Source organism: Melozone crissalis, unplaced genomic scaffold, assembly GCF_028551555.1.
Source record: "Melozone crissalis strain CALT ecotype California unplaced genomic scaffold, PUWL_Pcris_2 ptg000089l_1, whole genome shotgun sequence".
NCBI classification, from domain to species: domain Eukaryota; kingdom Metazoa; phylum Chordata; class Aves; order Passeriformes; family Passerellidae; genus Melozone; species Melozone crissalis.
Genome location: NW_026535866.1, coordinates 814,161 through 886,249, shown reverse-complemented (window position 1 = coordinate 886,249; position 72,089 = coordinate 814,161). Strand labels below are relative to the sequence as shown.

At 44.4% G+C, this 72,089-nt stretch overlaps 1 pseudogene; it reads left to right on the top strand.

Moving 5' to 3' along the window:
- The first annotated feature begins 21,536 nt into the window (after positions 1 to 21,536).
- Positions 21,537 to 50,727, top strand: LOC128947110 (SET-binding protein-like; annotated as a pseudogene).
- Positions 50,728 to 72,089: the final 21,362 nt, after the last annotated feature.

The window sequence follows — 72,089 nt, the reverse complement described above, 5'->3', positions numbered from 1 at the left end:
AATTGTTTTCTCTTCTTCTCTGAGCTTTCTCTGCATTCCTCAGGAAAAATCCTTGGGAAAGTTGTGCCTGCTGCTCTCAGTGAAGAGAGCTGTGGCCACAGTCATACCTTGGAGACAGGTAACTCTGGAATGGAGGTATGTGTTAATATTATTATTAGGCTTTAATGAAGCAAGTTCATCTAAGAAGAGGGATTTTGCCACAGTTGCTGGCTCAGCAGCAGGACATCTCCTCTCTCACCTAGTTGACAGGTGCTATGCAGTTTATTGGCTGCAAAGTACCATCGTCTTCCCTTCCCTGAAGGGATTTCTACAGAGCCTGGCTGCAGTTTCTCCACTCTGCTCCGCTCTTCATTCTATCCCCCTTAGCAGCTGTGTGTGGGGGGGCAATCATAATGGAATAGGTTTCAAGTCATGCCAACCGCATGTATAAACACATCATGTGGTGGGTGAGCAACTGGCTCACAGGTTGGGTGGAAAGATGTCACAGACATCTTTTCATTAAAATCCTTCTTTAGGATTTTTCCTTCTGAGAACCTGAGAGGCCTCAGAAACAAAATGTAAACAATGGTTATCTGCTGCTGTGGAATGCAACAGGTGGATCTGTAATTGTTCTCGTGTGGATGTCTGGAATTAATGACCGGTCACGGCAAGGCTGGCTCTCTCTCTCTGTCCGAGCCACAGACCTTTGTTTTCATTATTCTTTTTCTATTCTTAGCTTAGCTAGCCTTCTGAGATGAAACTTTTCCTTCTATTCTTTTTAGTATAGTTATAATGTAATATATATCATAAAATAATAAATGAAGCCTTCTGAACATGGAGTCAACATTCTCGTCTCTTCCCTCACCTGAAAACCCCTGTGAACACCGTCACACACGCCACAACAGGTGGATGCCAGAGGAAGCTGTGATCCACTGGGAGACCTGAATAGAGAGAGTGGGCCCCTGCTTCCAGAGATAAAGAGGGTCCTTGATTCCAAACTAGAGCAGCCTATCCTTAGAAGACTGCACTCAGTGGATGAGTGACTCATGCCACAGCAGTTTTGGAACGACTGTTTGCCCATGGATGGGACTCACATTGCAGCAATTTTGGCAGGACTGCTGCTCACAAGATTAGAGCAACACTGGAGAAGTTCACAGAGAACTATCTCCCATGGGAGTGTTATAGATGAATAATGAGATGGTTGGTTCTCCCAATTAAGGGGTGAACATTATAAGTATGTTAAGAGAAGTTTTATAGATGTATAGTTATGTTACTGCAATGTGTCCCCTCCCCACCATTTTTATCCCAGGATGGTCTTGGTAGTCCGAACATTTGGGGGAGAGGCAGGCTTATTATTAAGAGGCACGGCATAGCAACACCTGACCTCCAATCAAGTTACAAGAAAGCAGTCTACACCAATGGACAGTGATGAAGAGTTAACAGACTGACTTTGGGAAGAGCTAGGGTTACCTGTTGCAACACAAAGGGTTTAAAAGGTAGAACAGCCATTTTGTGGATGAGCCAGCCATGTGGCTACCAGCCACGAGGGGGGGGCTCCCAGTGCTGTAATTTTTTCCTTATTTAGTCCTTTTGTTGTAATTTTTGTAAAGGTTTTAACAAAGCTTTTAAAATTTTGAGAAGTGAGCAGTCATTTCTCACAGGAGGGACCCCACAGCAAAGGAAGGACTCCTCTCCCTGAGCAAACAGAAGATCTTGAGTGATGAACTGACCAAAATCCCCACACCCTGGCTCACTGTACTGTCGGTGGGAAGGAGGGAGGAGTTGGGGGAAATAAAAGGTGTTTTAAGGGATTATTTTGCTTCTCATTATCCTCCTCTGACTTTAAACCTTTAAATTTGAACCTGTTTTGCCCTTGGAGTGTTTTCTTCTGGTCCTCATCTCAACTCATGAGCCCTTTGTTAATTTTTTTTGTCCCCTCTCCTCTGCCCAACTGAGAGCAAGAGAGGGGTGAGCAAATGGCTTTCATGGGTGCCTGGCGTTTGACCAGTGTCAAACCATGACAGATTTGCAGCTGCCCACTGGAACACAAGAGGAAATGCTCAATTTTGAGCTGTTATATGAGGTCATGGGTTGGAGACGGACACACAACACACCGAAAATCATGAGACAAACAGCCTGTTTCATTGTTCAGACCTTCTTTATATAGGGGGTTTGGATTTCTGGGCTTGGACAGCTCATTGGATGGGATCTCTCTCCGCCCAGATCTCTAGCCAGTGGTGTGCCTGCATCTAAGCTTGAACAGGGTTGGCTGAGGGTCTCCTGTATAGGTATGAATCCAACCTATTGTACTGTGACATCGAGAAGAAATATGATCTGGGCCAGGATTATTTATTCATGTGTTGAAGCCAGAATCTCAGTTTTTTTCTTCCTTTTAAAGGGTTTTCTTCCCCAGTAACGTGTTCATGCATGTCTAGGCAGCAGAAACTGAAGAGAAAGCTTTTTCAAGAGAAACAAATCACCTGGAGCTTTGTGAGTTTTTAGGAGGTCCTTGTGAAGGACCAAAACAAAGTCTGATTTTTCAGAAGGCAGGTACCTGTTCCATTTTCCACTCAGTGCTGCCAGATTTATTAATTCAGTTTTGAAAATCTCAGGTTGACCTTTTCCTAGGCACCAAAGTTCTGTTATCAGCATTGTCTGATGTACTTTCAAGTATAAACCTAAGTTAAAGGAGGTATGAATTCAGGCCTGCCCTTGCTCTGACCTGTGTGGTTACAAGGAAGGCCCACTTAACATGCAATATCATTGCTATATGTCCTGGTTTAGGGCAAATTTGGGAGAAAACCTCCAAAGGGGGCCCCTCCAGAAAGCAAACCCACATGGCCCCTCCCCCCAACCAGTTTGGGAAGAATTCCTCAGAGAGAAGTGGAAAGAACCTGTTTATTTAACAGGCAAAGCGCCCCCCAGCACACAAAATGAACAATACCAGATGACAAAACTCTTTCACGACTGAAAAAGATGACAAATTCAGAAAGTCTCTCCTGGGAGTGGTTGCTCGGTTATCAGTCCCTCTGGCGCTGGGAATAGCTGCTGCAGGCCACAAGGTGCAAACTCTTGGTGTTTCCCAGGTCCCAGTCCGGAGCAGGCTCAAGTGGTTCCAAGAGAGGGAAAGAAAAACAGTCCACAGGAAAATTCAGACTGCCTAGCTAAACTAACTAACAAGCAGAAGCAAAAGCAAGAGCAAAGCAGGAGCAAGAGCTAAGCGAAAGCAAGAGCAAAAAGCAAAAGCTGCCCTGTGTACTGCCCCCGTCTCTGTGTCCCGACAACTGTTCGCGGAGTGAACAGGCTGATAGCAAAACAAAACAAAACTTTGCTCTTAAGAACCAGTCTTGAAGGCACAGAACATAATATCCAGTATAAACAGAACACACAATTGAGGGATACAAGCCTCACCCTAAGACACTATAGCAGAGTGCTGTGCCTGAGCTAATAACCTCTGCATGCCTTGGACACACCACCTGGTGACCCAGCCTCTTGCCAACACAGGTGGCAAGCAGAGTAAATGCCCATATATGTTCAAGCAGTCACAGATTCATCCCATGGATTTCCAATGAGATGCTAGTTCCTCATTGCCAAAATTGCTACCAAAGATGGCTTACAAGTTCCTAGACCACACAGAGGTATTACTTGGTATTTTGATGAGATTTAATCTCGCTTGAGAGTTAGGGGTGGCCCTCAGATTAAAGCGAGCACTTCCCAAGACTCTAAGTGACATCATTAGTTAAGAAAAGCTTCTTTTCTTTTTTCTTTTCTTTTCTTTTCTTTTCTTTTCTTTTCTTTTCTTTTCTTTTCTTTTCTTTTTCCTATGAAAAAGATAACAAAGGATGGTATGTCCCCAGAGCACACTCTGATGTGTTACTGTGGATACCAACCCCATAAATGCTCCCAATGCTATTAATTTTTAAACAAACTTGCTGATTGAGGTTCTGTCTGCCTTTAAATTGTCTCCACAAGGAGACTGTGTACTAATTAATCCACAGAAACAATTATGCACTTTTTTTCAACTTTCAGGGTGATTAAAATATGAAAATGAAGAGCAAAATAGTGCAGATGTTTTAAAATCACAGCAGGCAACAATAAGTGATGTGGGAACAGCTGCTTATCTCTCCAGATAAAGCCTCTTAATAAGGAATTGCACTTGAGGAGCCATTACACAGATGGTTCTGCAAATGATTTAGAGGGGGCATTGTAGTATTAACTTTGATTTGCCATCCAGATTCTGGAAAAGCTGTATGTGTGTTATCTCTTCAAAAAGGTGCATTTGGAGCAGAAGGAGGCCATCCCTTGTAAGCAATCAGATTTTTTTCAGATGTTAGGTTTCCCTAATTGTATTACTATTACTATTATATTATTTTCCAATATTCCTAAGCTCCTAATTTGGCTGCTGGCATGTCCTTCCATTTTTTTGTTTGGGATTGGAAACAGCATGTTGATATAGACAGAAGCTCAGACAAGGGAAAGGGTGTAAGAGCCTGAACAGGAGATGCAGGACTTTAGGCGGCTCTTCAAAATGCATTTTATTGTATCCAAGATGTTACCACAGTCCAGGGTCGTGGGTGACAGAGCCTGTGCCTACAGCTGTCAGCTCCAGCTGCAGACAAACCTGAAGACCCTTTACTTTTGGTTACAATGCATTAGATACTTTGCTGAGCATCTTAATACAGAGGAACCAATCTATACCTTTACTTTTACCTATAGCCTATCATAACTACTATCATTACCATATTCATGTTACTATTCTCCAATCACAAAAAGTTAGTACGGTACAGTTTAAGCTAGAAGTTGTTTTTCAGTTTTCTTGCAGTGGAAAATTCTGAGACCTTTTTTCTACTTGCAACATTGGCGGAATTGTTTGCCTGTGGAATCTTTTTGCTTGGTAAAAACATCTTCTGTTTGAGGTGGGTTTATCCTTTGCTCTAAGCCATAAAAACCCCTTCTAACTAGCATACCCTTTAGCCTTCTTAGTTATCCTGTAAGACTGGCTCAGCAATTCTTTTCTTCTATATCAAAACTTGCTTTCATTTCTATTCCTTCTTCAGATTCTACATTCAAAAATCTTTCTGCCAAGCATACATATCTGTGAGACTTTCTTGTCTAACTTTCATCCGTCCCAACAAAAGGAGAGGCAGAATGAGACATCCAGAAGTTAAATGAAAAGAGTGCCTGAGGGATGGATTGTGCTGCTGAGTACTACTTGCAGAGTAGAGTACTGCTCATCATGGAACTGATACAGTCCCATCTCCTCATCTGCAAGGGCTGCATGCCAGATTAAAACTGTTAAGAGGAGTAAGCAACTCTGCAGGTGTGGGGTTGCAGAGGTCTGGCTAGGCAGGTGTAATTAGATAGTGTAAACAACTTATCTGTTCTTTGGCCATTACTCTTCAGTTGCCAGTGTATGAGATTGTCACAGTTTGACACTGGCACAATGCCAGTGCCCCCATGAAAATACTCTCTCTCTGGTGTCTGCTGTGAGATGTGACCCGGAATAAGCAAAGCAGGCTCCCACTTAGAAATAAAAAAGACTTTATTAACTAAACTACAAGGGAAAAAAGAGAAACACACAAGGAAAATGAAAACATTACAAATACCTAACTTCTTTCTTCCACCAAATCTCCAATACAATACATTCCCCAAATCACCAACTCTTGGTCCGGCACCACCCTTTAGAATACCCAATCTTCAGTTCATCAAGAGGAGAGGAGTCCTTCTTGTGCCATGGTGACCTGTTCCTTTCATGTCCAGTGCTCTCACCACTGAACATGGACCAGAGCTGCTTCTAGGATCATCTTTTAAGGATGCCTTGTCCCATTTGAAAAAGGGCACAGTCTCTCGTTCGGGACACCTGTCCCCCCCAAATTTTTCACCCCCTGGGGCCGAGGGGTACCATCACTGAACCCTCCTGGTTCCGAGGCACTGCCTCCCCCTGGAATGCAGTCTCCGCATCACAAGGAAACATGGTTCTGTCCATGGCTACACAAAAAGCGTCCAGCAAAAGAGCCACTCCACCATCTCTTCCACCCAAAGTGCTTCTCTATTCTCATCTCTCCCTTGCTCAGACCTTCAACACTTGCTCAGTTCTCTCTTCATCCTCCACTCCATCTCCCCTCCAGGAAAGGTCAATGCTCTGCATAGTTTTCATTGTCCCCAAAGGAGTTAAAAGCTCCTACAAACGGCCGGACTCCTCTCCTCGCTGCACCACACCCCCCCCTTCGCCGCAGGGCAGGCCGAGCTGTGCCGGCAGCACATGATATCAAATTTCAAGGTAACAGTCCAGTCCCAGGCACCGGCCCTCTCTCTCTCTCTCTCTCTCGTCTCCCGAAGGAGAGGGGGGGGCGGGGGAGGCTGCCCAATGGCTCCTGGTGTCTCTCTCTTCCACCTTTGGGCCAGGCCAGGCCTACCTCCCATCTCTCTCCCAGGCCTGGCCTACCTCACGGCTGCCTGGCTTTCCCCTCCCCCGCCCAGCAGCGGACAGCTGGGCAGGGGAGGGCTGACCTGCTTCCCTCGCTGAAATCCCAAGAGAGCCTCCCAGGCAAGAGCTCTGCTTTTAGCCCCTGTGTGTTCTCAGAGGCATATCCAAATCACAGTGGCCAAACCAGGTGCCAATATTAAAATCTGAGCACCCATTGGCCTGACCACTTCATATCCCAGAAAACTTACTTCTTCTCAAACCACATTAGAGATGTATCCTGCTCATGGGTCTACCCAACATTGCCAAAGCTGAGGACTGAAACTCATGAGTTTGGCATTCAAATTGCATCCTACTATGTAGTGGGTTGACCTTGACTAGATGCCAGGTGCCCACCAAACCACTCTGTCATTCCCTTTCCTAGTGGAAAAGGGGAGAGAAAAATAAGATAGAAAACAACTGGTAGGTTGAGATAAGTCTGTTTACTAAAGTAAGCAAAATCAAAAGTTTGTGTGCACATAGGCAAAGGGTGAAAAAAAAACCTCCACATCGGCAAGCAATGTTCACCACCTCCCAGGAAGCAGGGCTTCAGCACATGGAGCGGTTGGTCCAGAAGGCAAACACTGTAAATAACAAATGCTCCCCCCTCCCCTTCCTCCTCCTTCCCCTAGCATTTATATATGAGCTGGTGTCATATGGAATGGAATATCCTTTTGTTTAATTTGGGTCAGCTGGCCTGGTTGTGTCCCCTCCCAGGGGACCCACTCCCAGCCCCTTGATGGAGGGGAAAAAATGTTGAGAGAGAGCACTGATGCTGTTCTAGCGCTGCTCAGCAGTAGCCAAAACACTGGTGTGTTTTCAACACCTTTCCTGCTACGAATGCAAAGCACAGCACTGTGAGGACTGCTAGGGAAAAATGAACTCTATTTCAGTCAGACCCAATACCATCTCCACCCCTTATTCCATACCATTTGTGTCATACTCAGATCCCACATGCTTTATATATTTTCTAATTGTTCAATTTAATTTATTTCTCATTACTGGAATCCCTTCTTACCCACACATACAACTTAAACTACATCCTCAAACCATCTCTATACCAAATATACATTTTCATTAATGACTATCCCCCCATCCTTTCACAGAGAGTGGCGTCAGTACAGGGTGGGAAGCTGCTAGTTTTCATTGGGGTAGGCAAGGCACCCTTCTATCAGATGACACATCCATTTGGCAGAGTTTAGTGCTGTGGCAGCAGCTCTCTGGTCACAGAGAGCAACAGATGACTTTCCCAGGCATCGTCCTGGGAAAGGCTGTGAGAAGATCAGAGAAAAGAATGAGAAACAATTCTTATCTTAACTTGCTGCACCTAGTATTGTAAACATGTGGAATGTGTTATGGAGATTTGTTTACCAAAGGGTGGTTTCCTAATTAGCCAATGGTGATGGTGTTTTAATTAAAGGACCACTCAAGTACACCTGTATTACAACTGTCTATAAAAGAACAATGTGTTTATTAATAAAGATAATTATTAATCAACTTTCTGTAAATCATGAAGTTTATACTAATTATTACCCGGCTAGGGGCCCCTTACAACGACAACTTGCCTGTTCAGGTACGAAGTCCCAGGTAATGGGAGGTGATAACCACCCTAGGAACTTGCCCAAGTCCCTGCCACCCAGGAACTGGACACATCAGGGCATATTTCAATATCTCCTCACCTTAAGTTTGTTTTCTCTTATACCAGGATGACACCAGATTCCACAAGCCCCATAGTGTGCCAAGAGTATTAACTAATATTATTAACAGTATGTCTCTGTTTGAGACAAATTAGGAGGAAGCATCTGGAAAGGGTGTCCTCTCTGCTGCAAAGGCAGGTTTTGGCACTCCCCCCACCGATTCAAAATTAATTTCTTGGAGGAAAGTGAAAAAAATCTGTTTATTTAACAAACAGACTGCATGCAGGCACGGGAAAAAGAATGAATAATGTTAGATAATAAAACCTTCTTGTTGTAGAGAAAGCTGGTGGATTTTAGAGTCCTGCTAGGTTTCTCCCAAGGTCTGGAGCCGGGATGCGGTGTCCCTGCAGCCTCCCCTGCCGGGCTGCAGCGTGGGGCTCTGTTGCAATCCGTCCTAGTGAACGGGTAACACAGTGATTTCAAGGTGCAAAAAGAACCAATGAAGGCACAGGGGATTTGCAATAACAATCAATAAATGCAGTTTTATTGAAATAACCACAACAGAAATGTGTTGGTGAGGGGGAACCGGGAAAAAAGGAAAAGATAAGGGAAAGAGGGAGGAAAGGAGGGGGCATGGGTATAGCTACCGAAACGTGATGCTGCTTTTATCCTTTGAGGCCGTTGAAGCTCACCAGGCCACGTCCGGGGAGATCTCAAAAGGCACGGCTGGACTGGACCCCGGTTATACTATTTTTCGTTGGGGGAAGGGGGTGAGTTTCTCAGCTGAAACAAAGGTCTTCAGGGGGGGAAAGAATAGGGGTACACAAACCCAAGCCAGGCAACAAGCAAGGACTATTGTTTTCATGGCCCAGTGCTCGCACCTGTGCTTGCTCTGGGCAGCTTTCCTCCCCCCCACTGCACACCTCCCCCGAGTTCGGAGGGGGGGGGGGGTTTCAGTCCCAGTCTCTGGAAGAAGGTGCAAGGGGGGGTTTCTTGCACAGGGGTTTCTTGTCTTCGTTCTTTGATGAAGAGGCCCACATGTCTGCTTGTCTGTCACAATGGTTGAAGGCAGGCGAGAGGGGTCTTCTCTTGGAAGAGGGACCACCCCAAAGCTCAAACCAGCCAGGCCAGGAGGTGGGGAGAAAGTCCAGATCCATTGCTCAGAAAAGAGCAGGGTGCCCCTTCAAGCTCAGCGTGGTGTGTAGCAAGCAACACCTGTGGAAACAGTGAGCTAAGAAGCACATGATCCGCCCCCTCCCCCACCGGCTCAAAAGTTTTTAACTTTTCGGTGGTCTTCATGGCAATCATGAGGCAAAACATGAAGGATATTTCGGACAGACTCTCACACAATCCCCGTGACTCACGATTGTCTTGAGGAATCTTCATCAGCAGAACTCTGGAGTATCGTTGATGAGTCTTCAGAACTCATCGCACATTGGTAGCATAACCTGGAAAAAATAGGGACGACAGAAAAAGAGCAAGAAAGAAAAAAAAAAAAGCAGGATAGGAAAAGGAGGAAAGAAAGGGAAGCATTAAACAAACATAATTAATATTGATTATCATAACAATTTCACAAATGGCTGATTAATATTCTTTTATAACAATTTCAAACATAGTTAATTAATTAAAACGATACCATTTATATAACAATTTCAAAAAATGCTTAAAACAAATCACAAATTATCAAGACAAAACAAACAAATCATAATATAAGCATTATCTTAAAAAAAATATTTTCTAAAACAATTTACTACAGATCAAAAATAATCTTGACAAGATCCTACTTGGGAATAAAAAATTGCCCTAAGGCACATATGCTTAATTCATAATTGCTTTGTGTCAAATGTCTTGGGGATGTCCTCAGTGTATAAGACATCGGCCAAGCTGTGTGCATTGATTATAGTCATCAACCTCCTCAGCTTTTTTATCATGCTTCAATTCATAACGAACAGGGCTGCTGACAAGATAAAACCAAGCACAATTAGAATCAAAAGGATAACAATGGGATGACACACACTGTTCAGGACACCTGTGGCAGTAGGTGACCACCCAAAGAGGGTGTCCCACCACCTATGCTCGGCATCTTGCTTTACCCTCTCCATGACCCGGTGTATTTCTCTCACGTTATGATGAACAGTCACCAGGGTCCTATGTCCGCTTTCCTTGATTTTCTTGAGAATTTCAACCAGGTCCTGATGGAGCAGCAGTTGCCTCACGAGGGTGAGGTTCATCCTGATAGGAGTGGGCATCAGCTTGTTAATCAGTTTGTAGTTGGATTGCAATAGGTAGTGAGAGGTAACTGGAGCTTCATAGGAAAAATCACATCCTGAAATCTTAGTAAAGTTACAAGCACAGAAGTTTGAGTAATTCTTTGTATCTACTACAACATCTTCTACAAGCACAAAATCACAAATAGTTCTAAAGCATGCACATCCATTGCCTATGTATATAAGAACTGTTTCGGAAGTCTCATTAGGACAAATCTCAAAATGAAAGATGTTTTGCTCTGTGTCTAAACAGATATCCTGAGCTATGATTGCATTGCTTTCACAGATGAACCCTTGTTGTTCTCGGACAATAAAAGATTCTAGATTAACAGTTTGCCATTTGTCATTAAACTGACAGGCCCATCCTCTATGTTCTGTGGGATAGAGAACAGCTCCGTCATGGTTTAATCCTAATGCAATAACAGGGAAGACCAAATGTACAGAAGCATTGCGTATAGTTAAAACAAAAGCAGTGGCTGTGTTTGAAATGGGATCATAGGTAAAGTTCACCAGGTTCCACCAGGATTGGAATTCTCTTTCAAAATCAGTGGCACTGTCCCAGATTATTTTCCGGATTTCAGTGGGAGAAGTGCCTTCCTTGCCTTCTCTTATGATTGAGGCAGAGACTGACTGCATCCACAATTGTGCCTGGATACAGCTGAGGGCTAAGGAAACATTGTTTTGTGTAGCACTAAGTGCATCAATTACCAATTTGTGATCATTCACGTCCACTCTTTCCCAATTTGGCAAAATGTTTGACAGCAGCCACTGGTGTGTCCCCAAGGTTAACAGAGATGACCTCAGTGGTTGCTGTAATTTGGTCAGATCTCTAGTTGTAGCAGCCAATTTGTTCATTAGTACTTCAGAGTCAATGCTATTCAGAATTCCCAATCCTGTACCCACAACACCGGTCACATCTCTTGGTGTTCTTGTTTTAAAAGAGCTTCATTTCCAAAGCCAGGTAGTCCAGCCTTCAAAAGAGGTTTGCAAAAATGGAGAGCAAGCTGGCTGAATGTCTGAAATATTGTTCTGCATTAGCAATTTGACTTGTTTGAGAGACCATGCCGGATTGAACAATATTTATTGTTGACCAGTTTTCCTGATTATATAAGGTCCAATTTTGAAAATTCTTGGGATGAGTATGACTGGTGGTATGGGTGAAGTGGTGATAGTGGTAAAGTAGGTTTCAACATTTATTACAAATTTAAAAGAAAGGCCTTGAGCATCCCTGGACCAGAGACAAACTACCTCCGCAGTGTGAGTTAATGTAAAACTGTGCCAGCAATCTCGTACGCTTGGGTGCGTACAGACTTGCTCTTGTTTGTTTTCCTGATCTGTGGAAACACTGATTGCAATTGCTTTGCTATAGTCAGACCCATTAACCATTTGACATCCAATGCTAATTTCTTCTCCCACTACTCCTTGAAGCCGCCAGGTTTTCTGCTTCTCCCATTCTTGTCTAGTGTACAACTTATCTTCATGTGTGACTACTGTTAGTAAATTTAGACCTGTGACATTTCCCATAGATCCGGTAAATTGCAGGAAGGCCTGAGACCAGGGCCACTCAGTAAAGGGGCCTTCGGTCTCTTCTGCCAATTGTGATGTGGTTGTTGCGTTTACCGTGCTCAGTGCAGACCGTGCCGTGTCTGCCCTTTGAGATGTATTTAAAATGAGCTTTACACCTTCAGTCTGAGGGAGTGTAGCTACAGTGCTCGGTGTGGGTTTTGGTACAGTGTTTATCTTAAATCTGTAAACCAAACCTCTCAATCGTAATGGGTCAGCTGTGTCATTTTGCCAGCACCATGTCACGTAAGTAGGTTTGACCAAAGTAAAATTGTACCAGCAATCAAATGATTCATCATTACAATCTCTTGTAATTGCAACATTGTTAGCTTTGGGACCTGTCGCTGAAGGACACGAAAGAACACAAGGACACCACCACTCTCAAGGTGAAGGAAAAAACAGAAGTTTTATTCTCTGACTCCAATATTTATAGTTTTACAAAAGTGACAGCAGATTGGAAGGTGACAGTGACACCTCTCCAATGACACTGGTCAAACCAACAGTCCATCAACTCTCTCCTCCTCCATAAAGGAATGCAAAACAATGAGTTATTTAGAGAAAGTGTGTGAGAAAGTTCACTACAAGAATGTCAACATCAGAAGGCTTAGAAAATCTTAAAAAACCAGGGTGACATCTCACCCTTTTCCGTTTAAAAAAGAAAAAGAAAAAAGAAATGAACAATGTGAAAAGGAAAATATGAACAATGTTCAGTGTCCACTTGCAGAGGAATCATCGCAGTGATCACTCTCATCATCTGCATCCAAATCATCACTCAATGATTCCCCCGCTTGATGCCTTTCAGGTTCGTCACGGTTTCCATCTTGCTCATTAGCTGGATTCTGTCTCTGCGGTCGCAGGTCAGGGCGAACACATTTTGAAGGTACCCAGCGTACTCCAGTATCTGTGGATACACAAGCATACCCGCGCCCTGAAGCGATAATGTCATAGGGACCTTCCCACTGTTTGGTGACTAAATTCCGCACCCGAACCTTCGCTCGAGGCTGATGTGCCTTGTCCGCAGCCTGCAACGAGAGATGGTGATTCAAAATGACAGGGTTATTTGAGTTCTGCAGCACAGTGAGATGATTGATTGTGCGCAAAGCTTTTGCCAACTGACTCTGCGGGGTTTCACCCTGCATTCTCCATTTTTGTTTTTGAAGAACCCGCTTCAGAGTACCATGAGCACGTTCTACAATAGCTTGACCAGTCGGAGAATGAGGGATATCAAACTTGTGCGAGACACCCCACAACTGCAGGAACTGCCGCACCTTTTGCGATGCGTAAGCAGGACCATTGTCGGTTTTCACAGCAGAAGGTACGCCCAGAATGGCAAAGGCCTGCCTCCAGTGGGCAAGGACATCACGGGCCTTCTCGCCAGTGTGAGCCGAAGGCCACATCGCAGAGGAGAATGTGTCCACAGTGACATGCACATACTTGAGCCGGCCAAACTCAGCAATCTGGGTGACATCGGTCTGCCAAAGCTCCAAGGCCCTAAGGCCTCTGGGGTTTACCCCTGCTGGCAAAGGCAGAGCAAGTGCATGGCAGTCATCACATGACTCGACTATGTCACGAGCCTCAGTTGGCGTCAGCTGAAACTGCTTTCTGCAGGGTATGTGCGTTTTAGTGGAAAAACCCATGCGATGCCTTGGCCTGCGCGAGTGTATCAGGCTGAGGCGCTACCCACGCTGGGTTAGCCAACTTGTCAGCCCTCGCGTTACCTTCCACTATAAAACCTGGCAAATCGGTGTGACTCCTCACATGCAGAACATAAAATGGATGAACTCGGGCCTGAATGGCACACCACAAGGTCTTCAGTAAATGAAACAAGGCAGGATTACTGACCTCCTTCAAAACCAAATGACCCAACAGCTGTGCGATTTCAGCCACATAGGCAGAATCCGTGACCAAGTTGAAAGGTTCCTGGGAAAATTTCTCAAATGCCATGACAGCAGCCCTCAGTTCAACCAATTGGGCTGACTCATCCTCATGGCCTTCCAGAACCTGCCACTCAGATCCCTCCCTCCAGGTAACAATAGCCTTTCCTGTTCTCCCTGAACCGTCAGTGAAGACGGTGGGTCCTTGCACAGGTTCCTGACTATTCTTGGGCCGCAAAGAAATTTGTGTGAATTTCGCCATATGCAACAGCCTATAGCTGGGCAGATGATAAGTGATCTGCCCTGAAAAATTTTCCAGAGCACTCTGCAGGGACACACTGTTTGCAAAGCTCCAGTCAAAATCCTCCCGTTGCACCGGGAGTATGATCTTTGCAGGATCCGCACCCATCAATTGCAAACTCCGTTGTCGGCATTAGATTATCAAGCGAGCCATCAGCTCAAACAATGTAGTTGCCGTCTTCTGCGGCTGATGGGGCAGGAAAACCCATTCCAGAACGTGCAAGGAATCAGACCATTTGTCACTCCATTGACCAATGATACCTGTGGGATGCGAATCTGGAGTGGTGATGAACACAGTGACATCAACGGAGGGATCAATGCGATAAACCTGACAAGCTGAAACAGCTTGCTGAACCACCTCCAAGGCCTTACGCGCCTCAGGGGTCAGTGTGCGAGGTGACTTGAGATCAGAGTCTCCTTTCAACAAATCATACAGAGGAGACAACTGTGCATTGGTTAGTCCCAAGTACGGACGCAACCAAGTGATGACACCTATCAATTTCTGAGCATCATTCAGTGTCTTCACAGAATGCACAAATTGCACCTCCTGATGACGGATCGTCCGTTCCAGAATTTTGACCCCCAAGTACTTCCAAGGAGGTTTTTGTTGAACCTTTTCTGGAGCCACCTGCAGTCCATGAGCATGCAAAGCATCAAGCAACCGAGGCTGAATCCTCAGCAGCTCATCCTCAGTGGATGCGGCCACCAAAATGTCGTGTCGTCCATATAATGATACAGACAGGCATCAGGAAACTGCTTGCAAACTCCAGACAAGGCACGGGCCACATACCACTGGCATATGGCAGGGGAATTGCGCATGTCCTGAGGCAATGTCCTCCATTGATATCTCTGTGCGGGCTCAGCCTCGTTAATCGCTGGCACCGAGAAGGCAAACTTCAGTCTGTTATCAGGATGCAATTGAATTGTAAAGAAACAATCCTGCAGATCCACAATGAGGACCGGCCAGTCCTCGGGAAGCATGGTAGGCGATGGCATACCTGCCTGCAATGGTCCCATTCTTTCCATCACGGCATTGACCTTCCGGAGGTCTTGCAACAACCTCCATTTCCCAGATTTCTTTTTTATACAGAAGACAGGAGTGTTCCAAGGACTGTTAGAAGGCTCCAGATGACCCTGGTCCAACTGCTCCTGCACCAAATTCCGAAGGGTGACTAATTTATCTTCAGGGAGGGACCACTGCTTCTCCCAAACGGGTTTGTCCACCAGCCACTGTATAGGAGGCGTAGGACACTCTGCGCCCTTCACTGCAGTGGCCCCCATCAAAAATCCGTCCCGATACCCACCCCCCAGGCAGACAGAACATCCCTCCCCTAGAGGTTGTCAGGAGTAGAAGTAACATGAGGCCTAACCCAGGCCATCTGTCCCTCCGGGTTCGTGACCAGCACGGGCTGCTGGGCCACGTAGCATTGTGCCGTCCCTCCCAGGCCCGCGACAGACGTCCCCACCGGATCCAGGGGCCACTCCGAGGGCCAGGCGACAAGGGAGAGAACCGTGATGTCAGCACCGCTGTTGAGAAGCCCGCGGAGGTGGATTTCCGACGGTGTCGCACCAGGAACGGACAGGGTACACAGCATCTCAGGATGGTCCTTGGTCAGGACAGCAGTCCAGTGAACCTGAGGCAGCCCAGTGGATCCAAAACCACCAGCTCCACGCAACCGGTCAGCTGTCCTGCGAACAGAGGACTTAAAAGGCACAAGTTGAGCAAGCCGTGTCCCTTTTGGGATTGTGACGGGGGGTGGGTGTGGAGACCATGGCACAAATCTGCCCTGTAAAATCTGCATCAATGAGCCCCAGGTGCCCAATGATGCCCTGAAGGGTGGCACTAGACCTCCCCATAAGAAGAGCACTCATGCCCCCACCCAAGGGACCAAAGGCATCCAGGGGTACCTTGCGTATCTCAGACGAGTCTAAGACAACTGTTGCTGCGGTGCAGACATCCACGTCTGCTGATCCGCGGGTGCTGGCTGCAAGCCGGCAAAGGAGACCTCCATCGGCACCTGGGTCTGGAGGGAAGCTTGTGTCTGAGCGCGCCCCTCCTGCTGCATGCTCCGCTTCATGTTTCCCGAACCCGGTAAAGCCTGGCCATTAACATGAACAGTCACCTTACAAACGTTAGACATGTGATTCGGCCCACCACACCAACCGCAAAAGAACATGGGGAATTTGACCTTCTGCACCTTCTTCCCCCGCTTCCTGCTAGCCTGCACATTCCCCTGCTGTGGCCGCCCACCCTGCGGTGCTGCCCAGACTGGCTGCACAGCGGCAGCCACAGCAGCCAATCTCCGACGCGAGGGAATGATGTTCGCACAGGCCTCCACCATCTCCCAGATATTAGAATCACCAGGCATAGCTGCTATAACCTTCCTACAAGCTTCATTACAATTACACCTGACAAGGTTTGCAATCGTAATGTCCCTCGCCAGAGGATCAGGCACCTGCCTCTCCACGGAGGCAATCAACCTCACCGCAAATACCATAAAAGGCTCATCATCCCCCTGGACAATGGTTGAAAACGGCTGCTTCGGAGCAGCCATTTCCAGGGTCTGCACAATCGCTCCCATGCCCAGCGTGTTGCACTGCTCAAGCACAAGGGGATCGTATCCAACCTGCCCCTGAACATTCTCATAATGCCCTGTCCCCATCAGCATGTCAACAACAACTCCATGCCTGGGGTCCTCCGGCGTCAGCGCAGCATTCCGCCTCACCGCTTGGGCCGCCAAACAAGCCCACTTGGTCTCAAAAACACCAAATTGCACAGGGTCAAAAAGAGAATGTGCCACACAATGGACATCGTGAGGTGTCAGCACGTCCTTATCAAGCCTCCGAAGAATGCGCATAACCTCAGAAGACCCCAAACCATGCTGAGCAACCGCTTCATGGAGTTCCTTCTCCAGCTTATATGAAAGGGGTTCATAGGTGTTATGAGTGACGCCCCTGAGCACAGGGAAAACCTGGGGACCCCCTGGCAAAGCCACCGCATCTGCTGTGTCCCGATCCTTGGGCCCCCCAGAGACAAGAGGGAGTGATTGACCGGGAGCCGGGGCAACATCACTCGTCCCTGCGCCCCCTGCAGCACCGGCAGAGCCAAAGGAATCCGCCCCGCGACCCTGCAGATGCCGTGAGGAGACAGGTTCATTCATCTCGTTGGTCTTGGTTTTTGCCTCTCGCCAGAAACGTTCAGGGTACTTCGGAGGCACAGTCACCTGGCAAGCAGGAAGCGTCCAATGACTTGACGAGAAAGCGCCATGGCCCCGGGCACCCACCGGCCTCCCGCCGGCCGTGTCAGCAGTTGCACTAAAGGTAAACACCCCAGCCTCCTGCCGCACTGCAGCTCCGGCAGGGGCCGCCTCGGCGGGCGCAGGTGCCGGCACGGCCCGCAAATCCGGCATGGCCCCGGATGAGACCGGTGCAGGGGCCCCCATCCCCCGATACGGGGGCGGGGTGGGATGCCGAGGGAGGCGCGGCCCGCGGAGCCGCGTCACTGCGGGGCGGCACAAGGGAGCCGGGCAGGCCCCCTATGAGAGCCCGCCCCAAGCCGCAAGATTCCGCAGCTGGCACCGCCCCCACCGAGTGGAGAGGGGCGGGCTGCCCGCCCACCGGAGCGGGGCCGGGCGGAGCACCAACCGATGCCCTGCCCCCGGCTGCCTTCACCGGCTGCGCATGCCCAGCAGGCTGCGCAGACCCAGAGACGGGCGAAATCGCCCCCCCCGCTGAGGAACCCGACTCGGGGACGGGAGAGCCCACCCCCGCTGCGCTCAGGGAGAACGTGGTGGATACACCGCAATTCGGACCAAAGGTCGTCACCGAAGCAGCCTCAAGTCGAGGCGGAGGCTGACCCTCAAAGGCCGGGAAGGCACAAAGAGAGGGCAACCCGTCCCCCGCCCCGCCACCCGCGCAGGCGAGGCGGGGCAAGGACGGCCCGCGGAATCCAGAGAGCCCCCCGGACCCGGGACCTGCTGACTGTGAGCCCAATCTACCACGGGCGAACAATGGCCACTCCCCAGCACACCGTCCAGGGACGGGGAAGGGAACTCCACATCGCACAGGAGCTCAACCTCCTCCTCGTCCACATCCGAGATAGAAGGGCTTCCCTGGGAACTCCGAGGGGTACAAGAACCAGACCCCCGCCAAAGCTCCTCACATTTCTTCCACTGCACCAGCAGCGGTCCCACTTCTACAGTGCAATCATCAAAGAGGGCGTCCATGAGGTGGACCCCCAGGAGAGACCACTCCTCCCTGGAGAACACCTTCCCAGGGACCGAAAAAACACCTCACTCTCGGGCTCACAGAATCAATCTCTCAAAATCATCCCAGGAAACAGAAACTTGTTTCCACTCCAGGACCCCCCTCCAGAGATCCAAAATGAGGGAATCATCCTGGAAAACCACAGAGGTTTCCATTGCCCCAAGAACAGCAGGCAAAGCACCAAAAAAAGAGGGGGAGAAACCTCACCACAATCCGCTGTCCGTGTCTCAGCCTTGGCTGCAATACACTTCGGCGGTCACCAGATGTCGCTGAAGGACACGAAAGAACACAAGCACACCACCACTCTTAAGGTGAAGGAAAAAAGGGAAGTTTTATTCTCTGACTCCAATATTTATAGTTTTACAAAAGTGACAGTGTTGGAAAAGAGATGAAATTTAGCAAAATGTGTAATTATAGTTTAGTTATGAGTTGTGTGTGAATTGGTTTGTTAAAAGCAGTTTTGCAGTTTTGTAGCCGTTGATAGTGTGTGTGTTGGGTTTGTGTGTAACCTAGCAGGTAGTCTTAGGAATTTAATAAATAATTAAACTAGTGCAGGAAAGTAAGGATGCTAACCTGTCTGGAGGCAGCATACAATGCTCTTAGAATAAGATAAGCAGAAGATTTATGATCTTGCTTGTGAACTAAGGAATGTATCACAAGGGGACTGTGACTAGGCAAGGGGAACTGTTTCTTGGAGACTTTGTTATGAATCGCATGTATAAGAGGGAAGCACCCATACGTGAAATCGGGGGGCTCGGGCTTTGGGACGTTAGTCCCCCAGTTCCCCCGGGCCCTTAATAAAGCACCCACAAAACTTGTCCGAGTTTTGTGTCATTTATCAATCGGGCAACAGTTTTTCTGGTGACCGCGGCAGGACTCCGAAGGCAGCCGGGGCGGTTCCGCGTCTTGATCCACTCCAAGCCGGCACCGAGCATTTCTCGGGGAGTCATCGGGTTCGTGCCCACCCCCGTGCCTGTCGAACAACTGCATTAAGGTAAGCCCGAAGGTGCTTTATATTGGAAAAAGGTGATAATTGGATTTGGATTTGGTGGTTTGTAAAAAAAGCCTAGGCTGCGGCCATAAGACGTCTAAGGACGCCGGACCGGAACTCGCCTCCTGTTTTTTTTTTTTTTAGGAAGGACGGCGAGAAGGTATATTGGTTTAAGGTATCTTGGTTTATTGAGACTAAAGGTGGAATTAAAGGCTGTAATATCATGTCTTTTAAAACTTTTAAAACCTTAGTGCAAGCCAATGGTAAAATACCTAGAAATACGCCATTAAGTTGTATATTGAAACGATAGAAAAGTGAAGGGTATTATCAAGAATTAGATAAAAGCAAAATGATAGATTATTGTAATCATTGGTGGCCTGAATATGAGATTAGAGAAGCGAGATGGCCGGTGAATAGTACACTAGAATTGAGGATAATGGAATCTCTGATGCAATTTTTAAAGAAAAATGAGAAATGAAATGAAATACCATATTTAGATTTGTTCTTTGTTTTACACCGGAAAGATGAATGGCAAAAAGAGTGTGGTATTTTAGTTTTAGAAGTGAATGATGAGAGGGAGTGCATGGGATGTAAAGAAAGAAAGGAGCGTAATTTGTATCCTTCAGTTGAAGAAGATTTGTCTTATTGTATAGCACCTCCGAGAGTTCCTGTTGCTCCTAATGTGCCCCCTGCTCCCCCTGCGGATATAGCTATAAAAACGAGATCTAGTGAGAGTGATAGTGATGGTGATGATAGTGAAAAGAATGAGAGTGTTAAAAGAACTCTGTTAGCAGGGCGGACTCACAAGAAGAAGAAGGAGCAGAAGGGGCCACAGTTAATTGCGCCGTTAAGGAAAGCTGTGGGACCACAGGGAGAAAAGATACTTATAAAGGTGCCTTTCTCCCCCGAGAATTTAGTAATATAGAAACAATCAGCGGGGAGTTATCGGGAAGATCCTGAAAGGGTGGCAAATGTAGTTAAAATGGTAATAGAGACTCAGAATCCGGACTAGAATGATTTACAGGTATTATTAGATACTATAATGGATTCCACAGAAAAAGAAATAGTTATTAGAGCCACTAGAGAAAAAACTCGTGAAAAATTCGGTTGAGACAACTAAATGAAACAGTTGATGAATTGGTACCTAGTGAGGAACCAAGGTGGGACCCAAACTCTACGGGAGGAATAAGGGCTGTAAAACGATATCAGGAATTGTTGGTAGAAGGAATTAGGACAGGAATACCTAAGACTATGAACTGGTCTAAGCTGTATTCGGTCAAGCAAGACAAGAATGAGTCTCCGTCTGCCTTTTTAGAACGATTAAAAGACATGGCTCGGAAGTTTTCCTGATTGATCTTCTACATCTAAATTAGTAAACTTCAATTGGTGTTGGAGAGTTTTTCAAGAATGGCTTAAAGAAAGGGGCCATGAGACATACAGTTGAGAGAAAAGTAAAAGGAAAAAGTAAAGCAGTCCTAACGCAGTTCTCAGCCTTCTGATTTCTATAAACAATTAGACTCTCTTTATAAACAATAAAGTTCTCAGGCTGTCTTCCCATAACAAGAAGAACACCGTCTCTGGGAAAGGCTGGCACCCTGAGAACTGATGAAGAAGTTTTGGGAACTCTGGTTCTGTTTTTAATAAACAATTGTAGGTATTCTAAAACAAGAGGAGTGGTTAGAAGTTTCTCTGTTAGCCTATCATGAAATTGGATTACAGAATATGCATGAAGTTCGTTAACTTTGTTATTTAAGGTGATTGATTGATCAATAAAATTGGAGTTCGATGCATTAAAGGATGGTCGTCTCCCCCTCATTCTCCGACAAATGGTTGACCCCTGGACGTGATACCGAACCACGATCGAACGCTCTTGGGGATTGCGAAAACCACGGGAGGTGAGGACTTGTCCAGGTTCCGAGGAGCAGCTGCGGAACGGCAGTAAGCACGAATAAACCAAGCGGGTTTCGCATAAACAAAGGGGACGAAGCCCGCCGAGACGTGCCGGCCCCAGGCGACCGTATAGACGGGTCCTGGCTGGTACATGCGGCCGATGACCTTCAGGTGCTGCAGAGTGCGCTCATTTACATAGGTATGGAAAGGCAAGCCGCATAGAACTTTTTATTACTTTCTTGCAAAAAAGGCAAATTAAGGGAATGAATTGGCAAAAGGAATTAACAGGACTTTGGACTTACGGCTATGATAAAGGGATTTTCCGTAAGGTTTACGACTTAACGGGATGCCGTGAATTCGGTGATTTATTGTCAGAGGCTGCTTTAGAGAGTGATAAAACTGCCAAGAAGCTAAGCAAGCCATGGCGAGTGATGTATGGTGCGCTGCGTTACTATCTCTCTGAGTGCAAAACAGCGGCCGCAGCTCATGGCGCTTGCGGTGCTGTGCTACTCCGAACTCGGCACGGGCGCGCCGCCGCCGCAGGAACCGAGCCGCGCCGCCCCGGCGCGGGACCGAAGAAGCCGCCGCCGCGGGAGCCGCGCCGCGCCGCCCCGGGAGGGGATCGGAGCCGCCGGAAGCGACCGAGGCGACCGAAGAGCGCCGCGGGGGGAGCCACGCGTGCAGCGGTGCCTGCAGCAGTCAGCCGGCAAACAGTGAGTAAACAAAGAGCCCAGCGCGGGGGGGGAGTTTTCGCCCGCTCCGACACACGCGCCGCGGGACCTGAGCGCTTTTTCAAGCGGGAGCGTTTCTCCCTCCCCCCACAGCCGGCAAAAGCTACAGTTTAAGACCTAACAGCCGTAATAAAGGTGAACTTTTGCCAACAAAAGGGAAAGATCTCTGCTGAAATTGAGAGACCAGTGATGGTAATCAAGCGAAGTTAAAGAGACTTTTATTCTTCCCGGCACAGACTGTGAAGGACAGATCAGCGTAGTGAATGCGGGAGTCAAATTTCAGTCGATTTGGCTCAGCATTGGTTCTGCTGTCTTGGAATCTGTATTAGCAGAGACTTTAAACATCAGAAGCCCGGATAGCTCAGTCGGTGGAATATCAGACTCTAAAGCTGTGTTTTGAAAAATTAAAAATGTTAAGATGTGTTAAAGTGATTGTAGAAGTAAGATGTAATGACTGTGTTTTTTGTATTTTTAAGCTTTGTTTAGATGTGATAGATGTATAGGCAAGCACTGAATTCAAGGGAGTTTTTTCACAGGTATACCTTGAGTAAGCTTATGTTTGGGTGTATTTAAGTGTAAAAATGCTGCAGCAAAAACATGAGAAAGGTTATTTTAGCTTAATATTTTAGAATCAGGCCTGTAAGTAAGTTATAGTGAATGCTATATATTATTTCTATAGTAAGTTTTATCTGTTATTAAGTAGTTTGAGTTATCTATCAAGTGCCATTAAATGTTAAATAATGTTAAGGTTTAGTTTTGTTAAGTTTATCTCCTGTTAAGTTTAAGTCTTATTAAGTAAGTTAAGTTAGATTCTGTTAAGTTTGAATTAGATTTAAGTGATTTTACATGTTTTGCAAATAAGTCTGCTATAATTAGTCTTGTTAGACTTCCCAGAGGATGAATGAGTAACTGAAATTAACTTTATTTTAATAATTCTGTTTAGTATATTTATTTTAGGCATAATTTCCTCAAAGCAGCTAATCTTGTAAATTACTTTCATATATTCTAAAATTCTTGGAGCATTAATTTATTGCTGCTTTCTAAGTCTGTATCTTCCAGAACACTTTTTTAAAAAAAGTTATGAGTCTTCAAGTGACATCCTGTCTCCAATTGTAAAGGCTATTAATTCTCTGAATATGAATCAAATATTATTTCCTACTGGGAGCTGAAAGCTGGAAGCCATACTCATTTGTTAGGAAGATTTATTAAAGTTTTGCTCCAAGTGTTTCTATTAGATAAAAATAGGTCTTACATTGGTATTGATTGTCTGTGTCACAGAACACACCAGTAAGAAGATAAAAATGGAAAAACCCTAAGCATCTTTTGTTTGCTGGGGTCCTATTTATTTGCAAAAAAAAAAAAAAAAAAGATACTACAGTGAGTCCTGCTCCTTACTGAGAAATAGCTTTAGTTTCTCAGATCATGCTTTTACAGAAGTGTGCAAGTTAATTATCTAGTGATCTCTGTTTGTCAGCTTTAAAAATATGAGAGTCAAGAAAATGACAAATGTTTGCCCTTACTCTAATGAATATACATAGGCATTTTCCAAACCTGCTGATTTGCCTGCCTTTTGAGAAGTCCTAATGGAAGTCTTATTATTATTACATACTTTCTGAAATACTACCTTTTTTTTTTTTTTCCACAAGATTCTTGTATGCCCTAGAATTATATCTGTGCATTCTTTACTTTGTAAAGAAATCCTTAGACTTAACAATTCAAGATAAGCTGCACCTAATTGGTATGGTCTAACTCTAGTCCTGCTTTCAGTTCAGAATTATTGATGAAAGAGAAAACAAGCAAAGTAATTCTTGGGGCATAAAGTTTAAGCAGAGTCAGTAGAGCATAAGCCTTCGTTCTTCAGCAGGATCTAAATTGAAAGTCCTGTTCTATCCTTCATTTAAAAGCTTGATTGGGGTTTTTTTTTTTTTTTTTGGGAGTTGCACATTTCCAACTCTGTCAGTTTCTGTCTTGTATTTGCAAGGTAGTCTGCAAGCAGTGAAGCAAGTGTCTGTTGTGGTGAGCATAGTTGTTCAGCCATTGTAATGAAGACTGACAAAATTGTCAGAAGGGCAAAAGAGTGCTTTCTTATTGGCCAATGTGAAAACCAAGATATGTGCCCTCTACTCTGTGCTGGTGTCTCTGTCCTACTTGCTAGTCTGCTGTATGACATCTTTCTGTTAGTTCTGTAAATTCTAAGTTTAAATATTTTAAGTGCTTTAAATACATACTACTTTTTCACCACTCCAAATGAACAAGGACTGAGAATTGCCCAGCTGATGCCATTTGAGCCAAATGACTAAAGGATTATAGACTGAAAACTGACTTTGAACATTTCTGGGAAGCCCATGAAAAAAGGTGGATGTGATAATTTCAAGGACAGAAAGAATCATTTTCAGGCTTGTTAACCTCCTCTCCAGGTTCGCATGAATGAAAACAGCTAACAGCTTTCTTTTCTTAGTCCAATTACCACCTGTCGTGCAATGCCTGATAAGGCCGTAACACGCCGTTGCTGGACGACCTGGGAATATAATTGGGAGTGGGCACTACGGAATGAGACAGAGCTAAACACTGCCTCAGCTTTAGACCTTTATGAATCTCATGAGCAGTAAATCTTAGCTTATTATCGGTGGGAGGTGCAGTGTATTTTGAAGAGGGTTAAAGCTCAAAGTGCATCATATATAGCCTCGATAGGGTGTAGAAAACTGGTGCCTTTAACACAACATTCTGTTGTAGGTCCTATAAGAGGAGATCCCAATTAAGCATTAGATAACTGCATTACAAGGTTACAAAGGTGTGGTTTTCAGGTGTCAGGAACAGTAAGGTTAAAACTGATATGAAAAGGAAGGTCAATACAAAAACAGAAAAATGAGGTTCACTTTTGTTATATTGCTTAGTATAGTAGTAGCTGAAGAATTAAGGGTAGCACATTTTAGTCAACCTAGAGATAATGTATGGATAACACTTGCTAGACAAATTAATCAGTCATTGCTTTGTCTCAGCCTTGGAGGAGTTACAGCTTTGATTACTCTAATTTTCAAAAGATGAGTCAGCATAAACAGACATAAGCTACTCTGGATTTATCTCTAAGCCCGGAAATAGTGTCCAAACAACTTTATAACCAGTGTAAAGGCTCTAGTATCATGAGACCTAAGAAATTACCCACAGGAATATTTCTAATCTGTGGAGATAGAGCCTGGAATGGAATACCAGCCCAACCACAGAGTGGACCTTGCTATTTAGGCAAGTTATCATTATTCCACCCTAACATATCTGTGCTGATGCAACTAAGTCATAAGACAAGCAGGCAAAGGCGCAGCTTACACAACTTAGACTGTAGTCATATAGGAGATCCATTGTTCTGGAGTAAATGTAAACAAGTGATGGTTTCAGCTCTCCTACCATGGGGTGCTGCAAGCAAAGCAATGACCTTAGCAAAACAGATAGGGTGTTGGGCTAAGGGTGAATTAAATAAGACATCACAGATATTAGATATGTTAACTGCAGATGTACAAAGTGTTAATCACGCTGTTTTACAAAATAGAGCTGCTATAGATTTTTTATTGCTAGCACAAGGCCATGGGTATGAAGAGTTTGAAGGGATGTGTTGCATGAACTTATCTGATCATTCTGTATCTATTCATGCTAAGTTAAAAGAGCTACGACTAGGGCTTAACAGCCTTAAGGAAGAAGAAGGATTGGGAATTGATGAATGGCTTAAAAGCTTAGGATTGGGACCATGGTTAAGAAACTTTGTAATATATGCTATAGGGATATTAGGTGTACTTTTATTGCTTTTACTTATCTTACCTTGCTTCTGCAGCTGTATCCAAAAGATGGTTAGTAGGATGATAGAGAAAACCTGGCAAGCAAACCTCTTTTCTCTCAAAAAAAAAAAAAAAAAAACAGGGTAAATGTTGGAGAGTTTTTCAAGAATGGCTTAAAGAAAGGGGCCATGAGACATACAGTTGAGAGAAAAGTAAAAGGAAAAAGTAAAGCAGTCCTAATGCAGTTCTCAGCCTTCTGATTTCTATAAACAATTAGACTCTCTTTATAAACAATAAAGTTCTCAGGCTGTCTTCCCATAACAAGAAGAACACCGTCTCTGGGAAAGGCTGGCACCCTGAGAACTGATGAAGAAGTTTTGGGAACTCTGGTTCTGTTTTTAATAAACAATTGTAGGTATTCTAAAACAAGAGGAGTGGTTAGAAGTTTCTCTGTTAGCCTATCATGAAATTGGATTACAGAATATGCATGAAGTTCGTTAACTTTGTTATTTAAGGTGATTGATTGATCAATAAAATTGGAGCTCGATGCATTAAAGGATGGTCGTCTCCCCTTCATCTCCAACAAATTGGCATTGTTGTTTATGGGGCAATCACAAGAAGATATTAAGAAAAACTTGCAAAAGCTAGAAAGAGAAGATACTCGGAGTTTAGATAAAATGTTGGAGGTAGCGTAGAAGGTATACAACAACAAGGAAAAAGAAACTGCAAAAAGACAACAAGCTAGTATTCTGGCTGTAATGCAACAGACAGGAGCAGGAGGAAGACCCATTAGGGGTCGAGGTCGGGGAGGAGCTAATCGCAGACAGAGGGGGCTGGCAAGAGGTCAAAGAAGATTTGAGTTTGCACCTAACATGGGGTGGTTAGATCCAAACCAGTGTGCGTTTTGCCGACAGTTGAGACACTGGAAAAATGAATGCCCGGTTAGAGGAAGTATGGGCATGGGAAACATAGGATTAAGGACAGGTCCAATGGAGAATGCTCCTGTGGGAAGATTCACGAGAAGACCAGCAGAAGTCGCTCAAGCACTAGTTTTGAGAAACTCTCAGAATCAAAGCTGACTAGAAAAAGATTTGAGGGTAGTTTTAGAGATAGATGGAAAGGATCAAAAATTTATAGTAGACACTGGAACAACATATTCTGTACTTAATAGACGGTTGAGACCTTTGAGTGACACAACAGTACAGGTGGTGAGAGCAACAGGGAAGCTAGAAGAACAACCATTTTTACAACCTTTAAATCTTAGGTTTGGGGAGAAGGAATTAGATCACCAATTTTTGTATATGCCAAATTGCCCCACACCCCTTCTTGGCAGAGACCTGTTGTCCCGACTTAATGTGAAAATAATATTTGAGGAGGGAAGGGTGAAATTAGAAATACCTGAAGAACAAATAGCAAGCATTTTTTTAATCAAAGAAGTGGATGCCTCTCCTATTCCAGAAGAAATTGAGCAAGCTGTAGTACCCTGGGTATGAGAGTCAGGAGTCCCCGGAAAATCTAAAGCTGCGCAGCCAGTAAAAGTAGAACTAAAGGAAGGGGCCCAACCAGTGAGAGTAAAGCAATACCCCTTGAAGCTTGAGGCAAAGAAGGGAGTAGCCCCGTTAATTAAACAATTTTTGGCTCAAGGAATATTACAAGAATGTGAATCGGAGTATAATACTCCAATTTTTCCAGTAAAGAAACCTAATGGTAAGTACCGTTTAGTACAGGACTTAAAGGCTATTAATGAAATAGTGAAAGACATACATCCAGTTGTTGCTAATCCTTATACCTTGTTAACATCTGTATCAGAAGAGTTTAAATGGTTCTCAGTGATTGACCTTAAAGATGCCTTCTTCTGCATCCCACTGGCAGTAGAGAGTAGGAAATATTTTGCCTTCGAGTGAGAGAGTCCTGATTTTGAGAGAAAGAAGCAGCTTACGTGGACGAGACTCCCACGGGGATTTAAATGCTCCCCTACTATTTTTAGAAATCAACTGGCCAAAGAGCTGGAAGAATAGAAAATAACCCAGGTAACAATATCCCCATCCTTGTATGTAGTCCTGCAGTATGTGGACGACATTTTTCTGGCTACTAAAGAAAAGGAAATGTGTGTGGAATTAACAATTAAATTACTCAACATGCTGGGCCAAGCAAAGTATCGGGTTTCTAAAGAAAAAGCTCAATTGGTCAAAAATAGCGTTATTTATCTCGGTTGTGAGATCACACAAGGGCAGAGACGTTTAGGAGTAAACCGAATAGAGGCAATATGTGCTATTCCTTTGCCTCGTAACCATCAAGAATTGAGATCTTTTCTAGGAATGGTGAAATGGTGTTGACTGTAGATCATGAATTTCAGTCTCCTAGCCAAGCCACTGTATGAGGCCTTGAAGCAGCATCGGCTAGAGTAGACAACACAGCAAAAGAAGGCCTTCCAAGAATTGAAGCAGACACTAAAAGAGGCCCCAGCCCTAAGACTCCCTGACCTGACCAAAGAATTCCAGTTGTACGTGAATGAGAGGCAAAAACTGGCATTGGGGGTCCTCACCCAGAAGGTGAGATCCTAGAAGAGGCCAGTGAGATACTTCTCTAAACAACTAGATTCGACCCGACCTAAAAGATGAACCATTGGAAGACCCTGAATGAGAACTATACACTGATAGATCCAGTTTTGTCAAGAATGGGACTTGCTATGCCGAGTATGCAGTGGTAACATTAGATCAAGTAATAGAAACAAAAACTTTGTTACCTGGAACTTCGGCCCAGAAGGCAGAGGTGATTAGACTCACCAGAGCCCTGTATTTGAGCAAAGACAAAAGGATTAATATCTAGACAGATTCTAAATATGCCTTTAGTGTGGTTCATGTACATAGGGCGTTATAGAAGGAAAGGAAGCTTTTGAATTCACAGAGAACCAACATCAAGCACTGGGAAGAAGTGCTACAGCTACTAGATGCAGTACATAGTCCCAAAGCAGTTGCAGTTATGTATGTTAGAAGACATCAGACTGCAGAAAGAGACGTTTACAGAAGAAACCAATTTGCTGATGTTACAGCACGGCAAGTGGCACGGGAAATATAGACTCAAATAGCATTGGTACCGGTAAGAACGAATCCGGCTACCCCATACCTGAATCAAGAGCCCAAATATTCAATAGAAGATAGAAAACTAATAAACTTGCTAAGGGCACAGAAGAATCAACTTGAGTAGTATGTTACACCAATAGGACAAATAGTAGTACCTACTCGCATAATGAAATTTATTTTGGAATCAGAACATAACAAATGTCATTGAGGAGCAGAAGTATTGGTAAAATTTTTGAAGAATGAGATAATCTCTAATCAGATGTTAACAATGGCAAAAAGAGTTAATGCAATGTGCCCGGTATGTTTGAAAAATAATCCAGTAGTTAGGAGACAAATACAAATGGGAAAGCTGCAAGTCGGGCCACAACCAGGAGATTACTGGCAAGTTGATTTTTCCGAATTGCCTAGGGCACAGAGATATAAATACTTGTTAGTGTACGTATGTACGTTCTCAGGGTGGCCGGAAGCTTTTCCATGTAGGACTAATCAGGCTAAGGAAGTGGTAAAAACCTTGTTAAAAGAAATAATACCAAGATTTAGAGTACCTTTAAAATTGTCATCAGATAGGGGTCCGCATTTTATAGCCGGAGTAGTACAAGAATTAGCACGACTGTTAGATATAACATGGAATTTGCATACCCCCTAGAGACCTCAGTCTAGTGGGCAAGTAGAAAAAATGAATCAAACCCTGAAAAGACAAATCAAAAAGATTTGCCAAGAAGCTAAACTGCACTGGCCTCAAGCTTTACCTTTAGCCCTGCTCAGGATTCGAATTAAACCAAAGAAAAAGGTAAGCGTAAGTCCATATGAAATACTATATGGCAAACCATATCATGCAACTGTATTAAAAAGAGAAGTACATGTGAGTGGGGACCAGGCAATTGCAGAGTATGTTATGTCACTTAATAAGATCTTGAATTCTTTAAGAAATACGTTACAGTAGAATAGACCGCTCATGCTAGAGAATTCTGTCCACGACATTCAGCCTGGAGACCAGGTGTACGTCAAGAAGTAGATCACAGATCCGCTACGGGAATCATAGAGCGGACCCCACCAGGTGATGATGACGACCTACACGGCAGTGAAGGTCCAGGAGATAGATGCTTGGATCCATTACACCAAGATAAAGAAGGCACCGTTCCAATAGGAAACCCAGATGGTGTCTCCAACCCGGATGATCTTCCGGGCAAAGCCGCCTTCTTAATTATATTACTGCTAGTGATCATGAGACTATTACCCGTTCAAGAGTCTACTCTAGTACAGGTTGAAGAAACAAAGGTTACAGTCATGGAAGGGATAGATGTTCAATTAACTTGTGTTATATTTGACAGCCAGAAAGTTGAGGCCGGTGAAGTTATTGCAATATGGCAACGGAGAGCTGAAAGAAGCCGAGGCAAGATCGGAGTCAGTTAAGATCAAGATAAACAACAAGGAAACACGGTACTGAATCTTACTAAGGTAACCACAGACGATACGGAAGAATATACATGTTTAGTCAAGATACGAGATAGTGTTGATTACAAAAGAGTGAGTATGAGAGTTTTGCCAAGGACAGGAAATCGTGCTGAAAACATAAAGGTTGATCCAGTATCAATAGCAGCGGACATGTGAGATGGGCCACCCCTTAGAATAAATTGTTCCTTCCTAGTAAGATCAAGATATCAAAGGAACCTACGAGTCAAATAGTAGAAGCAAAATAAGGAACTGACCTAGGACAGAATAGAAGACGGGACCAGTTGGTGGGAGAAGGAAGGCAAAGGTTGTGAGTAGTTGAATGTCACTAATCCTAGAATAAGAAATGCATAGTAGAGGCATAACAGAATGATGTTATCCTTACAGAGACACAGTAGAAGGAGTAGACGAGAGGCTAATGATACAATAGAACGAAATGCTTAGCAGGAAAACTTAGTAGTAAGATTAATTAGAGATTTTGAGATCATGCAGAACATGACTAAAATAACAGCTTGCCTACCATTCCCACAGGCTGCAGGTGAACCAATTTCCTAGAGAATAATACTGGTAACCAAAATGCCTGAAACATTCAAGAATGTTTCATGGTCCTGCCAGTCAGTTCCCAAACCAGTATATGTATGGAAAGATTTGTGTATGACCATTCGAGCTATGACTAAAGAAGAATGTGAAAAGAAACCCAATCATTATAGTTAGATTCAAAATACCAAGAAGTGTTTAATAGTAACCCCAATAGATGAGCCATGCAATACAGTACGAATAAGAACGAAATCCCACCGAAATGAGATGAGTTGTCGGAATGTCACACAGAATTTTGACACCTGGAATAGTTAGAAAACATTATGGGGACCTAGTGTTTTAGAACACTATAATTATCTTGAGGAAGTACAATGGTGCATCCAATAGTCAGGAGTAAAGAATCAGTCACATTATAAAGCCCTCATCACATCTACATCTTCCCGAGAGTTCAGACCGCAGAAAGAAGATTAGAATTGTACTGAAGTTTTTACATGTGATACACCGGAAGACCGAATTAGATTAGTACCAGTGAAAATAGCATTAAAGTAGAGATGCGAGTGTAGAGAGTATGATCACACGGTTAGCCGAGAGTCCATAGATAGACCTATAGATTGCAGATATACTACTGTGCATAGCCCTGGAAATCTAGTCTGGGTGTTGAGACATAGACAGTGGACCACACATTTACCTCTAGATAGATCAGTAACACAAATCACCCTAGGGGTTTCCACATTATGTCCATACTAGAAACAGAATAGATTGATCCAAAGGAAAAGACTCAGAAAGAAAGAAGAATCCCTAGAGGAGCAGTAGCATGAACCTGGCTCAAGAGTACAATTTAGATAGATATTAGAGTCATTATTCCCTCCGGTAGTGACATATCGAAATAGAGAAATACTCAACAACTTGTTAAGACAGACAGAAAGGTTAGCAGCAGCTACTAAGAAAAGATTTAAAGATCTAAATTTGCAATTGCAAGCTACATCAAGAATGACCCTACAAAACAGAATGGCATTAGATTTGCTACTGTTAAAAGAACATGGAGTTTGTAGTTACCTGAGTAAGAGAATAGATCATTGCTGTGTACACATTCCAAATGTTACACTTGAAGTTGAGAAAGATATTTCTCAACTGGCAGAAGTAGAAACAAAAACCAAAGAAATTGAAAAAGAAGCACAGCATAATTAGATAAGAGCGGTATTTGATTCTTTGGAGCTTCACCTGTCTAACTAGATTACGTCTACTATACAGTATGTACTAATGTTTTTAGTATTTTTTGTGACTATATAGATTGTATATAGATGCCTCTTAAGTGTGATCGAAAAGGAAAAGAAGCGATCTCTCCGGTTGCTGAAAGCGATGACCCGCGGGCGGCAGAATGAAGAACACTCCCCACCTCGTTATGAAGATGTTACTGTCAATACTGTTGATTGAGCATCCTTGCAGCAAGACTGAAAGATGCTCAGAAGGGGGGAAATGTTGGAAAAGAAATGAAATTTAGCAAAATGTGTAATTATAGTTTAGTTATGAGTTGTGTGTGAATTGGTTTGTTAAAAGCAGTTTTGCAGTTTTGTAGCCGTTGATAGTGTGTGTGTTGGGTTTGTGTGTAACCTAGCAGGTAGTCTTAGGAATTTAATAAATAATTAAACTAGTGCAGGAAAGTAAGGATGCTAACCTGTCTGGAGGCAGCATACAATGCTCTTAGAATAAGATAAGCAGAAGATTTATGATCTTGCTTGTGAACTAAGGAATGTATCACAAGGGGACTGTGACTAGGCAAGGGGAACTGTTTCTTGGAGACTTTGTTATGAATCGCATGTATAAGAGGGAAGCACCCATACGTGAAATCGGGGGGCTCGGGCTTTGAGACGTTAGTCCCCCAGTTCCCCCGGGCCCTTAATAAAGCACCCACAAAACTTATCTGAGTTTTGTGTCATTTATCAATCGGGCAACAACAGCAGATTGGAAGGTGACAGTGACACCTCTCCAATGACACTGGTCAAACCAACAGTCCATCAACTCTCTCCTCCTCCATAAAGGAATGCAAAACAATGAGTTATTTAGAGAAAGTGTGTGACAAAGTTCACTACAAGAATGTCAACATCAGAAGGCTTAGAAAATCTTAAAAAACCAGGGTGACAGGGACCTAAAACATAACTACCAATATGCTCCTGGCGGCAACACAGAGTGAGGGGATTTGTTATTTTAGAACACCCCCATTTCTTCGTGGGACACAGTTTCGCTGAAGGGATGTTCAGATGATTCCTCCACCTGCTTCCATAAAATTTCCAGCAATTATGATGGAGGTGGCCTTTTCATAGAGGGTTCCTTCCACCTTTCTGCATGCTACCACAATTGACTCACCAACCATTCCCGTTAAGGTTCTGATCAAGTCGTTCTGGTCCCATCTCCACTCACTTGGACAATACACCTTGGAGTCATGCAGCACTAGGGTCGCCAGACTTGGGTGACAGCCCTTGGGGTAAGATCCAAGAACCTTGGTGTGCTGGATGGTGGCTTCGGACCACAACTGCTCACCAGGAGGCTGTCCATGAAATTGTGGTAGGATGCAGAAAAGTATTAGTAGCGTTATCATGTTTCAGATGATTCTCATGTCCCTCGGGTGTTACAGAGCTTGCAAGGGTTTTCAGGGTGAAGAGAGGAGACGAGAATGTTGACCTCATGTTCAGAAGGCTTGATTTATTATTTTATGCGATGTATTACATTATTACTGTACTAAAAGGAATAGAAGGAAAGTTCTCAGAAAGCTAGCTAAGCTAAGAATAGAATAGGAATGAATAACAAAGGAGCTCTCTCTGATTCTGTCCCAGAGAGAGCTCGGTCCTGGATTGGCCACTAACTATACACATCCAACATGGACCAATCACAGGTGCACCTGTTACATTCCACAGCAGCAGATAACCATTGTTTACATTCTTTTTCTGGGGCCTCAGCTTCCCAGAAGGGGAAATCCTAAAGAAAGGATTTTTATGAAAAGATGTCGGTGACTCTCGGGGTTCTTCTGTAAAAACAAAAACAACAAAAAATCCTGCCACTGAGAGGCAGAAAAGAGTTAAAACGAAGGGATTATCCAGAGTGTATGTATGCGGCGCTCTTTTCCAAGAGCATCAGAGGCTACCCATGCATATTTGTTCAGAGGGGTTTTCAACACAAGTGGTACCTCTTTCACCGTGGGGAGATCCACTAGGACAGGTTGTCCAGGGTAATGTGATGGATTATTTGGGTCATCAGGACCCTGCAGCGAGGGGATGATGCTTGGAGGTGTAGGGTAAAAAGCAGTGACTTTGGGGCAGCCGTTCACCCCCCATCTGCTATTTACCCCTTAACAGCCTCCCACGCCGGCTCTCCCTCTCTCTCTCCTGGGCGGGGGGGTGGCTGCCCGATGTCTCTTGGTCTCTTCCACCCTTCCATCCTTGGGCTGGGCCTACCTCATGGCCGCGTTGTTTTACCCCTCCCCCCGCCCAGCCAGCAGCTGGGACAGGGGAGAGATCCAAAGCCTCTCCCGACGGAAGTCCCAAAGAGAGCCTCGGAGGGCTGCAGGTCTGGTTTTTAATCCCTGTGTGTTCTCAGAGGTGTGTCCAAACCCCACTGGCCACATCAGGTGCCAATATCAAAATCTGAGCACCCATTGGTTTGACCACAGCATCCCAGAATTCCCACTTCTTCCTGGTCAAACCAGCACAGGGGTCTAGCAATGACTGAGAATCTGGGATATGTTTCCTCCAGAATACTAACAATCCTAAGACTTGCTGGAGGTCCTTTTTGTTTTCAGGCATTTTCATCTGCTCTAAAGAGGTTAAAGTGTCTGGTGGGATACATGTGCTTCCGGATCGCCACCAAATTCCCAGAAATTTTACTTGCTGAGAAGGCTTTTGGATTTTCTCTGGGAAAAGCTTTAAATCTAGACTTTCCAGATGAGAGATTATATTCTGCTGGAATTCCCCCACCTCCTTAATTTCCTCTCCTCCTACCAAAATGTCATCAATGTATTGATAAACAGCTACAGTGTCAGGTTTGGGTATTTTTTCTAAATCCTTAGCTAGAGCATGGTGAGCTAAGGTTGGAGAATGTTTGTAGCCTTGTGGTAGTCTAGGGAATGTGTACTTTTGTCCCTCCCATGTGAAAGCAAAGCGATCCATGTCCTCTGGCTGTATAGGTATCATGAAGAACATGTCTTTGACATCTGTTGTTGCCATGATTGTGTGAGCTTTTTCTGGTATTGATGTTATTAATTCAGCTAAATTTGACACTGCTGCAGTGTCCAGGTTTAGAGCAAATTTGGGGGAGAATTCCCCACAGGAGCTCCGGTGGGAAAACAGATCCAAATCAGCCCCTCCCCCCCAACTGCTCCGGGAGAAAAAAAAATACCTCCTTGGAGAAAGGTGGAAAAAAACTGTTTATTAAACAATAAAACCGAAAAAATATCAAACAATAAAATCCCTTGCCACTCCAAAAGAGATGACAAACTGAGAAAGTCCCTCCCGGGGTTGCAGTTCAGCTCACTCTGTCTCTGGTGAGTCCCTCCGGTGCTGGAAATATCATAGGCCAGGCCTGGCCCGGTGGGCCACAGCTGCAGCTGCCGGTGCTCCCCTGGGTGTTCAGTCCAGAGCAGGTTTCAAGAGGTCCAAAGAAAAAGAAAAAAAACCAAAAGTTCAGGGAACTTCTTTGCCTCAGCTAGCTAACACTAACTAAAAAGCAAAAAAGAGCTCTGTCCCGCTGTCTGTGCATCCGCAGACAACACAGTTCAGGAGGAGGAATGTGGAGGAGTGGAGTACAGTGTCTGAAAACAAACTGTGCACTTCTTCTCTTCCCCCATTCACTCTCTGGAACACTCTTAAAGGTGCAAAACTTATTATTCAACATAAACAGAATGAGACGATTGGAGATAAAAACATCATATAGTCAACCCAGGACATGCAGTCAGAGGATCAGTGTTGGCATTGAGCCTGCGATAGTCCACTGTAAGCCTCCACCGGCCATCCAGCTTCCGGACTGGCCACACAGGTGAATTATAAGGGGAGTGTGTGTTAATTATTATTCCTTGGTTACGCAAATCCTGAATAACCGGTTTGATGCCTTCCCTGGCTCCAGAAGGCAAAGGGTATTGTTTCACATTGATTGTTTTACTGTAAGGCAGTGCGGGTGCAGTCTGAAGCAGCCTAATGTTAAGTGGTGGAGTGCCAAAAGACCACAGAAATCCATCAGTGTCTTCCCACTGCCTTCCTGCTAGGACATCCATCCCTAGCAGATTATTTGGAACGTCCTCAATTACCATTTTGACAACTAATTGGTTTTCATCTCCAGGGAGTGTTACTTTGACTAAAGCAACATTCATAGGTTCTATGGTTCCTAAAGTGTTAAGAACGCAGCATTGCCTTTTTGTTGGAACAACTCCACACTTCTGGGCATCTTTATGTGTCAGTGCAGAGATTTGGGCTCCAGTATCAACTATAAAGGTTACCAAAACTTTTTTGGGGCCCATTATAGCTGTAATTAATATATCTCCTGATTTGTTTTTCATGAGCATTTGTAAATAAACCCAACCTCCGCCCCTTCGCTCACCTGTAAGCGGCGGAGATATTAGTTTCCTGAAAGCTCTGTTGGTGTAGATGCACTGTTTGTGTTTTGGGGTACGGGCGGGTGGGCAGTTATGTTGCTTAGGCTCTGTGAAAGAAGTTGCGAAAGAGTTAATTTTGGTTTACTGCCAGTGCTTTGTGAGAGAGATGCAGCCAGGGTTTCACTGCCCAAATTCTGAGAAAGAAGCTGGGAAAGGTTTAACTTTGGCTCATTGCCTGTGTTCTGTGAGAGAGACTGAGATGTACTGTGTGTATTAGAAGGAGGGTGTGTTATTTTCTGAGGAGGCAGGGGGAGCAGTGCACTGGGCTGGATGGGAGGATTTGGTTTTCTGAGGTGCCAGTTGTTTATTATTTTCTGCAATTTTTCAAGTGGTAATCCATCCATAATATCTCGGGGAACCCCCCTTTTTATTCCTAGCAGCCACCAACGTTGTCTGTTGGAAATTTGTTTTCCTGGTTCTGTGTTTTCAGGGTTGGGGGTTCCCATAAACTGGACACCTTTTGTTTTTGCTGTTTTTTCCTCTGGGCCTTTTACAGGTCCATACTGTCTACAGTAATTAATTAAGTCTACTGCGATCTCGCTCCAGGTCCAGACCCTATGGTTGTTAGCAGGTGAATCAGATTGTGAATCTGTAGACTGCGATGGTGAATATGGTGTGGAAACAGAGTCAGTAGACCTGCATGGATCAGTGGAGTTATTGAGAAATCTATCCAGCCTTTCTACAGGGCTTAAAGCCATTATGGTTTTTTGTACAGTAATTGCTGTTGGTTTCAATATTTCTGGAAGCCCACGAATTAAAGGGGTCATTATTTCGGGCTTCACAGGCAATTGCATGGGAGATTCAAAGCCAGGAATTAATTTTCTCTCATGTATCATTTGCAGACATGCAGCTTTATGTACACTTTCTAAGAGCTGGTTGGGGGTGCCGACAACTGCCAGGGGGTCGCCCCTTTCCAAGGGGTTTATTCCCCCAGCCCAAAAGGCTGCACGCTGCATTAGAGACCAGGAGTCACGCTTATCTCCTGTTGTTAAAAAGACACCATGTCCCCAGTATCCACTGGCTTCTTGTTCAGTTAATTTCATTTGATCTCCGCCAGTGAGCGACATATTCTGTTTCTGATTCGTGAGGGAGGCGCCCGATTTCTTTTTTAAATTTAGCTAATTCGGTAGCACTGAATGGTATTTGTTTGGTTGTGATGTGTGGTTCTACATCTTCATCATTGATATAGTTATATTCAGTTTTAATAAAAGATCTCAAACCCGGACAGCAATTTTCTCCACAGTTTTTAACTGTTTCAGATTCTTTGTAAGGATAGATTTGTTTTACTGCTTCAAGTTCTTTGTGTGGATATATCTGTTTGATGTGAGGTGTTTCTTTTTCTTCCTCCTCTGTAGAGGAGGTGGTTTTGTGTGTGTTTTTGGTGTGTTCCTCCCTAAGAGCAGCTCGCAGCATGTAAATTTCATTTCTATCCTCATTTAACTATTTTTGCAAGATTTCAACCAGATTTTGAAGGGAGTCTATTATTACCATTTCCTCACTTCTCTGCTTAAAGTGGTTTTCTATGGCTGCAGTGAGGCAGGATCCCAAAACTGAGCAAAGAATGTTCTTATTTCTGCCCATTTTGAATTTTGATTCGTGTTGCAGAGAAAATATTATATCAATGACATTTTCCAAATTAAACCAATTGTTTTCTGCCCATGTTTCTCCACCAGGTGACGGTTTTGCATTGTGTTTAGCAAGCAACAAGTAAAACTCAGCTTTTGCTTTAGGATTGAGGTGTTCACTCATTTTTGTGTGAAGGGACCAAAACTACACCAGGGATCTGATTTGTGAACTCAAGTTACACAATTACACAGACCCTCTGTGTTCCCCTTCGTCTCCCTGGATAGCTGAAGAGACAGAATCTGTCTGAGAGGCTCTGCGTGGTTACATCAAGTTTGTCTCTTCCTTCCCAGACAGTGTATACACATGCACACACGCACACAAACGATTCCTTTGTGAGGGGACCAGGACCTACAACGGGGGAAAGCCACTCAGACTTTGCTGCGCCGCCCCTCACTCCCCTGTATAGGTGAAGGGACAGAATCTGTCTAGAAGGCTCTGTGTGGTTGGTTCAGGTTTGTCCCTTCCTTTCTAGACAGTCCAGAAACACACAAAATACAACAGTAACAGTTACCCCTGTTTAGCACCGGGAATTTTTTTGTGCCAATGCTGGAGCTAGAGCGCTCTAATGAGCATGAGATTTGCCTTTTAGGCGTATGCAGTTTGTGAGAGATTCGAATCGCACCCTTTCGGAGTAGACTCTCTCTCTCCTGATACAGACTACACAGAGCCTGCAAATCTCTTTGGCTACCAGAATCCTGTCCCGTGATGCCAATTAATGTCGCAATCCATCCTAGTGAACGGGTAACGCAGTGATTTCAAGGTGCAAAAAGAACCAATGAAGGCACAGGGGATTTGCAATAACAATCAATAAATGCAGTTTTATTGAAATAACCACAACAGAAATGTGTTGGTGAGGGGGAACCGGGAAAAAAGGAAAAGATAAGGGAAAGAGGGAGGAAAGGAGGGGGCATGGGTATAGCTACCGAAACATGATGCTGCTTTTATCCTTTGAGGCCGTCGAAGCTCACCAGGCCACGTCCGGGGAGATCTCAAAAGGCACGGCTGGACTGGACCCTAGTTATACTATTTTTCGTTGGGGGAAGGGGATGAGTTTCTCAGCTGAAACAAAGGTCTTCAGGGGGGGAAGAACAGGGGTACACAAACCCAAGCCAGGCAACAAGCAAGGACTATTGTTTTCATGGCCCAGTGCTCGCACCTGTGCTTGCTCTGGGCAGCTTTTCTCCCCCCCACTGCACACCTCCCCCGAGTTCGGGGGGGGTTTCAGTCCCAGTCTCTGGAAGAAGGTGCAAGGGGGGGTTTCTTGCACAGAGGTTTCTTGTCTTCGTTCCTTGATGAAGAGGCCCACATCTCTGCTTGTCTGTCACAATGGTTGAAGGCAGGCGAGAGGGGTCTTCTCTTGGAAGAGGGACCACCCCAAAGCTCAAACCAGCTAGGCCAGGAGGTGGGGAGAAAGTCCAGATCCATTGCTCAGAAAAGAGCAGGGTGCCCCTTCAAGCCCAGCGTGGCATGTAGCAAACAACACCTGTGGAAACAGTGAGCTAAGAAGCACGTGATCCCCCCCCTCCCCCACTGGCTCAAAAGTTTTTAACTTTTCGGTGGTCTTCATGGCAATCATGAGGCAAAAAATGAAGCATATTTCGGACAGACTCTCACATACCCAGCGATGTTCAGGTGTTTTGGTCCAGAGCAAAGCTGAACAGTTCCAGAAGAAGAAGCCACAGTCCCAGAAAAAACTTCTTGCCTCAGCTAACAGAAAATAAGCTAGCTAAAAGCAAAGAATGCAACTCTCTGTGTGTCTCCTGATAAAGAGCCGGGGGAATACCTATGCTTGAACACAGACCTCAGAAAGAATTCCACAAGCTCCCTCCTTCTCTTGGACCCAGCTTAAAGTTACAGGACCCATGTCTGGTAATAAAGCAGACAATAGGGGATACAGTATAATAGAGTCACCCCAAGACACAGTATTAAACAGCTTACATAAGGATGAGCTAAGACCATGAGAGACTGCATTATTCAATGGATTAATATACGCTCAGGCCAGGTGGGAATGCCCATGTACCTCCCCCCGAGGGGAGGTGGGAAGTTTGACAGTCACTTACAGCAGACTCTGGGTCTGTTGCATCACTTTGCATCACATGAAGTCCTGTGGTACAAGGCCTCAGGAATGAGTCTGGGGAGCACTTTAGGGGGTCTTTGGTGGATTATAACACCCCCTCAGCTGCCTCCCACGTGAATGTCCTGTGGGTGTGGCCTATGGGGTTGGGAGTTTCACAGCTGTGCTGGTTTGTATAAGGGAGGAGGGGTGTTTAGTGCCTCTGACCAGAGGTTGCACCACACACCTGAAACCTCCTTCTCCCACCTCAGTTTGGGGGAAAGTGTATGCAAACCTGGCCTTAGTGGTCTGTGGTTTCTCCCAACCCAAGCCCAGCCAGGGATGATTTTCTGATGCCTTTGGCTTTCTTGTGGATGCATTCTTTTCCCTCAGCCTTGTTTACTTCTCCCTAGACGTGAGATGACTGAACAATAGTGTCCCCTTTATCTTATCTAGGTGGCTTAACTCACAGTCCAAATTACAGCCAAGAATCTTCAAGGAGAGGTGGGCTTCTGTGGTTGTAGCTTCTTTATACGGATTTTGCTATAATGGGCAAAACTCCTTCATAACAATGTTTAAGGCATGAACCATTTCAGTCTCTGACAATAAGCATTCACATCAATCTTGGGCAGGGAGAGGGAGGTGTATTCCCTCATCATACCCAGAAAATAGCTCCCCCAGCATAATGAGGCCGAAACCTCATTTGACCCATTGACATGACCCAAGGAGGAGCCATGTAAAATAGTTCCTAGAGTATGTAAACTAGTTTGTGGAAAAATATGGATATGCATAAAGGTTTATGACTATGCAATGGGCTGATGTAATGGAAAAGGTATGTAAGGGGTATCCCCAAAGGTCATGGTGTGCTCTTGGCTGAGTGACAAGACACACCTGGTGCCGTAATCTTTGCTTTACTGTCTTTGTCTCCTATTGTCCTGTATTAAACTTTTTAAATTTTCACAGGAGAGTGAATGTGTTTTTCACACTATCAAACTTCAGTGCCAGTGCTGCTGGTTTCCTTTTGAACCCTCCCATGCTTCATCTCAAGGACATGGGCACAGATGGGCTCCATTTTCTGAAAGAGGGCATGCATCATGGCCACCATGTGCTGTGTGGCTCACACGCAGGAGGTCGCTGCGCAGGATCACTGGGAGGAGGAGGAACAAGTCATTCATTGCCTGAGGGTTGTTTATGCATTTGGCTTTTTTCTCAGGCTGGAGAAACCACGTGTCACTTGCCTGCAGCATCTGCAGCTTCACTGCAGCTGCATGTTTTCGTTTTCTCATTCCACAATTCCTAGAAATCTGTTTTCCTGAACATGGCAGGTCCATGTGCATAGCAGCTGAACTATCCACAGGACTTTAGAATCCCTGATTACTCCACAGATGATTGACCAGAACACCTTCATTGTTATTGCAAATAGCCAGAAAAGTCATATGCCCATTTTTATATGCTCATGAAAGATATCTCAACATCAATTTGCCAATAACATGTATGCTTAGTGGTCACTAGATAATGCACCATGGGCTTGAGAGTGTTTAGCCCTTTTCAAATCCCGCTGAAGTTGCTCAGAACTGGGGACATCTAATTTCCCAGGTAAAAATCATCTTATGTTGACAGTCTCCTTGCCCCAAAACTGTTGCAAACACCCTGAACAGGGACCTAATTGTGAAAAGTGCATATTATATGGCTCTACACAGATATTTACTATATGTATTATGTTGCATTGATTAGTAGTGCTGTATTAACATTTTTAATAGTATGGTAAATGTAGTTTTGTAGTTAAAATAAAAACTATGTATGTGGGATATTTTTTTAAAGAGAGGAATGAGTTACTCACACTGAGATAGCAGTCACAGGACACCTAAATCTTTCAGAGAAAAATAATTTATTGCTCCCTTATCAGAAGAAACTAACTTCTTTCTGCCTCACTCATCCCTGAAGATGCTGTCAGGATTAAGAGGTAGAAGTTGACACTGACCAGACAGACTCCATTGTTTGGATGGAATTTATGCATCATGTCTGAGATGTATGAATATGCAACAGGCTATTGCTTTTAATGGTTAATCCTCTGTTAACGGGTGTCCTTTTTCGGGCTTATTTTGCCCAGAAAAAGGTACCCAGACTGTCCGTAAATCTTTGTTTTTATTGTCTCGTATTGTCTTAATCCTAATTGTCCAAATTTTTATTACTCTAATTATATTACTATATTTATAACCATTTTATTACTATTAAACTTTTTAAATTTTAAAAAACAAGTGATTGGCGCTTTTCACATAATGTAACACTACTGGTAGAAACTTAATTGTAAGAGAGTGTTTGCATGTGAAAAACACGTTCACTCTCCTGTAAAAATTTGAAAAGTTTAATAAAGGACAATAGGAGACAAGGACCATAGAGTAAAGATTATTACGGCCGGGTGCATCTTGGCACTCAGCCAAGAGCACACAGTCACCTTCGGACATACCCCTTAAATACCTTTTCCCTTACATCAGCCCATTGCATATTCATAAACCCTTATGCATATCCATAAACTAGCTTACATATTCCAGGAACAATTTTACATGGCCCCTGCTTGGGATCTGTCTTTTTAGAGCATGCATGTTTCTTGGCTGTGATTTTGGCTCCTTCTCTTTATCATTTCCAGTTTGGGCCTTGGTCCACACTGTTTTCAGATGGTGAGTGCTGATAGTTGGCATATCTGTAGCAGGTGTCCTCATCCTATGTTCATTGGATGTTATCCCATCCAAGCAGGCATTTTACACAAGCATAGCTATTTCAGAACTATGTCTAAGCTTAATTAACAACAGAAATAAAAACTATATCTTTATAACATATAAAATCCATTTTAATATTTGCAAAAAGCCAATATTAAAATATGTATCTATAACATGCATAAATACAAGACACTTAACAGTTGTTTTCTACTCTTTTCTTGGTTACAAATTTAAGTCTCCCATCATTTATTTGGCATTCAGAACTGTGTCATTACAGTTTGCTTAGAACAATTGTCTGTGGTGGTGTTCACAGGGATCCCAGGATGAGGGAAGAGACGAGAATATTGACTCCATGTTTCAGAAGGCTGATTTATTATTTTATGATATATATTATATTTAAAGAAAATGATATATTAAAACTATACTAAAAGAATAGAAGAAAGGATTTCATCAGAAGGCTAGCAAGCAATAGAAAGGAATGGAATGATAATAAAATCATGTGACTGACCAGAGAGTCTGAGACAGCTGGACTGTTGTTGGCCATTAACTAGAAACATCCACATGAGACCAATCAAAGATCCACCAGTTGCATTCCACAGCAGCAGACAATTATTGTTTACATTTTGTTTCTGAGGCCTCTCAGCTTCTCAGGAGAAAAATCCTAGTAAAAGGATTTTTCATAAAATATGTCTGTGACAGTTGTCTGTAGTACTAGCTGTACAAAATCACTTGTACAATTTGATCCAGAGCTTTACCAAAAAAAGCTCCTAAATGTAACAGAAGAAAACAAATTACTAGAAAAAGTCAGTTAATGAAAGCAAAAGAAAAAAAACTTTCTGCTTTAAGAGACTTCTCAAAAAGTTACAGCTGTAGCAAAATTTCTTCAGCTGAAGGAGGCCCAGCAAGAAAAAAACCACAAAACTTTCTTTTGCTCTGCAGCAGTGTTATGAATTGAGTGAAAGCATTTGACAAGCCCTGACCTAGTTTCAGATTTTTGGCAGCAGCTTAAATTCAGGTTACCCACACCTAAACCGCCCTGGCTCACAGGATCTTAAAAATGGCAAATCTGGTTTATTATGAGTTATTTATTGAATAGACAGGAGATGAACAAACAAAATACTTTAAACAGAGTTACTTACTACACAGGTTGAAACAAAGAACTACTAGTAGATTTACATAAAAAAATGTACAACATAAAAGTACCTCTATTATAGCTTGCAAAGAAATAGTATAGATTTGGAGTCAATGTAACTTGCCACCAAATTAATGATGGAATACACAGAGCCCTTTCACTCAACTTCTGGAAGAGTAACCATGAAGCAGCATCTCAGCTTCAGGGAAAAGCCCTACACATTTCTAGGGAATGTGCAGAAGACTTCTGCTTTGTGAAAGTTTTGTGTAGCTTTTATAGTTTGTAAAATGAAGTGTCTTTCATTCAGAAATTCAAGGCTTATCTCCCTTCAATCTGGTCTCAAGGCAAGATGTTTATTGTCAACTGGAACTACCACCTACATGGCACCAGAGATAACTCACTACCAGACAGATGTCAGGACTGGGTTATTGCACCAATTAGCAGATTCATGTGAGGAGGATGTCCTGAGCTATTGCATCAGCTGATAGGCAGAACAGATAAGACCTCCTTTGGCAGGGAATGTCCTGCTACAAACAGTCTTCAGCATAAATCTGCCCTTGCTGTAACCTTTGTGGCTTGAAGAGCTCCTGTCAGAAGATTTGAAATCATATTGAAAATACCTTTCACAAACATTGCAAATATCAGATTATTAAAATGGAAAGAGAGTAAAGCAAATCTTGAACTTGCCAAGTATGCTTCACACACTTGATGCTCTGCATATGATTTTAAGCACTAAGTTTGTGGGGAAATTTAGGCAAATAAATCTGCAGATTCTGGCTTCATAGGGAAGTGGACCTATGGGTTTTCCTCTTGTTTGCTAGCAGCTTCAGAGACAGTTTTGCATTCTTCTTGTTTACAATAATGAGCTTAATTGCTGTTGTTGAACTTCAAGTTCTGTGAAGGATTATTTTTTAGGAAAAAGGAATTCTCACCAGGAGGCTGAGTTGCACCATACTTCCATTGAAAGGGAATATTTGTACTCTCCACAATTACCCGAAAGGAGGTTGTAGCCAGGTGGGGATCAGCCTCTTCTCCCAGGCAATCAGCAACAGAATGAGAGGACTGTCTTGGTTTGGAAAGAGAGGTGTCTGCTTAAGGAAGGCAGGAGCTTCCCCTGAAATGGAAAATGTAAACCCCCTCCCTCCAAATTGTTATAATTTTTCAAATTAAGGGGCTCTCAGGCAAAGATATGGGAGCAGGAATAACAGTTCTTTATTGGGAAAGAAAACAAACAAATAAATAAACAATGTAGTAATACAAAACAACACTGACAGAGTCAGAATACAACCTGACACCCTGTTGGTCAGGGTGTTGGTAGCAGTCCAATTGAAATGGTGGTTGTAGTCCTCCTGAAGTGACATATGTGGTTCTGTTGAAGCAGTGATCCTGTAGAAGGGTGTAGTCTTCCTCTGAAGATCCAGTGGTGGTGTAGATGGGCCTGGTCTTCCTCTGGGATTCCAGTGCAAAAGGCTGCCTGTGGTCTTCCAAATCTCAGATTATATCCAGGTAGGAATACTTGGCTCCTCCCTCTGGGCAGAGCTTCTCACAATGGGGTGATGCAATTTTATCAGTCATGCAGTGAGACTCAATGGCCCATTAACAGAAACTATCTCCACAGAGGGAGGATTGGTCATGGAAGAGCTAAAGAAAAACTGCCCAATTAACAGAAGATAACTGCCCCACCTCTGACAGATAGGAATAGAATACGTACCCCCATTTCCAACCTAAGACAAGGACATAGCCTCAAGCTGCATGAGGGGAGGTTTAGGTCAGACATTAGGAAGAATTTTGTTACTGAAAGGGTGATTAGATATTGGAATGGGCTGTGCAGGGAGGTGGTAGAGTCACCAGCCCTGGAGGTATTTAAGGACTGACTGCATGTGGCATTTAGTGCCATGGTCTAGTTGTGATGGTGGTGTTTGGTCTTAGGTTGGACTCAATGATCTCAGAGGTCTTTTCCAACCTAATTGATCCTGTGATTTTACCTGTTCTTTAAATTAAAAATCAGTAGAATATGTTTCCTTAGCAATTTTGCATTTATAGAAATATTTCCCTTTTTGTTAGAGTGGGAAAACCAAACAAAACTTTTTTACAATGCATAAATCTAAATGCAAATTTGGCTCAAATATAAGACTCTATAAAGGTTTCGAACCTTTACAAGAACATTGGTTAAGAAGAGTTGTCATTCACTGTACAAAATAAAGAGCTGCAACCAGTGGTTATGAATGGACTTATAAACTAATTTTTTTATTTTTATTTTCTGCTACCTTTCAGGTTTATGACAGACCACAAAAACGTTCTGCTCTGTACTATGATCCAGGTGTCCAACAAGATTTCACCAGTGACACCTTAAAATCAAAGCACCAGCAGAAAAGTAGCAACCAGCACCATCTTGACTGGTCAGCAAGCTCTGATACTGGATTCACTTCTCAAAGTTGCTTTGTTAACACAGAACCCAGTAGAGAAGCAGTTAGTGCCACCAAGGTCTCCACTATGGAGCCAGGAGTTTCCTTCAGCAAATCCCAGGCAAAAAAGTCCTGCGCCAGCAGCACATGGGGGAAGCTGTCAGCTGGTAGTAAAGAGATTGCCATTTGCAGTGCAGTCCCATCACCCAACATCATCAGCAGGGCTGCCCAGCTGAGCAGTGCCTCCGAGTGCAATGGGCTTTTGCCTCTTGGAGATCAGGAGTGAGGTGTGCAGCTGAAAGCCCCCAATCAGCCCACCAGGAGTACAAAGACGAAGTCCTGCAAAAACAATTTTCGAAGTCAAACCATCCAAATCACAGACATCGAATGGGTAAAGAGTGCTCAGAAAGCATTTGACAACAAATCCCATGACAGCGTGGAAGGAAAAAAGGAGTCTTATTCAATGGATGGTGTGTTGGATACATCACCCTCAAATCAGAATCCCATTTCTGCTAGCAGTTGTGAAAGTGACACCAGTCGCATACAAATTACTATCCAAATAAAGTCTCTGACAACAGATACTTCTGGCCACAAAAGGAAAAAAAGGCAGTCCACAAAATCTTTCATAGAGAAAACTATCCAGGAGAAAAGCCTGCCTTCTGAACTTGCTATGAGCAGTGAAGTAGCAAACAGGACTAGCTCTCAGCTGGAGGGGAGTAAAAAAGATCGTCAAGCCACAAAGACAGGAAAAGTGATTGAAAATGAGTCCCCCTTAGTAGCTACTGACAGTGGTGTGTTCACTGACAAAGCCTCCCCCAACTGTGCCACCAGACTCAGAAAATCTGTATTTGCGACATCCACTCTCATACCCACTGATCTTCCCACAGCCAGCAAATTATCTGAAGTCCAGCACCCCAAATATGCAGCTAAGTGGCGATGGACCTGTAACCAACCTAAATCTATCCTTCAGGAGACCTCCATGACAACATCTGAGAAGCTGATGGTAGAACCTCCTTTAGCCTATCCAATCACACCATCTAGCCCTCTTTATACCAATGCAGACAGTCTTACTGCGATCATACCTGTCAAGAAAAAAAGAGGACAACCAAAGAAACAGCCTTTGCTCACTGTTGAAACCATTCATGAGGGAACCTCCACCAGCCCAGTGAGTCCAATCAGTCATGAATTTCCAGGAACAAAGAAAAGGAAGAGGAGAAGGAATCTGCCCAAGTTGGCCCAGATAGTTCCAGGAGAGGACAAGTCCATCAGTGAACTCAAGTTTCACAAAAGGATCGTGAAGCTTGGGGTTTTAGATAAGAAGACCATCAAGACCATTAATAAAATGAAAACCCTCAAGAGGAAAAACATTCTCAATCAGATCTTGTCCTCCTGCTCCAGCTGCATAGCTCTGAAAGCAAAAGTCCAGACCCTGTTTAGTGTTGGGCCAACCACCATTGATGCTAGACTAGGGAAGCAGATCAATGTCAGCAAGAGGGGGACTATCTACATTGGTAAAAAACAGGGCAGAAAGCCAAGGGCAGAGCTGCAGCCTCAGACAGAAGAACCTAAGACAGCCATCAAGCACTCAAGGCCTGTTTTCAGCCAGCCAGAAAACCCAGCAGTGCCTTCCAACCTGCAGTCACTTGTGGCATCATCACCGGCAGCTATTCATCCATTTTCAACACAGTTAGTGAGGATTAATGACAACCTCAGCCCTGCAAGCACTGAAACTAATTTTTCAGAGTTAAAAACTATGCCAAATTTTCAACCTATCAGTGCTCTTCCTCCAAAAACCCAGAAAGGAATGCACCGTAAAACTTGGAAGCTGTATCCACCCTGGTTAATGGCTAATTCACCTTCTCACCTCTGTGAAATAGGTTCTCTGAAAGAAGTCATGCTGTCGCCAGTGAGCGAGTCTCACAGAGAGGAAACCATCCCGAGCGACAGTGGGGTAGGTACAGGCATCAACAGTACTTCTGACCAAAACGAGAAAAGCTCAGAATCTCGCCAGAGATGCTCCTTTGATTTCTGCACCCTGGACAATCCTGAGGCTAACTCATCTGACACCAGCATAAAGAACAGGCATGGTCATCAGCAAAAACATCTCATTGTGGATAGCTTTCTCTTTCATAAGGGTATTTAAAAGCCAAAGCACAAGAGGAAAAGGAAAAGCCAGCAGAACAGAGATGACCTCCAGTTTCTGGCAGACCTTGATGAACTCATCAATAAGTTTCAAGTGTTCAGGATTTCTCATAAAAGTTATATATTTTATCATAAAAATCCATATCCCAGCATTTTCAGGATTAATTTTGGTCACTACTACCCTGTGCCATATATCCAGTATGACCCATGGCTCTATCTTCGCAAGACCTCTGATATAAAGTCTAAGAAGAAGCATGGTAGACCTGCCAAAACCAATGATGCCATGACAAAGGTGCCTTTTTTACAAGGGTTTGGTTACCCTATTCCCAGTGGGAGTTACTATGCACCCTATGGAATGCCTTACACATCTATGCCTATGATGAATCTTGGTTACTATGGTCAGTATCCAGCTCCTCTGTACCTGTCTCACACACTTGGAGCGGCTTCCCCATTTATGAGACCTACTGTGCCCCCACCCCAATTCCATGCAAGCTCTCATATGAAGATGTCCACCACTGCCAAACATAAAGCAAAACATGAAGTGCACCTACAGGCCCCTATGGGAATGGGTCTTGGAGACATGCAGTCCTCTTTGGCTCCTCCAAAAGTTGGAGGAACAAGCCTTTCAAGTGGCCAACTTCACAAAAGGAAACACAAACATAAGCATAAGGATGAGCAGATATTGGGGACACCTGAAGATCTGAGTGGTCTCTTTGCTAGCAAGTCCACTGGCTTCTCCAGCCATGCAATCAATGAAAGGCTAAGCAGCTCAGATAAAGACTTCTCCTTGCTCAATGAGAAAAGAAAACACAAGGAGGAGCAGAAGCACCAGCATTGTGAAACCAGACACAAAGGCTCAAAGAGTAACTTTGAAGCGGATACACTGTCTGTGTTATCATTTTCTGATGCCCAGCAGTGGACACAGAGTAAACATAATAGCAACTCAAGCAATGATCCCATTGACTCTTGCACAAAGAGATACTCTGGTAATACTGAGAGTAATGGAAGGTCAGAGTCCCTGGACATGTTTGGTGAAATTAATTCCTCAAGTGAAAAGCAGGACAAGGATGCAAGTGGGAATAAAAGAAGAAGTTTTGAAGGGTTTGGAGCTTTCAGGGGAAAGGACATTCAGCCCTTCAGGATAAATAGGAAGAACAGAAGTACTTATGATTCTTCAGCTTCTTCAGGTAAACTCTGCTTTATTCTATTTTACCTTACTACATTTAAATTTTAATGCCAAAGAGGGACTTGTCATCTACACCAAATATATTGATGGGTCAATAACTTCTCTGGCTTTTTGTAATTGACTGCCAGTCTGCATCCAGACTCTGGGGAGATCAACAAGAAAGTTGTGCTTGCCTTAAGCCAAAACCTTTAAAAGTCTTTGAGTTGTTGCATATAGCATGACTTGTGAGGGTTCCTCAGGGTGAGAGAGATAGACGAGAATCTTGCTTCATGATCAGAAGGCTGGATTTATTAATTTATGATATATAATACATTATGACTATACTAAAAGGAATAGAGAGAAAAGTTCAGAAGCTGCTAAGCTAAGAATCGAATAGGAATAGGAATGAATTACAAAGTTCTGTGTCCAGGCAGCAAGCAAGCAAGCAAGCTCTCCTGTGAGTGGTCAGCAAATCCAAACACTCACAGAAGACCAATCACAGATGCACCTGTTACATTCCACAACAGCAGATAATAATTGTTTACATTTTTCTTCTGGGGCCCCAGCTTCCTAGAAGAGGAAAAATCCTAAAAGAAAGGATTTTCCACAAAAGATGTCTGTGACAGTTGCACAACATTGTTTTGAATATTTGTCCTGCCTTCACCTATCTCTCATAGTTTGTTGAGCTTCCTCAAAAAATCTCACCATTACATTCTGCAACAGCATCAATTATAATACCTGTTGGCAAGGTAGGTATTCCTCATCGGTATCAACTCTCATGGCGTGGTAGTCGTTGCCCAGCCTTTGGGAGAACAGCCACAGTACAGAGGGAAGAATCTCTGCTCTGGCTCACAAAGCATACAAAAGCCATGTCTTGATGAGAAGGACCAGATGCATGGGAAGTTGTGGAGCTGGGTCTGTGTCCCATGACTGCTGTGGTGTACTGCTGATCCAGAGGGACTCATCACGGTGATGGTTGTGCTGAATATATAGGGATCCTGGGTACAATATCAGTGTAAATCTCTCACTTCCGGTTGGCAGATGTCATGTAAAGAAATTATCCTGAGCATTGAGTGGCTATGGGAAGGGACGAGTGTAATGGAAGCAATAAACCCTCACCAACTGATTCTGAAGAGTTTTAGGTCTCATGACTTGGATATATAAGCTGCGTAGATGAAGAAGGAAGAAACTCCTTTCAGATGCTATGGACATCTGTTCATCTCCTGCAGAGGGGCGAAGAAAGGAATCTGAATCTTGTCTGAGAGACTGAATTGTACTTTACTAAAGGGAGATGCTTTTGTGATGACACAGATGCAGGTATTTTGCTGCAATATAAATGAATTTAGCTTGGAAGCAAGCCCAGAGCTCCTGCACTGTCAGGTATTTATCACAAAGCAGATTTCACACAAGGTTCTAGAAAAGGGTGAGCTTTACTGAACCAACCAGTGGTGGATGACATTGTGATGTGCTAAAAAAAGAGCTTCAAAAAACCCCATAATTCATAGCCTTCAAAATGAAAAGAGAATCAGCCGAGAATTTGTATAACCTGCCAAATTAAGGCTCCAAAGGTTTTTTTTGACTTGTAACTGAGTTCCAAAGACTGCTCAGGCTTAAGCCACCTAGACATTTCCATTTCCTTCACCAAGACCAGTATCTGGACTATAGCAATGAAAAACAGTCTAAAATGAGAGCTTACCCAATGAAAACATTCCCATTCGTGAAACTGTATTATATCAGACCAATTGTGACACCCAGAAATGAGACACAGAAACATATTGGAAAAGAGACTGAATTCAGTCACTGGTTCTATCAGGGTTACTATATGCCTGACAAATAACAAAAATATTCTCCAGCAAATGCTCCAGTGTCTATTGCATTAAGGAAGTTGTGTCCTAGAAGACAAGGGTTAAAAGTCTTGAAAAATTTTAACAAGGCTATTTATTGGTCTTTTAGTGGAAGTTTATGATTTCACAGTTTGATAACAGTTGGATTTGTAGCCTTTTTGCTTTTTGAACAGATGTTTGCTAAACCTTTACTTCCAATTTAATATATTTCACTTGAATGCAACAAATTGTCAAAATTCTCACTACTGCTGAACCCAAAAGAGTTTTCAAAGTAGAGGCATGATCCCCACCAGGCTTGCTTGGAAATATAATTAGTTAAAAAAGGCCATTTCATGTTATTTTCCTTCAGTTTATTATCCATGCCGATAAAAACATAAGATGGTGTGGTAGAACTTGCAATAGGAGCTCTGTCAGATTTGCTTTTTAAACTTTTAAAACTTTTTTTAATACTTTTTAAACCATGACACTGTCTAAGATCTCAGTGCAGCTTTTTATCCTCTCTGCCTTTGACCTTCACTGGAATTCCCAACATAGGTCCTCACTTGAGTCTAGCCACAACTGCTGACCAGTTCTCACTGAGGGGGGAATTAAACTTTTCCATTATAATCTTCACCTTCTTTCTGCTAATTCACCTTACATTTCCCTGTGATGGCTAAACAGTGATTGACTAATCAGAAAATAAAAGGTAAAAGAAAAAAAGTCCTATAAGGTCATATAGCTCTGTCCCAGGAAACCACTTCCATCACTTAATTGCTCTTTTCATTTGGTATTTGACATTTTTCACAATATAAAAATTATATATAACAGAGATAAGAGGAGACACCCTAAATATTTAGATGAAAGATGAAAATAGATTTATATCACAATTTCAGTATTATTGGAATATGGATCCCAATATTACCAGTTATATTGTGCCTGGGCCAGTCTGACCGTCGCTGCTGGGCCAAAGGCAGCAACTGTGGTGTATCACCCCAGAGATACCTTGGCTTGCTAGAGGTTGCAGCTGGGCACTGAACAAGTCCAGGCTTGTTAGGAACTCGTTTACCTCAAGAGAAAGGCTTCAGGCGAATGGCGAGGAGGAAAAGGAGATGGATTCTGCTGGAGGGTTTAATGTCCAGAGGTTTATTCCAAGGTTACAGAGGTCTGAACGTAGGCAACTGCTCCAACAGAATCCTGGCCGCATGGTCCGATTTACCTTTTAAGCTCAGGGACAGGGGGAGGGGAGGTACAGGTGAGCCACCCAACCAGGTGAGAGGGGCGGGGTCTCAGGGGAAGATGACACCCAGGCAGGCCAATGACCCCTGGGCATAGGGGCATCTTTTGAACTTGACCAACCACACGATGCCTTGCTGGAATGTTAAGCCTGATTGACAGGACTCACTCAGCAAGGGGGCGAGGGGGAAGGGAGAGAGGTATAGGCACACCTGGGAGGTGACTTGGAAGTCTAAAATGGGACATTACAGCACACCGCAAAATCTCCCCCTAGTTTTGTTTAAAAAGAAGAGGGCTGTATTTGTGGTACAGAATGATTTCCAAACCATGGTTGGTAAATCAGTTTTTCCTCTACAGGAGGGTCAGTGTTTTCCACTGAGGCCTCCAGGTCATCCATTGGAGCACTGAGGGCTTCCAAATGGTAGACCTCAGGAGGGGGAGATGAGCTTGAAATTAACTTGGGAACCATGCGTTTGATTAGTCCAAAAACAATGCTAACAACTACAATAACTATAACTAAAATAAACAGCACTAAAAACACAGTTTTCAGAATAGATCCCAACCAGCCCGAGAGTCCCCAGCCTTTGAACAGTCCATTCGGCCAGTTGTCAGTTTCTCTGTTGATGTCCGAGAACCTTTGCCAAGGTAGTCAATACGTGCTTTGGGCTGTGGCACTATGCAGGAGATCGCAGGTGGGATGATCACGAGTAGGACGAGAAGCAGGCTCGGTCTCATGGCGTCTTGAGGCTACACACGAACAGTGGGATCTAAACTGGTACAAAAACTTGAAACAAACATATATTACAAACTATTCCAGATAGGAGGCTTAAATGCAATTTCCTACAGAGAACGCGTGCGGCGTTTCCTTCTCCAGGCAGCATGAGCAACCTGGGGTGCTTCTGTAGATTTCTCTGAGACCTTGGGAACATAGGGCTTTACCCATTTGGAAGGAACCCACCTCAAACCAGAGGGAGTGGACACACAGGCGTATCCACGTCCCCAAGTAACCAATTTGTAAGGTCCCACCATTTTCCAAGTCTCAGGGTCCTTTACTAAAACCGGAGGTTTTTCTTTCATTAACCTATGATTGCTCCCCCCAAAGTGGCGTAGGATGGGTGGGTTCAGGCTGTCAAAAGAACAATTCAGAAAATTGATTGTGAATAGCGCCCTGGATAACCGGATGTGGGGAGGTTCTACCTTCAGAACCTGTTGTTGCTGGTCTAGGACCCTTTTAATATCACGGTGAGTTCTTTCTACAATGACTTGACCTGTAGGGGAGTAGGGGATGCCAGTTTTGTGCTCTACTCCCCATTGCTGCAGGAAGCTCTCGAATTCCTTGGATTTATAAGCAGGCCCATTATCAGTTTTCAGCTCCTTGGGGATGCCCATGAAAGAAAAAGCCTGTAAGAGGTGCTTAATAGCATCGATAGATGATTCTCCTGTGTGGGCAGAAGCATAGACCGCTCCAGAAAAGGTATCTACACTAACGTGAACATATTTCTGCCGTCCAAAAGACTGTATGTGTGTTACATCTGTTTGCCACAGTTCACAACTGCTCAGTCCCCTTGGGTTTGCTCCCGTACTCCCTGTAGGCAGTGCATGTTGTTGGCAATTTGGGCATGTGGCCACAATCGCTTTGGCCTGTTCTCGAGTGATGTTAAACTGACGAACCAGGCCAGGTGCATTTTGGTGGAAAAGCTGGTGGCTGATTTTTGCCTGTTCAAAAACATTTGGGAGAGTGGCCATCACTGCAGGTGCAGCAAGAGCATCTGCCCTTCTGTTGCCTTCAGCGATAAACCCTGGCAAGTCAGTGTGTGACCTGACATGCATCACATAAAATGGTTGCTCTCGGTGAGTGACTAACTTTACCAGTTTTGAGAGCAATTCGAAAAGTGTGATGTTGGACACTTCTTGCAGAATTGCTTGATCTGCCCTGGATACTACTCCTGCCACGTATGCAGAGTCTGTAATCAGATTAAATGGTTCTGAGAACCTTTCAAAAGCCCTAACAACCGCAGCCAATTCAGCAACCTGAGGTGAACCTTCCACCTCAGCAACGTCCGTCTCCCACTGCTGGGTTTGAGGATCCTTCCAAGTCATAACCGACTTGTGGGACCTCCCAGATGCATCTGTAAAGACAGTTAGAGCCCTTTTTAAAGGTCTCCTACTTAGAGCACTTCTTAATTTTAAAGTAAATTGAACATCTTGTTCGAACAATTTGTGAGCGGGCCGTGCTACCGAAATTTGTCCTGAGTAGGAATCCAGAGCAAACTGCAACACTTCATTTTGTTGAAACAATTGTTCCAGTATTTTCATAGTATTTTGACCTGATTTTAACTTAACTGGGATGTGAATGCACTTAAAATCACATCCTGCTAACTCCCTGATCCGGGTCCTTGCTTTCCGGATCAGTTCTGCTACCAGCTCCTGAGGCTTTGTCAGTCTCTTGGACCTTTTGTGACTGAGGAAAACCCATTCTATGATCAAGAGAGGGTCCCTCTGGTCCCGGTCCTTATTTGGTGTGTTCTTTGCCTTAGATGTTTGTTTTTCCTCCCACTGGAAAATAATTCCATGGAGGTGTGGCAACTTACCTAGAATGATAAATTTGAATGGCAGGTCAGGCCGGCATCGGTTGGCCTGTCTTGTGGACATTGCAATCTGAGCCTTTTCTAGAGCTTTCCGTGCCTCTGGGGTAATAGACCTAGGAGCACCTGGGTCCTCTCCCCCTTTCAATAAATTGAAAAGAGGGGCAAGGTCTTCATTAGTCAGACCGAGCCACGGCCTTACCCAATTCAAAGACCCGCACAACTTGTGGACATCCGCAAGGGTCTTGATCCTTGGATTGATTTCTAGTTTTTGAGGAACAATGGTCCTATTTCCAATTTCTAAGCCCAAATACTTCCAAGGTGGCATCTTTTGAATTTTCTTTTCCTGGAGCTCGAACCCTGCAACAATCAATGCATCAATCGTTAGGTCAAGCGCATGTGTGAGTAAATCATCATTGGGGGCACACACAAGGATATCATCCATATAATGATAGATAATGGCCTTTTCTGCGGCTGCACGCACTGGGGAAAGCAGGGAAGAGACATACCACTGGCAGATAGCTGGAGATACCTTCAATCCCTGAGGAAGAACGGTCCAATGGTACCTTTTCATAGGGGATTCCATATTAATGGAACGAACCGAGAATGCAAAACGCGGTGCATCGTCAGGGTGCAAGGGGATTTGGAAGAAACAGTCTTTAATACCAATAACAGCTAATTTCCAGTCTTGGGGAAGCATTGTTGGGGATGGCATACCAGGTTGGGGAGAACCCATATCTTCAATTACATTATTAATTTGTCGGAGGTCGCAGAGGAGTCGCCATCTCTTTTTGTCAGCTTTTTGGATGACAAACACTGGAGAGTTCCATGGGGACATGGTCTCCACAATGTGGCCCTTTTTTAGTTGCTCTTGCACTAGTTCCTCAAGCACCTTTATTTTTTGTTTACTGAGGGGCCACTGTTTCACATCAACTGGTTTGTCTGTTTTCCACTTCAGTTTTTGGGTGGGGCGCTGTTGTTCAATGACTGCTGTACAAATATGCTGTGGAGAGTCTGGAATATCACTTGTGACATCCCACTGGGCCATTAAATCTCTCCCTAACAAAGGTTCCGAATAATCTAACACAAATGGACGGATATTTGCCAATTGTCCGTTTGGACCCTCGAATTGAATAATGCTTTTGGATTGTCTTGCCAATTGCAGACCTCCTATACCTTGAAGGTGACCGGCAACATTTTGCAAAGGCCAATGTGCTGGCCAGTCTTGTACTGGAATCACTGTGCAGTCTGCACCTGTGTCTACAAGCATCTCAATGCGTTTAGACTCCCCACCCCCACTGACATTATACCATAATTTGGGTTTGTCTTTCCCAATAACTTGGACCCGGGCGACTGTGGGCCCTTGTTTTTTGATATTTTCAGGTAAAGATGGCACAGGGATAGCTTGTGCAACAATTTGTCCCTTGGGAAGAAACAGGGGTGGGTGGAAACAGTGCAGGCCGAGAACGAATTGCTCAGCATCTGATGTTGTCATTCCTGGAGCAATTCTGATCTCTTGTGGTGTGTGTTTGGTGTCCCCAATGACGATGTACTTACAACGAATTCGGTTCCAAGTACCCTTCTGTTCAGGATTGACAGAGACAAAATGCAGTTCAGTGTCCTTCAGGTGGAGTGACTCTGTCAGCTGCAACCTGTAAGGCTCATTGACAGAAGACGTGGTTAACACAGGATCACCTAAATCATAACAAAGGTTATTTTGTTTCACTTTCAACAGTGTACCAGCAGACCTGGTCTTTGAAGCACCTGCTTCACTTACACAAATATTAATATTATCGCGCGCTTGCTTTGTTTTGCTACCCTTATTCCCTTGGCCTGCTCTTTTTGTGTCTGCACGCCTGGCAGGCCGGCGCTAGCTTTTCAGTTTTTTTGTTGTTGTTGACCCCCAGGGAGGGCTTGTAGTTCTCCTCCCCTGCCATTTCTAAATTCATCAAATTCCCTTTTCAGGGGGCACTGGTTACTCCAGTGCCCTAGGTTATTACAAAGCAGGCATGGTTTTGTGGGCTCAACCATTGCTGGTCTCCGCTGCTGCCCAGGGTACTGCTGTGCTGAGGGGAAAGGCGCAGGGCTGGCAACGGCGACACGCTGAGGTGGTCTTGGCAGCAGCCTTGGTCTGGTGTCTTGAGCCACACTCATCAGAGGCACTTTCCTGTTACAGACTAGAAGCATATCTTTTACAGTAGGAGGAGGTTCTATAGGAAGGCTCAGGATTGCCGCTTGACACTGTGCATTTGCGTTTGTAAATGCCATTTCCTCTAAAATCGCTTCTCTAGCATTCTCTTTTTTAACTTGTATTTCAATGGCTCTAGTTAACCTTTCTACAAATTTCAAAAAAGGCTCTGATGGTAGCTGTTTAATTTTACTATAGGGCTCGAAAGGCCCCTCAGGTTGGAGGGAAAAGAATGCTTTTTCAGCTGCTTCTTTTACTTTCTCGAGTGTTTCTGCAGGAATTGCAGTAGCTTGGACTGAGGGTGAAGACCATTGGCACTCACCACAGAGGTGCTCAATGGTGATAGGGTTACCACTGTTGTCTTTGGCTGTGTTTGGATCAGCATGCAAGCCTGGGAGAGCATCTTTTAGCATTTGTTTCCATGCAATTTCCCATAATTTGAATTCCGTGGAGGTCATGAGACAAGAAAAAAGCTGTTTTAAATCATGTGGAATCACCACAGTCCTACTCAATTCAGAATTTAAAAGGCCACGGAAATATGGACTGTGTGGACCATATTCTTTATGACATTTACAGATCTCTTTAATCAATTGTCGTCCAAAAGAACTCCAATTAGCAGTTGGGACTGCTCCTTGAGCTGCAGGCTGAAAGGTAACAGGAGCCAGTGACAACATGGGACTATGCATTAGGTCTGCTGTTCCCTGCTCACCTGCTCTGTATCCCTTGAATTCGAAGCATTGGGATAACAGCTACAGGTTTGGGGATAGGCAGTGGGTGCGTCCCCACCGTGGGAACCCGGGGAGGGGGCGGGGAGCTGGCAAGGGGCGGGGAAACCGTGGGAACAGGGGGCGGGGTCAGGGGGCGAGCAGGGGGCGGGGACACCTGGTGACATCACGTAAGCAGAAGCCCCCTGGGAGGAGTAGAGGGGTGGAGCTGAGGGTACTGCAGGAAAGGGAAGGGGAGGGGCGAAGGTATCACGAGGAACAGGAGGAGAGGGGGATGGAATTTTGGGATACTTAAGAGGATTTTGGGAAGAAGAAGACCAGGTTTGAGAAGATGCCACATGGCATCCACCATTTTGCGGACCCCCTAGGGACTGGGGGCCATTTTGGGTATCACTGCTCTCTGGAAAGCTGACACATGCTCTGGGTTTCAGAGCAGGGGACACAGGGGATTGGGAAAGGTTCCACGCAGCCTGGCCAGGGCCTTGTGGACAGGACAACTCAGGTATTTCAGCAGACTCTGGGAGTCGACTTCCCAATGAGTGTGCTCTCTTCAAAACACCAAGTTTTGGGTAAAGAGGTTTAGGGGTTTTAGAGCTAGGAGAGGGAGAAACAGGGAGAGCAGAGGTACATGGCTTGGCATCTGGCTTTTTCTCCATTTCCTTTTGTTTGAGCAATGCTGTTCGAATTTGTAAACTCCAGAATACAAATTTAGCTGAGGGTACATTGCCAGATTGTCCTAAGGTTATCAATTCATTCCCAACTTTATCCCAGAATTGAATATTGTGGATTTCTTCAGGGGAAATGTTTGGGAACTGCAGAAAAAGCCATCTTATAAACTGTTTCAATTTTCCTTTAGAGAACTTCACATTACCACTGACTAAAATGCTAACAATATTATAATACACTCCTTTTTGTACCATGCTGAGTTTGGAACCCATGTTAGATGTAAAAGGCAAAGTACTGAATCCTGCCTGACCAAAAACAAAGCCAAAATCAGCTACCGATTTCTAAAAAAAACCACGGATAGGAAAAGCGATAACGAACAGACAAAAGCTTCACAATGCAGCTGTATATACTGCTTTTAAAATTCCCGGGCAGCAGCAGCAGGGCACGCCCTGCCGAGCCAGGCAGACACAAAGCCTCCCCCGCCGTGGAATGCAGCCCCCCCGCGGAGCTGGGAGAGCAGCCACGCCATGTGGCAAGCCGAAACCGGGGCCCCCCGCGCCGCGTGTACCGAGAGCACCCCTCCCCCGCACAGAGAGCTGAGAGAGTCCCCCGCAGCAAGAGAGCCGAGAGCCCCCCCTCCCCCGCACAGAGAGAGAGAGAGAGAGGGATCCCCCGACCACGTGGAGAGAGCCGGGCACGCTGCGCTGCAGAGCCGGGGGGAAGGGCAGAAAGCACTCCCGCTGCTCCGGTGCGAATTCCAAAAGACAGTGAAACACGCGGCAGAAAGCTAAAAACTAGAACGCAATGAATTCCCTTCTGTGGGGCTGCGCAGCCAAAAATGCAAAGGCAAAAAAAGGAACAGAACTCACGGCAGCGTCTGTTTTTGAGCTTCTGCTCTACCGAGGAGCAGAGATACTCACCCAAAATGGAAGCTGTAGCTGGCTGGGTACAGACAGGTCTCCTCACCGGAACAGGACCTCTCTATGGGCAAGAGAGGCTCCCCTGTCCTTCCTCTGGAAAATCTGCTCACCAGAAAGGAGCTGGGCTTTCCAGAGGTGCCGAACAGTCCACGAAACTTTTTCTGGGAATATTCCCAAAGTCTCTAGCTGAGGGCGATGCAACCAAAGCCCTTTCAGCTGGATGCACGGCTGCCAGAAGCCTGTCCGAGGTAGTGAAAGTCCGTTCTCGGGCTGCAGAGTCGCTTGCCCACCTCAGGGACGCCAAATATTGGAATATGAATCCCAATATTACCAGTTATATTGTGCCTGGGCCAGTCTGACCGTCGCTGCTGGGCCAAAGGCAGCAACTGTGGTGTATCACCCCAGAGATACCTTGGCTTGCTGGAAATTGCAGCAGGGAAATGAACAAGTCCAGGCTTGTAAGGAACGCCGTTTACCTCAGGATGAAAGCTTCAGGCGATGGTGAAGAGAAAAAGGAGAGGATTCTGCTGGAGGGTTTAATGTCCAGAGGTTTATTCCAAGGTTACAGAGGTCTGAACGTAGGCAACTGCTCCAACAGAATCCTGGCCGCATGGTCCGATTTACCTTTTAAGCTCAGGGACAGGGGGAGGGGAGGTACAGGTGAGCCACCCAACCAGGTGAGAGGGGCGGGGTCTCAGGGGAAGATGACACCCAGACAGGCCAATGACCCCTGGGCATAGGGGCATCTTTTGAACTTGACCAACCACACGATGCCTTGCTGGAATGTTAAGCCTGATTGACAGGACTCACTCAGCATGGGGGCGAGGGGGAAGGGAGAGAGGTATAGGCACACCTGGGAGGTGACTTGGAAGTCTAAAATGGGACATTACAGCACACCGCAACACAGTATTATCTTTACTGAGTGGGCATTTTGGTATGCTCAGTAATACCATTTGTAACTTCATTGTATGTTGCTGGAGATGAAATATGGAGCAAACCCACCTGCATTCAGTGGAGATACCTGTGATATAAGGGTCAAGAGAACCATTAGGTGCTCTTAGGCATTCAGGAATTGCAGTTTGTTTCAATGTAGTGTTCTGGTACAGGTGCCATTGAATTGTTGCTATTTTAAAATTTTTATTTGTGTTGTAACAGCATTTAGCTATTTTTAAAAAGTTCAGTGTTCTCTGCTGCTATGTAGTGGCCATGCATATGGTAGAAAACAGTCCTGTCATATAACCTTTAAGCCTATATATGATTTTACGATCTAGAAATATCAAGATGTCAAGGGAAGAGTTTTTCCTCTTACTTTCTGGAGGAGCTGGTTGCAGTCTGATACAAATGGAGTGACAGCTTAGACAAGTCCTGCCCTTTACTCAGATTTCTGTCAGTAGCTCTGTTTGAGGTGGCCTACACCCCAGATGGTTCTCACTCACAAGTTCCTAAGAATGGCTGATTTGGTCTATTATAAAATGAATTATTTATTGAATAGACACAAGATTACCAGACAGAAGATTTTAAACAGACTTATTTACTCACTACACAGAATAAACAAAATGAACTATTAGTAGATAAAAATACAGTGCACAATAAAAGGTACCTATATTACAGCTAGTGAATAAATAGTATAGGTTAGGAGTCAATGTAGCTTACCACCAAATTGATGATGGAGGTTTGACAAAGTGAAGGGAGATGATCATCCGATTGATAAGCATCGAACTCCAATTTATTGATCCAGCATGCACACTTTTATAACCGTGTTAATTAAGTTCATACATATTGCAAAACCCGAGCTCATCATTGGCTACAGATTACACACCAACCCCTCCTCTTGTTTTCAATACCCGTGGTTTGTTATTGAGACCAAAACTTGTTTTTCTCATCCTGTTATTAACTGTTCTCAAGGCCTCCATGTTTGTCACTCTACTTTCCCATCACTATCCAAGGACAAGGTATTTACTTGTTATTAAAAAACAAGCCTGAGAACTTTGCTGTTTACAGGAACATGTCTGAGAACTTTGCTGTTTACAGCTGCCTTTTACTTTTCAATCAGCTGTATGTTTTCATGGCCTTTTTTCCTTCAAGCCATGTCTGAGCAAAATTCTCCAACAGAGGTTCTTCACTCAATTCCCAGGAAAGTAACCACAAAGATGCGTCCAAACCTTGATGAGAAGCCCTACATGTTTTCATGGTGTGTGCAAAAGACTTCTACTTTGTGAAAGCTTTGTGTAGCTTTTATAGTTTGTAAAGTGAAGTGTCTGTCAGTCAGAAATTTCATCTTCTCTCCCTACATCTTGTTCTCAAGGCAAGATATTTATTGTCAGCTGGGGATTGCACCCCACTGGCACCATAGATAACTCACTATGACAGATGTCCAGCCTGGGTTATCTGAACAATGCATGTGAAGGGGAGAATGCCCAGAGCTATCACACCAGCTGATAGACTGAACAGATGAGACAGAGTGGAAATTATCCAGAGTAGAAATCTATTTTGATTTGGGTAAAATGTACATCTTTGAATTAAGTCTGTAGCTTGCAAACATAGCTGTTTGGTCTGACTGCCTGTTCTCGCAAAAAAAAAATATGCTCGAAGAAAATGTTTCAGCCGAAGGACAGAGATCAGGGGGGGCCTTGAACTTTGAAACAGATGAAGAGACTGTGGGAGACAGGGCAGCATGACCCAGTAGTTCTTTCTGTACTTTCTGATAAAAAACTAGCTGCAAGGGTAACTAGACGCAAGTATAAGGTGAAATCAGTTAAATGAATATGTATGAAGCTATTGTGGAATTCCATGCATATGGATTAGTATGGGAAATAAAAAAGGATTTGGAGTTCCCAGAGGTACGCATGTCTTTGAAGGGGAGCGATCCCCACATGTGTCCAGTGCTGTAATAAACATACTGGCTTTACAACTTTCACAAAGTTGTGGAGTTGGTTTTCTTTTTTCGCAATTCATTATGGCAAGCCAGCCAGGAGATTTTCCGTCCTCGCAGGGGCAGAGGGGAGAATGGACCTCCTTGGCGCACCCTGGAGATGTTTGCTGGAGGGGGCACCACTCTGTCTCACAATGACCTGCTGTTGTGCGAATAAACAGTATGTATCGAGGGGCCCTGGGGGGGAGAGAGAGAGATAGGACTGCTGGGTAAGTCACTCAGAGATGTCTGAGTGCGCAGCCTCGTTCCTGTGCCTGTAGGCAGCCATTGACCGATAGAGTGGCTGGAGATGAGTTCATTGTTCGATAGGGCAACCGCTAGCGATTCTGGGGGTGAGTCAACTGAACCTGAAGTTTGTATGCTTGTGGTGTCTGGACATTGTATGGTTAATGCATTGTGTGGTTAATGTTAATGTGTTTGTAATCGTGTGAGTGCATGGTGTATAAAAGAGAGTGAACAAGCGAGTGAGTGTACCCACGACGTGGGGGGGAAATTCTACCTGTGTCTGAAGCAGCCACGTGAGGCCCCGAGCACCAGCTGGGGTGGGCTATGGGGGCAGGGAGTGCCCTGCAGAGAAGTTGAAAAAGTGGAGAAACATGGATGAGGACATTTATTGTGTTTAATGGTGGTGATTTGTGTAGATTGTGCACATTTTAACCGTGGCTAGACGAACTCAGGGGGTTCCTCTGCCCCAGTAGTTTGGACTTGATCCCTGGAATTTTACTGTGTGCTGTTATTTTGATTGTGTGCAGAGCGTGTGAGGACGAGAGGAAACTGATATGGGTAGATGCTGAAGTGCTTTATGCTATGTTGTGTTAAGAAAAGTGGGCACTTTGAGAGATACCCCTCTCCTGGTGAGTTTGGTTGGTTCTTCTCCTGCATTGTGGTAATTTGATTCTTGGGATTGTAGGGTCGTGTTTGTGGAGATTTAAGGATTTTGTTTGCAACAAGTGTAGCATTTTATGCAGAAAAACTGCAGTATGGTGATTTATGTCTAACTATGGTAAAACAAATTAAAGAAATTCCAGGAATTCCCCTCCCACAGCAACTTAAGCCCTGACTCTCATGGATTTGAGATATGGGGAGGGGTGGGGGAGGTCTGTGTTTGTGGACATATTAGAGTTTTTGCTGTAACAAGCACAGCCTTTTTGCAAGGAAGCAAAGTGAGTGTCAGTGGAAACAATGCTTTAATTATATTGTGCAAGAAGAAAACTGGAAAAGACTGAGATTTTGTAAAACAGAGTTTAGGTGGAGGAGACCAAGACAGGCATTTTGTCATTTGTGTTATTCTAAGGAAACTAAGGCTATTCAGAGAGCTATAAGGATTTTAGTAGCAACCAGTCATGAGAAGAAAAGTAACAGGGTATTTGAATTATTAGAAAAGAAAGTTTCAAGTAATTTAAGAAACCCAACAGAAATAATTAAAGTTAGGTGTGCTCAGCCTATTTTATACCCCAAGACTTTGATTTAAAGGCAAAGAGTTGGGATGGGGTAGAAAGATGGGAACTAAGAAAACAGAGTTTTTAGTAGATACGGGAGTGTTGAGGTCCGCCCGAGTGAACGGGTGACGGATGATTTTTTGGTGCAAAAATAACCAACAAGGCACAGGGGGTTTGCAGTAACCAATCAACAAAATGCAATTTTATTGAAATAACCACAGCTGATGTGCGTTGCTGAGGGAATCTGGGGAAGAAAAGGATAAGACAAGGTGTCCTGGTTTAGGGCAAATTTGTCAAAGAGTCTCCAAAGGGGGCCCCTCCAGAAAGCAAAACCCACACGGCCCCTCCCCCCAACTGGTTTGGGAAAAAATTCCTTGGAGAGAGGTGGAAAGAACCTGTTTATTTCAGGCACAGCACCCCCCAGCACACAAAATGAACAATACCCGATGACACCGCTCTGAGAAAGATGACAAAATCAGAAAGTCTCTTTTGGGGGTGGTTGCTCTGTTCTCAGTCCCTCCGGTGCTGGGGCAGCTGCTGCAGCCAAATCTTAGGTGTTCCCGGGTCCCAGTCCGGAGCAGGTTCGAGATGGTCACAGAAACAGGAGAGGAGAAACAGTCCAGGAAGGAATGTGGACTGTTTAGCTAAAGCTAGCTAATAAGCAGAGGCCAAAGCAGAGCAGAAGCAAGAGCAGAAAAGCAAGCAAGCAAAGCAGCAAGCTGAAAGCAAGAAGTGAAAAACAGCCTTATGTACTGCCTGTCTCTGTGTCCCTGATAAGAGAAACCCAAACAAAACTTCCACTCTTCAGAGCCAGTCTTAAAGGCACAGAACAGATGAATGGGGATACAAGCATCACAACGTCACCCCAGGACACAAGGGAAGAGGGAGGAAAGAAGGTCAGGGGGCTATAGCTACCAAAACGTGTCGTTGCCCTTCTGGGGTCCAGCCGTCGAAGCTCACTGGTGCACGTCCCGGGGAGATCTCAAAGCACGGTCGGATCGCACCCCAAAATATACCGTTTTTCGTTGGGGGAAGGGTGGCCAAAATTAGGTTTCCAAGGAGGGGAAAAGAATAGGAACAGAAGCAGGAGGGATGTTTACTCTGTTGTTTTCATAGCCGAATGCTCTCAGGTACGTTTATTCTGGGCAGTTTTTCCCCCCCTCCCCGAGCTGGGGGGGGGGGGGGTTCAGTCCCAGTCTCTGGAAGGGGGTGCCAGGGGGGTGCCAGGGGGGTGCCAGGGGGGTGCCAAGGGGGTTTCATGCCTTGTCTTGGTTCCTTGATGAGGGGATTCGCATCTCTGTTTGTCTGTCACGGTGGTTGAAGGCAGGCAAGAGGGGTCTTCTCTTGGAGGGGGGAGCCACCCCAGAGCTCAGTCCAGCCAGGTCAGGAGGTAGGGAGAAAGTCCAGATCCATTGTTCAGAAAGGGCAGCATGCCCCTTTCAAGTTCAGCATGGCATGTTCTGCAAACACCACCTGTGAACACACTGAATAAGCATAAGACTTTCTTTCCCAACTGGCTCAACAGTTTTTAACCTTTCGGTGGTCTTTTTCTCTTCATGTCAATTGTGAGGCAAAAATGAAAGATTTTTTGATAGACTCTCACAGGGAGCAACATACTCAGTGTTAAATAAAGCTTTGATGCCTATAACAGATTATTATGTTATGGTAAGGGGGCAACTGGCCAATATGGAAAAGCATACTTTGAAAACCATCAAAATATTCATAGGTTTTTCTATATGCCAAACTCTCCAAAGGTCCTTGTTGGAGCAGCTGGAAGCCAAGATCACATTTAAAGATGGGGAGATTATTTTGGAGGTAAAGGATCAACAATATGTAGATATACTAGGCTTAATTGTAACAATTTGTGCAACTGAAATTGAAAATAAGGATGAAATTAACAAGAAAATAATTAATCCAGTGTTTCCTGGGGTATGGGCCTCTAACATACCAGGGAGGGCAGAGAATGCACCTTCTGTGCAAGTTAAGGAAAACAACCAGCTAGGGTCAGGCAGTAAAAGCCTGATCTGCACCTGGTGCTGGCAAACCCATACACCTTACTAACATGTTTAGCACCTGAGCTAACCTAGTTTCCTGTTTTACATCTGAAAGATGCCTTCATTTGCCTCCCTACCCTTGAAGCTAGCCAGAAAATTTTTGCATTTGAATGGGAAAGCCCTAAAAGCAGGCACAAAACCCAGCTCACATGGACTGTGTGCCTCAAGGCCTTCAAGGCTTCAAAATCCCCCCACTCTGTTTGGGGAACAACTTGCAAAAGATCCAGAGTCCTGGGAAGCTCCACAGGAAGAAGGAAGAAGCCTTTAAAATTTCCTAGGACTCCAAAGATACAGAGTATTAAAGAAAAAGGCACAGCTATTGAAACAGAAGGTAATCTACCTGGGGTACAAGGTTACTGCTGGGCAACGGACTTTGGGGCAGGCTCGCAAGGAAGCCATATGCCAAACCCCGAAACCCCAGACAACAAAGGAACTCTGAACCTTCTTAGGCATGGCAGGGTGGTGCTGGCTGTGGGTTTATAATTATGGACTGTTTGTCAGATAGAGATCTCCAGTGGACAAAGGAAACCACATGGGCCTTGCACCAGCTAAAGAGTGTCCTTGTGTCAGCTCCAGCTTTGGGACTTCCAGATGTAAGTAAACTATTCTTTCTATTTGGGTCCATATCGGAGGGCAGTTGCTTACTTTTCCAAGCAACTAGATGCAATGGCCAAAGGATGGCCAGGTTGCCTCAGAGCTGTAGAAGCAGTCATGCTGAATATTCAATAAGCACACAAATTTACCCTGGGACAAAAACTGACTGTACTAGTGTCTCACACAGTATCCATAGTACTGGAAGTAAAGGGTGGCCACTGGCTTTCACCACAGAGGTTCCTGGAGTACCAGGCCATCATGATGGAACAAGAACTAATATTGTCAACCCAGCTTCTTTTCTCAGTGGAAATCAAGGAGAAGCAGTACACCATGATTGCCTGCAGACCATTGAAGCTACTTACTCCAGCCACCCAGACTTAAAGGACCCTCCTTTGGATGCTGCAGACACCTGGTTCACTGACGGGAGTAGCTATGTTGCCAATGGAAAGCGACATGCTGGGTATGCAGTGACCACCCGCAGAGAGGTAATAGAATCCAGACCCTTACCAACAGGCACCTCTGTGCAGAAGGCTGAGATAATTGCATGGACCCGTACCTTGGAAATGGCAAAAGGAAAGAGAAAAAACATCTACACAGACTCGAGCTATGCATTCGGAGTGCATGCACATGGAGCCATGTGGAAAGAGAGAGGACTGCTGACCTCACAGGGAAAGAACATCAAACATGCGCAAGAGATAATCCAGCTGCTGGAAGCAGTTCAGCTGCCTGAAAAGGTAGCAATTATGCATATTAAGGCACACCAGAGAGTGAGCTCAGAATTGGAAGAAGGAAATGAGCTGGCGGATAGAGAGGCAAAGGAAGCAGCAAAAGGTGAGGTAACTATTGAAGGAGCTCTAATTCCAGATGGACAAATTTCCCTTGAAAGTAAGCCAGAATATAATAAGAAAGACAGAAGACTAATCAAAGGTCAAAAAGGGACATACGACCAAGAAGTGTAGGCTACCATTGAAGGGAAGCTGATAATCCCTTCCCATTTGTTACAGTCACTAGAAAGGGAGGAGCACCAAAAAAACACACTGGGGAATAGATACCCTGAACACCTATTAGATTGAAAGAATCATTGCCAGGAATTTATATGCCATTATTACTCAAGTGACCTGACAGTGTGATCTTTGCCTTCAGACTAACCCCAAAAATACCCCCAGACAAAACCTTAGTCGGACTGGGAGGAGCCATGGGCCTGGACAGCAGTGGCAAATTGACTTTTCAGAACTTCCAAGGAAAGGGGGGTATTGGTATTTATTAGTATTGACAGATATATTTTCAGGGTGGCCAGAAGCGTTCCCCACCAGAACTGTTAAGGCTCTAGAGGTGACTAGGGTATTATTACAAGAAATAATACCACGCTTCCAAGTTCCAGCCACAATATCCTCAGATAGAGGATCACATTTCATTTCCAGAATAGTGCAACAGATTACTAGCCACCAGGGCATAGATTGGGAACTTCATACTCCATACCACCCTCAATCAAGCAGCCTAGTAGAGAAAATGAATAATTTGATTAAGCAGCAGATTTTAAGACTGGGTCAGGAAGTTAATCTACCCTGGCCTCAAGCTCTTCCACTGGCACTGTTGTGAATTCGAACTAAACCTAGAACTAAAGAAAGGCTGAGTCCCTTTGAAATACTTTATGGAAGACCATATGGAATACAAAAGGGAATGTCCACCCATATTGGAAGGTAACACTGGCCACCTACATGGTGGCTTTAAGCAAACAGCTCAGAGAAATTGAGAAACATGTGGCTGGAACTCGGAGTAGGGAAGTAGGGAGCTAGATGGACCAGCACATATCACACAGCCTGGAGATTATGCATATGCTAAGTCTCTTACAGAAAAGACTTTGGAACCACAGTGGGAAGGACCATTCCAGGTGCTTCTCACCACCTTCACTGCAATCAAGATCAAGGAGCAGAATGCTTGGGTCCACCACTCTCGAGTGAAGAAGACCCCAGAAGCCCCTTGGAGAGTGACATCAGGAGACAATGAACTGAGACTAAAACTTACTCAGGCAAAATTAGTATATTGCGACTGGGGGTAGTTTGTAATTTCATTTAAAGAATTGTTTTGTGTATAATTATAACTGGAGTCTTAGAATTAGAGAGTACCTCTATCCAAACTGATGCTGAATGGCCTTGGTCCCAGGCTTTTAATCAGTATACTGGATCCGTGGGAGAACCTTCTGAGATAAAAGATTTAAACCTATCCACTGTAGTGATCCACGGGGATCAGGTATATGAGGAGCAGGAGTGGCAGGAACGGGAACTGTGGACACTTCAAGGGATCAGAAGAGACAAAATCAAGGTAGGATGCCGGGTGGTCAATGGGACCACTCATGAGAGAGCAGATTAAATTAGTGTCTCAGCCTCTCCTGTATACAGGCACCAGGAAGTTAGTGATAGCCCAAGTGAATCAGACAGTTGGTGTAATTTCACATTAACACAGCCTGTAGAAGTGACTTGTCTTTGGGCTCGTGATGCAATTGGGCTCTCATTTAAATTTAAAATAGGTGCTATACCTTTTACAATGGCAAGACCTTATACAACTCATACCAGTACTCAAGCAGTTCAGACCCAACCCAAACTTGAACATGAAGTAAATGAAATAGGCCCATATGCAGTGAGGAATATGGGTCAACAACAACTGTTGTTCAATCCAGAGTGGTCTCTCAAACATGTTGAATTGCTAATGCAAAATAATATCTCAAAAATCCAACCAGCCTGCTCCTCTTTCCTAAGGACATCCTTTGAGGGCTGGACAACATGGTTACAAAGACAAGTACACCTCAGGAGCAGAATGAGAAAGGATCTAACTGGGATATTAGGGACAAGATTGGGAGTTTTAAATGGAATTGATTTAGAAATACTGATGGACAAGCTGGCCACTGCAGCAGGTGGTCTAGCAAAATTGAAACAGCCCTTACAGTCATCTCTATTGGCATTAGGAACTAGCCAGTGGCATATTTCAAAAGTACTGCCAAAGTGGGAAAAGGCCAGGGACCAAGACCACAAGTTAATAGTAGAAGCGCTTAGTACAGTTCAAGATAATGTGTCTTTAGCTTTCAGTTGTATACAAGCACAGTTATGGATGCAGGCAACAGCAGCTTTGATCATACGGGAAGGGGGTGAAGGTAATTTTCCAGCTGAAATTCAAAAGATTTGTCTGGGATAATGCGATTGAATTTGAAAGGAAGTTTCAGTCCTGGTGGACTATGGTGAATTTCACTTATGATCCTGCTTCTAATGTGGCCACTGCCTTTGTGCTTACTATACGAAATGCCACTGTTTATGTTATCCACCCCATCATTGCACTAGGAGTAAATCATGAAAAAAACGGTGCTCTACCCTTCAGAACATGGGGTATGGGCATGAAAGGGGAATGAAAAGTGGCAAACAGTAAACTTAGAATCTTGCGTTACTAGGGAACAACTAGGATTCATTTGTGAAAGCAATACTATTAATGCCCAAGATGTGTGTCTAGACACTGAACAAAGTATTTGCCACTTCGAGATTCATCCAGTCACTGATCAGAAAACTGTGCTTGTATATGCTGGTAAAGGTTGTATACGCCTGAGAACTGCTTGTGCTATTGTAAAAATTGATAACAACTATGTTATTTTGTCTAGTAGAAACCATTCTAATTTTTGTATTTATAATTTTGTTAGGATTATCAGGTGTGATTTTTCATATTTGGCCCCAGTGAGATCCCACCAGTTAATTAAAACCAATTACACAATGTATCACAGACCTACTCCTATTTGAATGGACCTCACATTGGTAAAACAATTACCTATTTGAGATCTTGAAGAAAATCCAAAAATGTGGAGAGGAAACCCTAATTACTGTCTGTCCTGGTTTAGGGCAAATTTGGTAGCGAATCTCCAAAGGAGGGCCCCTCCAGAAAGCAAACCCACACGGCCCCTCCCCCCAACCGGTTCGGGAAGAATTCCTCAGAGAGAAGTGGAAAGAACCTGTTTATTTAACAGGCACAGCACCCCCCAGCACACAAAAATGAACAATACCCGATGACACCACACTGAAAAAGATGACAAAATCAGAAAGTCTCTTTCGGGGATGGTTGCTCTGTTCTCAGTCCCTCCGGCGCTGGGGCAGCTGCTGCAGGCCAAACGGTGAAAACCCTTGGTGTTCCCAGGTCCCAGTCTGGAGCAGGTGTGAGATGGTCAAAGAAAAAGGAGAGGAGAAACAGTCCAGGAAGAAATTTGGACTGTTTAGCTAGACCTAGCTAATAAGCAGAAGCAAAAGCAAGCAGAAGTGAGAGCAGAGAGACAGAGAGAGAGCACAGCAGAAAGCCAAAAGCAAAAAGCGAAAACAGCCCTATGTACTGCCCATCTCTGTGTCCCTGATAAGAGAAACCCAAACAAAACTTTGACTCTTCAGAGCCAGTCTTAAAGGCACAGAACAGATGAATGGGGATACAAGCATCATAACGTCACCCCAGGACATTCCACCCCTTATCCCCACATCATCAACATACTACCACACATCATGCATTATTCATACCAAATTTCTATCTGTACCCCCAAAATTTACAAGCAATACCCATCATGCACACATCACATCCCCACTGTGGACCACTGAATCCAGGCCCTATACTGCAGAGCTGCGGGATTCCCCCCTTCCACCATACTCACTCAAAGCTCCATCTATCACTTTCTCAGACCTTCGACACTTGCACATTTAGTTCTCCATCTTTCACTTGCCCAGACCTTCGACGCTTACACATTTCCATCTATCTCATGCCTGTATGGTTTAATGTACAGACCATGGCAGTAACATCCAATGAACAGTGATATTGCATATCATTCTTACCCCACAATCAGATCTCCCTGAGGTACACATCATGTCGTTCCATCTCTTTGCATTATCCACCACGTGCAACCTGGTCCCTGAGCAAAGACAACCCCACAAATGGGTTTGTCTGTACTCGAGGCAGAATTGATCCACACAGTCTTCCCTAACAAACCTCTGACATGTACCACTGGGACTTTGTCTCCTTCTATTACATTCAGGGACTCAGACTGGGCAGGACCTGCTCGGTTGGTGGAACCTCGGGTGTTAGCTAACCAGGTGGCCTTTGCTAAATGCTGCTCCCAATTCTTGAAAGATCCCCCACCCAAAGCTTTCAAGTGGGTTTTTAGTAGTCCATTGTACCTCTCCACTTTTCCTGCAGCTGGTGCATGGTAGGGGATATGGTACACCCACTCAATGCCATGTTCC